Genomic DNA, 63,737 nt, shown 5'->3' with positions numbered 1-63,737 from the left:
ATCTCTCCATTATATAAACATACAGAGAGAAAATATCTTCAATTCTGTATGAAGTTTGTCAGAGGTCAGAGGTCAATACGTGACCTAATCACACGGCGCAATAATATCTACCGGTACATAAATTTTAAAATGACCTGCTCTACTTGCTTTTCGTGTATAAAAATGAATAAAATAAGCAAGTAAAATGATAATTATTTTATTTTAAATGTAATCAAGTATTTCATACAGTTTTTGGGCTATCGATTCAACCTGTGTACATAGAGAAAACTAGGAGCCTAGCGTTTGTTTACATTTTTCTTCACTTTTGTCAGCTGCACAGTCTCTAACGTTCATCCTTATTTTTTGGATAGACCTTTGGTTAAATTTTCATGATAAACTTTTATTTTATCTTTAAATTTTACTCACGATAAATGTGTAAATCTGTTGGAAAATATCTTTGCAATCATGCCATGAACAGCTGCCAAACACCTCGGTGTTTTCGTAGTTCAATATAAAGCTGTCGCCAGTGTCTCCGTGTTTATCAGTGTTTTACGATAAGTATGCCTTTAGTTACTGAAACCGTGGAATATTTTTGATCAAATTGCAAATTAACTGGCTCGGACAAGTGTCTCAGTCCATCGGATCCATCCATCCCTTTCCAGCGACCGAAATTCCTCCAACTTTTTATCATCAAACTTCGGACGTGTTTCTTGTGTTTTTTCAGCATCGATTATCATTTTCTCGAATAAAATATTCCCAGACAACAATCTGTTCACTATTACTGATCACAAGTAGCCTTTCACAAAATATTCCCTTCGAAATAGATTCCTTAGCCTAATGAATTTGAAGCGTAACCGCCATGCAAGCCGATTTACACCTTGCGTCATTTTTCAAAATCTACGACGGACGGTTAGTGCAATAATTTAAATTCGAAAATATTCAATTGTCTGTCTCAAATGTATATATAAGTAATAAATAACAAGTTTATAAACTTCAATGGGAATTGAAGTGGTTCGGTACGTGATAAAATCTTCTGAGAAGGCCTTCGACCTTCACAGGATTTGATCACGTGACCGACCCACTTCAATTCCCATTGAAGTTTATAAACTTGTAATTTATTTCTTAATTAAAGTTATTGGTTTGCAATGTGAACTAGCAGTATACATGATGTCAAAGTTTTCCATGTTACTGTCTCAAAGTTATTGGTTTGCAATGTGAACTAGCAGTATACATGATATCAAAGTTTTCCATGTTACTGTCTCAAAGTTATTGGTTTGCAATATGAACTAGCAGTATACATGATGTCAAAGTTTTCAATGTTACTGTCTCAAAGTTATTGGTTTGCAATGTAAACTAGCAGCATACATGATGTCAAAGTTTTCCATGATGCTGTATCAAAGTTATTGGTTTGCAATGTGAACTAGCAGTATACATGATGTCAAAGTTTTCCATGTTACTGTCTCAAAGTTATTGGTTTGCAATGTGAACTAGCAGTATACATGATGTCAAAGTTTTCCATGTTACTGTCTCAAAGTTATTGGTTCGCAATGTAAACTAGCAGCATACATGATGTCAAAGTTTTCCATGTTACTGAATCAAAGTTATTGGCAATGTGAACTAACAGTATACATGATGTCAAAGTTTTCAATGTTACTGTCTCAAAGTTATTGGTTTGCAATGTGAACTAACAGTATACATGATGTCAAAGTTTTCCATGTTGCTGTATCAAAGTTATTGGTTCGCAATGTAAACTAGCAGCATACATGATGTCAAAGTTTTCCATGTTGCTGTATCAAAGTTATTAGTTCGCTATGTGAACTAGCAGTATACATGATGTCAAAGTTTTCCATGTTACTGTCTCAAAGTTATTGGTTCGCAATGTAAACTAGCAGCATACATGATGTCAAAGTTTTCCATGTTACTGAATCAAAGTTATTGGTTTGCAATGTGAACTAACAGTATACATGATGTCAAAGTTTTCAATGTTACTGTCTCAAAGTTATTGGTTTGCAATGTGAACTAACAGTATACATGATGTCAAAGTTTTCCATGTTGCTGTATCAAAGTTATTGGTTCGCAATGTAAAGTAGCAGCATACATGATGTCAAAGTTTTCCATGTTGCTGTATCAAAGTTATTAGTTCGCTATGTGAACTTGCAGTATACATGATGTCAAAGTTTTACATGTTGCTGTATCAAAGTTGGTTCTCAGTGAGTACTGGGTAAGTCATGTGGCTGTCTCAAGGTATAACTAAACTGTTATCTATTCAATACAAGATCAAAAGCAAGGCATGTTTTTTTTTCTTTTATAAAGACTTGATTTATCAGTAAAATGTAACAGTTATGAAGCCACTGTTGTTGAAATCTTCATCATTTTATTGTCAAATAATGCAGTTATGAAAGGTCATTACCTAAAATGTTGGTGATACCTTTCATCATAACAGCAGAAATTACATGAAGTAGTTCGCTTAAAATAAATAGTCATAAATTATATTCTAGATAGAATTCTTTCAGCTTCATTCATGCTAAAGAGACGGCCAGCCACAGACGAAACCTGGAGAAGAGGAAAGAGTCTAAAAAATCAAGTGAAGTGTCAAAACTGGTTGAGCATCCATCCGTGCAGATTGATAATGAAAACAAGCAGACAAAATTCTAAAGTAACAAGGTAGTGGCGGAACCCCCTTAAGATGCTACAACATTTTACAAGATTTACAAGAAAAGGAATTGGTCCCCCGCGTGGCGCAGTGGTTAGAGCGTCTGCTCTCCAGTCGCGAAGTAATGAGTTGATCCTTACATTGCAGGTACGAATCTCGCTGAGGAACGTGACAAAAGGTCCTTCAGGATGAGACCGTATAAACCGAAGTCCCGAAATACAGTAGATCCTTCTTTGGCCGTAAGTGATTTAGCAAAAAGTTCCTGCACCACTCAACCTGCAAATGGTGACTTCTACTTATGAATGATAAATTTCTTGAGAGGGACGTTGAACAACGTACAAACATACAACATACAAACAGAAACATACGGAATCTTTTAATTGATCTCTTCCTTATTTTATTATTTTATGTGAATTAAATTTCATTTTACCCCTATGTTTTTGCATGTATATTTTTTAAGATTTGAACCCTTTACAAGTTTTGCGTAAACATTTTTTATAGTAGAGGATTTAGTGTCTCTTTGCTTTTCTGACGGATATATTATGTTAGATTATAGCTTATACTTTGGTTTGACTGGCCTAGAGAGATATAAAAAACATTTCCTCGTCAATTTTTATTATTGTTATTGCATGTTTCTTTTGTGAAAAAGAAAGTAAAAACACTGACCTCTAAGAACAAAATGCTCATGCTTTTTAAATGAACTGGAAAGCACGTACCATGGCAGGTGATTTCTCCACTACAACAAGTATAGAGAAAGGATACACAGTTAATAACATTGATTGCAGACACAAGGAAAGTTCCCCAAAGTCGAAATTCCTATTTCGTGGGTGGGGGGGGGGGGGAGTGGGCAACTTTTTCAAAGGCAAGTTACTTTCAATTCCAATTTTCTCCCACAATTCTTGGGGGGGGGGAGTGGGCAACTTTTTCAAAGGCAAGTTACTTTCAATTCCAATTTTCTCCCACAATTCTTCGATATACCTATACTTTCCTATAGTAAAGGTAATGTTGAGGAAAAATACCTGTGATTTTGTTATTCATTAAAAAGTGGGGGGGGCACAGACATACTCTTGCCCCCCCTCCCCCCACATCTGAAAGTGGGGGGGGGGGTAGTGCCCCCGCTGCCCCCCCCCCCCCCCTGTGACTACGCCTATGCTAGATCCAGTGTCGCAGTATTTGCTGGCAAGTAAAAATCCCTCACTGCTCAATGGCCCTGAGTACAGAGTATAGGACGAAATTTGTAACTCTCCACCGGCAAGTGGTGGAGTCTACATTTGAGAGAACAATTCTCGAGAGGGGCGTTAAACAACAATGACTCTTTCTGGGTATATCCTCTTGTAGCTTCTCCTGAAAATTCATTTTTCCCCTCGATTTCATCCCATTTTCTTCCTTTCGGTCCACATTCTATATAATCGAAGATTTGTGCATAATATTTATATTTTAAAAAATGTATCATTGTTATAATTATTAATGTGTTTGTTTACTTTTGTAATTTTTGTTTTGTTGCAGTCGCATTCAGTTGTTAAAATTAGTATTTATAAATTTGTTACATGTACATTGAAACAAAATTGATAAAAGATTTTCAGTACATCCAAATAATAAATATTTTAAGTAAACATACTTTTATTCTCTTTTCTTTTCATGAGCTTACATTCCTCATTTAGAGGTGTGCAGAAAAACATAAAAACAATATTTAAACCAAGACTATAAAAAAAAATCAAACCACTATTACAAAATACAAGCTTATTTAGAGAATTTGTGTCACCCGCTTAGGGGAAAAAAGACCATGCGCAGTCAGGGGGGATCCCCCCTGACTGAATTTGTACAATTGTTAAATGTATACATCTATGTTGTATATTGAATAAAAACAATGCCAATATTGATATAAATATTTGATTTTTTATTCGTTATTGTACGTATAGAAGCTTCTTTTTATATATAATATTTATCACACTGTAATGATATTTTTATGAGTTGTAAAACCCAGACGTCATATCTTATCACATGATATTTAGTGAAAAAAAAAATCAAAAAAAGAAAGCAAGTGGAGCATACGGGATTCGAAACCGGGACCTCTTGCATGTCAAGCGAGAGACGTATCAATACACCACGGAGCTGCTTTCCGCTGTCGGAAATTAAATGCAAACAGTAAGTCACATACATGTATGTATTTAAGTTCGCTATTGTAAAAATTTTACACAATGCATGGTGTCATATTTAGCCGTTAATAAACAGTTACAGACGACAAGATGTAATAAGAATGAAAAGTCTGCAAACAACCTGTATTATACGTAATAGTTTTCCACATGCCCCTGTGCTAAAAATAGTGCCAAGTGACACTTAATACTAATTTTAAAAAAATGGGGCAGGGCACTTTGAGAGGGGTGAGAGAGGCCCTAGGGAGTTTTGGTATAAAAATTCATTGCACAAAATCTATTTGAAATATTGGCCGCAAACGATATAGTGTTACACAAATGAGAATGAATACATTTTTGACCTTGAACTTAGACCTTTTGACATCAAAGTAAATAGAGGTCTTCCTTAGGCCACAGGGAGTTGTTATGTAAAATTTCATTGCGAAGTTCAAAGGGTTCTCGAGATATCGCTCGGAATCGAAAATGTTATTACAGACAGAATTTGCAAATTTATTACCTTGACCTTTAACCTTTTCACATCAAAATAAATAGGGATCTATTTTATTCCATGGGGAGGTAGTATGCAAAATTTCATTGCAAGAGCTCAAAGAGTTCTCGAGATATCGTGTGGAAACGAAAAGTTGCAGAAAGACAGAAAAACAGACGGACAGCTAGACGGATGGACCAAAACTGATATTCCCCATTTTTCAAGCGGGGGAAAAATCAAAACCACTTTTACGGTACAAATTCATAGCTCATGAAGGTTCTAGGAAGTAATTGGGTTAATCAGTTATACTCTTCTTTTTAATTTTGCTCAATTAATTGTGTTTGTAGAGGGCGGGGAGAGAAAGAGAGAGCGTTTTATACCAGGAGCAGTTCCTCATTGATGAAATTAGTTGATCGTTTTGAGTTTTATCTACAACTGACAGAAAATGTGCCTTAAAAATAGATTGAATTTCTTTAAATATTACTTAAAGAAACTTGTCATTGAACTCTTCAAATGCATCTTTGTATGCTATTTTGTTTACATATAAATTTTTCAGGTTCTATCTAAATTAATTAATTAAATACGATTGTCTAAAAATGAAATAATTCAATAAATGCATGTATTTTTTACGAAACATTGTGTGTGTGAAAAGTCATTAGGAATTTTAAATTTTTAGATTTGTCTTAAATGTCTCACCATAGGAGGTATCATTATTTTACCTTTACTTCCTTGACTCATATAAACATGTAAATACACAGTTAAAGAAATGAAGTACCTTATAAAATATCAGCTGATTTTAATTGGAATATCTGTGGCATTTTCATACGGTATGTACTGCAAATTTAACTGATGATATGCTCTTCGACAGCTGGTTGAATTGTTTATTTTTTTGTTCAGTTACTGTTCTGGTGCCTTTTATTATTTAACAAACTTGAATTTTGTGTACGGTGATCTGTTTGCCTTACAAATACATGTATCTTAAGAAGACTTCTAAGAAAACAAGAGTTAAACGATAATAATTTGAGGAAAAATATTTTTTTTAAAAGATGAAAGAATGTCCTCCCTCCAAATGAAGTGATCCTTTTCAATTTTTCTTAAAGAAAAATTTTTGCTTAAGAAAGAAATTCACATGAACCAATCAAAACACAGATGTTATATGAGGGGATCTATTTCATATCTAGTATGGAGCTGATGGGATGATGCATTTTCTAACCTCAAACGGGAAAAAAGCATAGTGAACTTGGGATTTGACAGAATATCCTTATAAATAGGTTAATCACAGTATGCATATTAACTAATATATATTTCCTTAATATATATGACGTTTTATGTGAAAATTTTTTATTTTCTTCTGAACAAAAAGATACTATATTGTAGGTTTTCCTCTAGCATTGCACTGCCAATTTAGATGCAATTTATTACAACACCTATATAATATGTCTCTTCCACCAGCTTTGCTATAATAACTTGGATAATTTCCACAATAATGGTTTAATTAAAGGGTCGACCCCTTTTTGCTGTTTCATAGGTATAAACGGAGACCTTCTGAGTATCTGAGAAGTTATTTGTCTTCACACGGCTGTTTCAGCAAAAGCAATGCTCTAACATTTTGTATATCCCACCGATGAATTAATTTTACATCTGACGAAGTGATACTGTACTGCTCATGCAATGTCTGATCTTCTTAATCTGAAACATTTTTTTCTTGAGTCAGGGGAAGATTTTTATCCCTGAAGATAAACTACAGGTTTTCTCTATAGGACTAGATACCATGGTACCCGATCCTTCCTCTGATGTCTCGAAGATCCATGTTTGCTCTAGATCTACTTATATTTTGTATTGTTTTAATGACTTTTGATCTTGAGTACTGTTTGTTATCTCCTTATGTTTCACACCAGCATTTTATGGGGGGTTTCTTCAGCAAGCGCGAAAATTTCCAAATGAAAAGTATCTTTTAAAACAGTATGAATGAATGTCTACTTTTCAAAGAAAAAAGCTGTTTTTTAGATGACTTATCAAGATTAAAAACAACAGAGCAAAGTCCAACTCGAATTTGCCCCTACAACTGTGGAGCAAGTCTTGCGGTTGATGGATACATGTCTTCTTGTACAGAGACAGACGTCATTGGAGGTAGTGCATCAGATAAAAGGATGTGGTGGCAAGTAGACCTTGGTGATACCTACAGTATAAAAAGCATCAACATAGCGTTCAAATCATTTGGTGACAAGTATGGTAAGATTATAATTAATTCAATGAGCTAAAATAAAATTTGGAGGGGGGGGGAAGTATTGTAACCGCTGAATCTGGCCTCTTATTGGATGTAAAAATCAGAACACAGTTAAACTATAGTATAATAGTATGTAGTTAAATTTATGCTTGTTTCAAAATCATCACTAAGTTTGATTCACAGAATACATCGAATACATCGAGGCCACATGATGGTGCAAAAAGAGGAAGTTTCCCCGAATTTTCTCAATTCTGGCAGAATTCTGCCAAATTGAGATAACTTTCACTTTGGAAAGCATAGAGCACGAGCTTGTCTATCTGAGATTTTTACACAAAACATTCATCTTATACTAGTGTAGTAAATATATGAATTTGGTATTAGATAGGCAAGCCATTTGCCGTAAAATTGATGAAATTTTGCCTAAAAATGAGAAAAATTGGAAATTAGCCTATTTTCTGACCATTCCATGACCTATTTGTATCCCATAACGTAGAACCAATACTCATTTTGTGGCAGGGGTGAATAGTGCACGTGGTTTCCAATTTTTGAACTGTTTCATCATTCTAAAAGACCCAAACCAGGGGCAAAAATTTTGGCCCTATATCCTATCTTGTCCATTCTAAGGACATATGGCACATTTCACCACATTCCAACTATCTGTAAGGTCACAGGAGCTACAATCATATATATATTTTGTAAAAAAAAAAAAAAAAAAAAAAAAAAAAAAAAGCGCTCTTTTGTTCCCTCTGTCGTGTAGCAGAAGCAATGTCAAATACAATGTATCAGCGGCCCATGCCTCTAGCTCTATTTTGTCTACGAGGGAAGAAAGATTTTCTGAAGACGGCTAGACCTTTCATTATCATTGGATTGTTATGTTTTTTTCATAACTTTCTTACGTTTCTTGAAAACCAGTTGCCTACTTCACTTTTATTCTTGTTGTTGCAGTAGTATACTATGATTTTAACATTAATTTTATATCGTCATCTTCCCTTACTTATGCAGCAATATGCCTTCATCACCTGCATAGGGAGTATGCCTCAGTTGATTTGATACGCAATAGCATGCTCTACGTGTGAACAATTTCTAAAACGAGGTCAATTATAGACAAGCAAGTTGATGAAACAAAAATATCAGCAGACTCGTTTCAAGTAATCATTTCGTAAGTTCTATGGTCGATTCAATGACCTTGTAAGCAAATACAATTTATCATTGAGTCAAATACTGACTGACGTTTTTCATACTAATTGTTAGTCCATTATTTATACACGGAATCGACAATGAATTTTGCCGTTATTACCTGATCATGACAAGGAGCACACGTCAGGTGTGACTGGTCAGCAGGGGTTGCTTACTCCTCCATGGCACCTGATCCCAACTCTGATGTTTCGGTGGTCCTTTTTCGCTCTGCTCAAATGTATTTTGTATTATTTTATGGACTTTGAGATTGAATACTATTCGTTATCTCCATATCCTTCTCAGTGTTCCCAACATTTCAATAAAACCAATTTATAACAAGATTTCGAAGCTGTCTTACAATTAATATTTACATTTGTTGTGTTTTTTTCTAGTACATGTATGTCATATGTGAAATGGATATGATAACCATTTTCGTGAATACTCACGCGTAGAAATGTACACGGAGCAACGTGCGTTAATGTGACACCACAATGAGGCTACAGCGATATCAGTAAAAATAAACGATAAAGGGCATCAAGAAATTCAAACATTGAGTATATTCTTTGGATGGTTTTAGACATTGAATTTATAAATATTCTTTAAAAATGTAATAATGACCAATAAATCATCGGTACAAATCTTAAGATACAGTAACCCCCAAACCCGAAAAATAACATAAAAGTTACATGTATGAGTTCAAGCAGTCGTAAATCTAACATTTCTTTTATAAAACACTCACTGCGTTTTTTTTTTCCGTAATGAGTATCATTATTTGAAATGATAAAGAGCAAATATATGTCTCCCCCGCATTTTCAAACAGCTCTTTCTATGACAACTGCCAAAATGCAACTATCATTAATTTTAAATTATTGTAACTAAGAATTTCAGATTGGCATCTATCTTTATCCTTACGTTATTTCAATCAGGTGCAATAAAAAAATAAATACCTGAATAATTAAAATAAATTTCACGAACATCTATATCAAAACTCATGTACTCTTTCTGAAAGCTCTTAGAAAGAACGTTAGGACACTGGAAAGTTTAATTTTGGTGATAATGAAAACAGTTTTAAAGAAAAATGGATCCTTTTTCTGTAAAATGATATGATACTCAACATTATGACAGTAGACTTATTCAGATTTTTTACTCTTTTCATCTCAAGAAAGACTGGATAATAAAAACTAAAATTTATAAAGATGCTTCTTCAAATAAGTTTTTGTATATTTAAAATTGTTCAAATCATGGTGAAGCTAGAATAGGTTCGCAATAGGGAATCAAATTTAGATAATAATAAAAATCGCGAGAAACACAAGGCAAGAAAAAATTTCAATTGATGTAGAAGCTTTTTGTCGCTGTTTAGATTACAAATTATACAAATCATTGCAACCGGGGCTAGGCTGAGGCAACAAAAGAAAATCAATGTTTTGTAATAAAATATATCATGTCCTCAAGTCAAAAATCCTTCATTGAGTGATGTGAAATGAAACTTGTTTTGTGAGCAACTGCAGAAAGCCACAACGTCAACGTAAAGCGATTACATTTACAAGATTCAAAAATATCAACATACAATGATATCAATAGAGATATCAAAAATCAACTACAGGATGAGTCCGCGCGAAATGAGAACACGTCTGTTGACCATTAAGTACATAGGTACAACGAATGCCTCTCTGATATTCTAGACATACGTGCGCCTCTGTGATGTCACACTAGAATATGATTTTTATGTATTCCTTATAATACCAGAAAATGAAATAATTTGCAACTTTAAACTGCATGAGCATAATAAACAACAATAAATCTTATCAATGCATTCTAAAAGTTGCTAGTTAAATCCCATACAGCTGATTATAATCTCGATGAACTTGTAATCACGACGTCATTTTTACCTGACGTCATTTTGGTAAAAATGACGTAATTCATGTTATGTGAGAGGCAGATTGAAGAATTTTTTAACAATGAAAAATGCGCTTTATTATTAAACAAAATGTTATTTACAGGCGTTAAATATGCTATCATTTGTTCAGAGCGATTATTCATTAACTATCGGGAGAATATATTAAAATAATTTTGTCGTGTTTTTATTTTCAGGTTAGGTATATTTTACATCGAGGTGCCTCATTAAATCGTTCTATTGCAAAAGTATACACTAAATAAATCTTAACCATTTTTTGAATATAAATAAAGGATATGTTACTTATTTTGAAAAGTGTTGCTGCTTTCTTTAAATCAGGAGGGTGATTTTATAAGTACACAAAATATTTGGTGTATGTCAGACATATTTTGACATGGGCCTATTTACTTGAAATTTTACCTATTAAAACGCGAATTCTATTCAAAGCAGCAGCACTTTCCAGAAAGTACAAAGTATACAGAAACAATTAATAGCTTGAATTTTTCATTTCAAATAGGGTATGCCCGTGCGATATTGAAATTTGTTAATGACCTACATTCAGTTCACGTAGTATGCATTCATCACGCGACTGTCCATCGATGGGACCAAACTTCATACAGTACAGAGCAGGTTATATTATGCTATTTCCATAAGTATTAAGTTATGTGATAATAAAACAGCTAAATAAAAATAAATTTAGTTTTAAAAACAATACCTGTGTTTGCATTTCTATTTTCCGTTGATTTCTCATAGTAGACCTTAAGGGGATGAAGGATGTATGGTCACGTGACTAAGTTTAATTACGTCATAATCTCTGATAAAATATGTACTTAACCAGATTAAAGCCACAGTATTTGTAAAAAAAAATTTACTGTTTGTTTGATTTCACCATCTTGAATAAAATATCTAAAAACATTCAAACTTTCTTGCAAATAGTTTCAAATTACGGAATAGATTGATCCACTCTTCTGTTTCCCTACACTGCGCGTCCAACGAGTCGCTGACGTCATAGTGGATCTTAGTACAGTAAGATTATACAAAGTAAAACATGGGTAGTATAATATCATAAAAACGGGTCAAGATCAGTACATGGTTGGATATTTTATGAATTGCAGAACACAAAAAATATTTTAGATGGTTGTTGACGGAAATATATTGTAGTTATTTCTTACTTAGCTTATTTCGCATATGTGTGACGTCATACTAGGGTTTCCCCGTACTCGAGAAATGTAAACATGATACGTTTTTCTCATGCCCATGTCTTGTTTAACTATGTCCTGTGCAATATTGAGCTCAGCTTCACCAATCGATATTTTTGCAGTTAATCAATAACATGAACTTGCATTTCGACGTAATTTTTCAAATATTGAATGATAGGATTTTTTGTAAATTAATTTTTTTGTCGTTTAAATTGTCTTAAAAAGAAGGTAATTTTCCGTCTCCAGATGCGGTGTGACAAAAGAATCTTGCTTTTTCGAATTCTTAACCCTATTCATACTCTGAAATATTTTAGAAGACAAATGTTCGCTGACATATTTTTTATCTATGCTGAAAAAATTCCATTATGGACCGAGTAATGGGCCCAGAAACAGGAGAATCAAACCTTCACTCAGACACTGTGGGGTATAGTATTTGTCACTCAATATCTAAGAAATAAATCTAGAAACCTATTGATATATCTGCTTTAAGGTATGTGGGACATACTAAATATGAGATATACAAAATATGAAAAAAAAAATGAATGACAGGTATTTTTTCAGCTAAAGGTCCTTCATCCCCTTAACAGTGTTGCGCCGCCTTTCATAATTCTAAGACAGAAGCACTGTTGCAGAAATATATACAAGTAGATTTAAAGTAATGGTTCCAATTGCGTTGGATTTTCATTCATACTTGCGACTTTGGTTCAATCATCCTTGTGGGCATTTTTTTTTTTTACTTTTTTAGGCTCGATTTAACGTTATTTTTTTTTACTGGAATCGGACGGAAGACCTCTTGTTGCTCGCAACGAGGTCGTTTCTAGTTACATGTGTTATTATGATTATTATATAATTCTTTTAATCGTATACAGAACCACTACGTCACAGGAGAAAAAGTTTAAGTGAAAGCTTTATGAGGTTGTATATATTTTCTATTGTTCGAATCAGAGTCCCGTGGATAGGGAAGGACCAAGATAGGGAATAAAAACATTTACATTGATATATGAAAAAAATCGTTAAAAATATACATAACAGCCCCTAGGCCTGAAAGGGTGAAACTTCCTGAGGTGGTAATGTAGATTTTAAATTGTTCAAATTATGACAGTTGGTATTAGTGTTTGGTCCCAATAAGTATTACAAGGGTGGATCCTGTTAAGAGTATGAGGGCCAAATTCACGCGTTGTGGCCTGTGGACCTCTTGTGGCACATGTGTTGTAGATTTGTGTAATGTCAAACTTTTAAAATATAACTTTATATTGGTTTCATTCAGATGAATTTAAAAGCTTTTTAACAGAAATAAAAGGTTTTAATTTAATAAACGAATAGTATTTATCTTCTCTGTCAAGCTCTGCTTCAGTATACAACTTATGCTTTGAAACAATGTTGTTGATCATTTATATTTTTCCTTAACTGTGATAACCGGCCTGGGCTCTATTGTAAGCAGAGTTTTTTTTATTTTCTATTGGTAGCAGAGTTTCTTTGTTTAAAAATAGTGTAGCACTAGCTTGACACCATTCATTATGTTCCTAAACTAAAAGTACTTAAATTGTAAAAAAAAAAAAAAGTGGAGCTGGTGAAATATATTCCTAATCCATATTTTTTATGTAGGACAAAAGATGTAAAATGATAGCGTTTTAAGAGATGTCCTGTTTTTTCTTAAATAACCACCTGTTGTCCAAAAGTGTATTAAGAGTTAAATCATAATATTAATATACTGCAATTAATTGTAGTAGAGTATATATTGAGAAACTTCTATTGAAAACAAAATATATTAAGTTAACGAACAGTATTCAAAACTCAAAAAATCAAACAGTACAATCAAATGGCAGAGCAAACACGGACCTTGAAAACATCGGAGATGGGATCAGATGCCATAGAAGACTGAGCATACCATGAAAACCGGTCACGTGCAACGTGTACTCCGTGTCATGATGTGTACTCATGGTAAACACCGTTGACAATTCAGTGTGCAAACAATTGACACAACAAGAGTCAAATGCATCAGCCAAAATGCTACTGCATAGACCAAAAAAACTCATGAAGTGAAGACTCCAAAATCCTGCCTGACCACTTACATGTATTAGCCAAGAACCAGCCTAGCCCCAAAATACGTTCATTAATAGAGCATGTACCCGCGCCCAAAACTAACCAAGAGGCATAAACCCTGTCATTTATTGAATTCCTTTTTTTTTATTCATACAAAAGAAGAAGGTACAGTTTGGGCTTTATTGTGCCCTAAAAATTTAATGTTCTTAAAAAGTTATGATATTGGCTTTAACAAGAGTTGAGTAGATGAATATGATAAATCATTAAAGAATATGGCATGAAGTAAGACCATTCTGAAAATATGACGTCATTAATTTGGTACATTTCTAAGTTTAATGCAGAAAAGCCTCAGAAAGACTCGTTTTTGTGCTTATTTTCCTTTAGGAAATAGTCTCTGTCACCGTCGCCCGCTACAATTTTCGGATATATTATGTAAATTGCTTTGGAAAATCACATACCTCAAAATCTCTCTGGGCGACGGTGGCAGAGTATGTTTTCTGAAAGAAAAATCCACTGAAAATTGATGTCTCCTGCAACTTTTTAAGAAAATATGGGAAAATGTACGAGTTTATGACGTCACAATTGGCATTTAGGAGTTCATTTCAGGAAAACAATTTGTGTATTCTAACTGCATGGGATCCTTATGATTCAGAAAAAATGAATTTGAATTTCTTATGTCACTTTTATATTTTAGATAAATACAGGGCTTAATTTGTGTTAAAACTTTACCTCGTTCTTTATTCACAAAAGTGAATGGGATAGGGCACCAGGCAAAGCCAATTTTAGCCCCATCCCTATTATGGGACGTGGAGACCGATTCTTCGGGTAAGACCGTATAAACCGTGGTCTCCTGTCGCAGTAAGTGCTGCTCAATGCCCATGAGTGCCAATGTAGGCCAGAATTTCGAATTTGTAGCTCTACCGGCAAGTGGTGGCGTCTCATTAGAGTACCAACTACTCACTATCGAAAACGAATTTTAATTTCAATCTACGAATCAAAAAAGACAGATTTGTGTCATTTTCAAATACGCCAAATTTCTCATATTTGTACATGATATTATCTCAATTTTTTTCCACTGCATTTCCTTGGAAGATAAATAACTTTATAGGAATTGAAACCATGCCGAGCGGGGCATAAAGATCGTACTTGAGAAACTTTTTAATTATTTAAACTAGAGGTACTGTGAGCAATGAGCTCACTAAATGATACCCCCGCCTCCCATAATGTCGATGTGTTGCTTTATATTGTTTTACGGTAATGTGTAAAGAGGAATAACTCGTCCTATGAAGTGTTATCCAGAAGCTTCTATTATGTGACGTCATAGGTAAACAAAAAATGGCAATGTCCATGTTTTGCTCTGGGAAACCTAAAATACGTGTCCAATAAAAAAGTAAAATAGGAGGTGCACAATGGCAATATGTAATCAAGATTCTGTGAAAGTTTCATTAAATTTCACTCAGTAGTATAAGAGGAGTTGCGGATTAACAGACGGACGGACGGACGGACAGAAATTTATATACCCTCCCGCTTTTCAAGCGGGGGGTATAATGAACCTCTCACTTCACTTCAGCATCCTGTCAGGTTAAAATGCATTGTTTTTTCTTTGCTATTTGAGATTGTTCTAAAGCTTATTTTACAAATTTGTCAACAAAAATGTACTGATAATTTTTAATTTAGAAATGTCTGCATATAATCCATTATGTATATATTTATAGTTGAAAGAGACCGAGGACGCGTTGCTGGATTTTCACTTTTTCTGTCAAACTCCAAGAGTAAAGAAAACGGATGGATGTGTTACAAAGACGGACCAGAGTTACCGCCATTAAACTTCAGTACAGACTGTATTGGACATGGCCGTTATGTCATCTATTACAATGAAAGAATGGATGGTGAAACCTATCCAGATGGATACGAAACAATATCCTTTAATTTTCTTTGTGAAGTAATAGTAAAAGGTAAATTTATAGTTTACGACCCACAACAAATCAACATAATATTATGCTAGCAAAGTTTAAAATCGGTTATATCATCACTTGTCTGTATCATCCTGGTAATGTATGACGTTTCAAATAAGGATATACTGAAGCTAGATGTGATTTAATCTGTAGAATTATTATTACATTTATGACTGTACATTTCGCTTAAAAAATATTTTACCCCACACTAATCGGTTTTAATCAAAAAGATATCAGCATTTCACTATTGTTTCTGGGAAACATATCGAAATGCGCTCTGTCACAAAAATAATTATATATTGTTAAACGTACCTTTCAGGATTTTTTATACCCCCCGCTTGAAAAGCGGGAGGGTATATAGTAATCGGTATTTCCGTCCGTCCGTCCGTCTGTCCGTCCGTCTGTTACGCTTTGGGGTACCCTTCTCTTATCCGCAACTCCTCTCATACCAATGAAGGAAATTTAATGAAACTTTCACAGAACCTTGTTTACATATTGCCATTGTGCACCTCCTATTTTACTTTTTGATCTGACATATATTTTGGATTTTCCAGAGCAAAACATTGACACTGCCATTTTATTCATAAGGGAGGCGGGGGGTATCATTTAGTGAGCTCATTGCTCACAGTACTTCTAGTTTTACTAATATTGAATAGTCACCATTAACCAGTGAAGGGCCTAGAATGTAGACCTTTATTCAGCTCAATGAGCAGCGAGATTGCTTCGTGCTAACGCCTACCATCACACGGAAAATCGGTTTTCAAGGCCTCATTCGAAGGACCCGCAACTTTAACAAAATGCCAATTGCTTTGAGCAATAACAGTTTCTTCCTATTTTATTATCGCCTTAGGTTTGTCTTGACCAAGATTTGAACAAACGACCTTTAAGCCAGGGAGCAAGCATAATAAAGAATTTATTGCCAAGTGCAGCTAAAAAAATATTTTCTGTTTTGCTATCATGAAAAGAAATTATGATTTTTATTATATTGATTAGAAATTATTTTACAAATCATTGGAATTATACGAGGGTTGTTCAATGAGCTCAAGGACAATGAGGGTTTTTTTTTGTAAAAAGGAATGGTCCAAGATTTATTTATTTTATACCATAACTTTAGCTGTGAAAATTCAAGTAAGAAATAATTTAGTTTATATTGTTTGAACTAAAATACTTTTGTAAAATCACGGTCATTATATTAAAGGTCACCGAAAGTGCGCACTGTCGGGGTGAAAATGCTACATGTGTATTAACTTTTAATCAAAGTGTTTTGCTCAGAATGATTTTTATGTATATAACACAATTAAAATCTTAATAAAATATAAATATGTTTTGGTAATAAAGCTGTTATCATCATTTTCTTTAGCATTGTTTACTAAATGACCAGTATAGATATTAAGTAAAAACCGTCAAACATTAAAAGAAAAATCATCACACAAGACCGTGTCGAGCGACTTACCAATACAAAGTCTTTACACTTGAAGCGTCCACTGAGTCATTGTTCTAATTTTTATGTATTTTTTTATATCTTTGTTTACACTAAGATATTATTGCACACATTTGTCATTGTGGACGTTACTTAGATACTAAAACATTCGTCTACGAGTGTTTTGACAACCCTTGTAGTTGACATGTTAACAACAAAGACAAATGTCGATATTTTACAGGGTGTCAGGAAAAAGGAGTTTATGGAAGCGACTGCAATACCCCCTGTCCGGAAAATTGCCAATATCAGAGATGTTATATTGTTAATGGAAGCTGTCTTGAATGTAAATCTGGATGGACCGGACATATGTGTGCAAGAAGTACTTAGCACTTAATTGTTAAAGTCTAGCCTTCCAAGGAAATCTTTTCATCAATAGATATACAATCATTTGTATTTTCATTTCATTATCATAAAGACCATCTGAAAGAAAGACGGTATTTCTGAAAGACAGAAACTTGATTTTTAAATAGATGCTTTTAAACATGATGCATAAGTACATGTATTTACGCACTGTTTGAATTTATTTTTAATTACTGATTATATACCCCCGGTATTACAAAGTGTTATAATTCATAAAAGAATTTATAGAAAAAAAAATCAGCTTCGTTTTACAGCAATCTACACTGTAACAGTTTGAATAGTAAAAACTTTAGAAAAAAGGCACTCATACCACTGATTTGAAGTTAATATTTTCTCAAGTTTTCTGTATGATATGCTGACTTAGAAGTTGCAATAGAATTTCAAAGAAAATACACTTAGATGAATTAAATATTTTTTTGAAATATAATCACTGATGCTGACATTTTCTGGGTAAAAAAATGTACCTAGATACAAATTTTTCAATCCTGGATCGATAGAGGATAATTAAATATTATTTTTAGGTTAATCTTAAATAAATTATTTTATATATTTGGTATTGCTGTAAGTTGAAATGCGGTATATAGTTTACTAATTTCTGTAATTCAGGATGTAATTATAAGTTTTCTTTTTAAATAAACAGGGTGCTTTGAAGGATGGTTTGGACTGGGTTGTACAAATAAGTGTGTAGGACATTGTATTAACAACGACAACTGTAATCACATTTCTGGTATATGTGACGGCGGATGTGCCCCTGGATGGACTGGGCCTATGTGTGATAAAGGTAATGTGTTTTATTTGTATTCTTTAAATAAAAAAGAAGCAGAGAATAATTTCTAAATAAGACATATGTATAGTGTATAATGTTTTTAAATGGTCATTTAATTATCCTGAATATATATAGTGATAAAAAATGTTCAAGGACTTTTACAGACTTTATATTGCTTAGAATACATATTATCGAGTTCATTTTGAACAGATATTTATCTGAGAAATTCCTCGAAGAATATAAAGTACATGTACTTGTATAGAAACTCATCATTGCATACTCCAATGTGAATGTTTCTTTATTCATTATGTCAGTCAAAGAGAATGTTAAAAATAGTTTGACTAATTAGAAATTATATAAATAGTCCATATTTCATTATTTTTTTTAATTTTGTATAAAATAATGGATAAGTCATATTTATCTGAAGAGGTATTCCATAAATACTTTTGTGACTGACCACGTGCACTTATTTGAAAATAAAGCCTCGCATTAAGAGAAGAAAAAAAAACTCCGAAATTGATAAACCTTAAATGTTATGTTAAAACACAAAATAATATTTTTTACAGAATGTGAAAATGGGATGTATGGTATAAACTGTGTACACAATTGCAGTGGAAATTGTTATAATAACTCAAATTGCAACAAAATATCAGGTCACTGTGACACGGGTTGTGGTCCAGGATACTTTGGTACTTTATGTGAGAAATGTATGTGGTATATATTTTGGTCAATATTTTCAGAAAAAATAGTTTAAAAGGAAGAAAATTATTAAATAATCCAAATGACATTTGTTAAATTTCAAAATAAACTTTGATTGATTTTTGACAGCCTGTGCCCCGGGAAGATTTGGTAACTTATGCAAGGAAACTTGCAGCGGTCACTGTGTAAATAACATGACATGTAATCATGTTGATGGAGTCTGCACACAGGGTTGCAATGACGGTTACATTGAAGCAATGTGCAACAAACGTAAGGAGCCTACAAGAGAATGCCGAATGTCATAATCTTAATTTATCATTTAACAAAAAGTCTCACTGAAATAATATACTGTGGTATGAAGACACCCACGAATTTATGTACACCACGAAGTGCAATTTTTTCATTACTACTGAACATTCTTCAACCACGAAATCAAATCTTAATGAATCAATGTACATTTTTCTCAAACCGAGAAAATTTGACCCCTCGAAAATGTGTGATTTAACAGTAAACGTATCTCGATCTGAAAGTGAATCGTACAGATTCATACAAATGTATAACAATTAAACAATTGATGTGCAGAAGTATTAACCATATTATTTTATTCTTTCAGCGTGTGAGGTGGGCTATTTTGGGTCCCTATGTTCTCGGAAATGTTCGGTAAATTGCATCAATACATTTGTTTGTAAGAATACTGATGGAGCTTGTAGATGTGCGCCTGGATGGACAGGGTCACCAATTTGCAACATAGGTTTAGTCCACATTATTAGTTAGGGGATCTTAAGGACAGATGAGACGTTCCTTTATAATAGATAAATTTTTCTAAGAGTTTGTCATTGAAGTATTGCTCTTTAAAAATGCCAGGCATTTCTGCAAGATAGGGGTAGTTTTTCTTATGTAATCCTTTTGGGAAGAAATATTATTTTCCAATTTCAGATTTTAAGTGTTTGGTTTTTTTTTAAAAAACCCTTTAAAAACAGGTTCAGAAATCAGAATGTAATTAAAATGTTGAATATTTTTCATACATTACGAATATATACAAAAGAGATTTTGAGGAACGTCTCGTCTGACCTTAATAATCGTAAAGATCTGCAGTCAATTCCATTTTATTTCAATATCACATCAAGCACATACACATGTATATTAATTTTAGTAGGTATTTTTCTCATAATGAATTAAAAATCAAGTAAAATTTACACACATTCAAGAGAAAAATATCATTAGAGATGGTAATAAAACATTAAAATTGTACTAAAACAAGTATAATTAGAAAAAATCAGGTAAACCTCCCGATTGAAAATATAAGAGAAAAATTTGATTTGTTCTCTTTTCATTGAGAACAAAGTTTTCCAAGATCAATACTCCTGTATATATATAATGTAAATATCAATGGCAATACATGTAATCATATTTATTCAATTCATGAAACAATTCCATTGTTTATTTAACTTTATGTATTTATATTAAAGACTTGCTTAACAGACATATGACTGTTTAAAGTTTGTTATCATACATTGACACACACTTGTATTTATATATGAACAAAACGTAAAATATTTCATTACAAAATAACTGATCAATTCTTTTTCATTTATCCTTTTCATTATCAAAATAAGTTTACTTTTCCTTTTTTTTTTAATAAAGAATGTTCCCAAGCATATGGCGAAAACTGTCAACTTCCCTGCAGTGAAAACTGTGTGAACCGCACCTGTGACAGATTCAACGGAAGTTGTTTGACTGAATGTATGGGAGGAACTTTTGGAGAAAAATGTGATCAATGTGTGTGAATAAATTTTATTTTCAACATTTTTTTATCCTTGTGTACTGTCTTTTTAAACAACTTTTCTTATAACTTGCTTCCGTATTCTTGTACCTCTTTTAATTTAACTCTCGTAATTGTATGATAACGTACAATAGTTGAAAAATTCAAGTAACTATAATAACATTTGTCGTACAGTCTATTTATTTTTTACTTTGCCTTACTTTATGAAGATTTATGATGTTATTTCCTTCTTTTCCCTCAGGGAGAGTAGAATCAAGTGGCGATTCAGGACCCCCTCTTACTTCTGTTGTGATTGTTGGTGTTTTAACAGTTTTCATCATCTTTGCTGTCGTCGTTATCTTCTCTATACGGTATTTACAAAAAAAAAACTATTTAAGTATTTGATGTTTATTGAAGAGTATATATTTTGTATTATTTGGGGTGTTAAAAGCATTTAGAGGAATCTTTTAAATACGTTTTAAAGCACTTATTTTTTTCATAAATACACGTGCACAATATGAGATTTATTTTTATTGCCCTCGTTTTCATCAAAAGTTTATTTGAGTCTGCCTGTTCGTTTGTTTTTCTGTCTGAAACACTTTTGTTTCCGTTGGATATCTCAAGAAGCCATTTTAGCTTTTGCAAGAAAGTATTACATAATAACCCCTTCTGACCTGAGGAAAAACCGTATTTTTTAAATCGACGGTTGAGGACATGAATTCCTAATTTCTATCTGTTTCAACATTTTCGTTTGGAAAACCATGGACCAAAAAGGGTTCTTATCCTGGATTGTCCTTTTATTTCATAACTCCCATTAACCAACCCCCCCCCATCTACTTACCAGATCCGCGCATGTTTTTTTTTCTTTCTTCCTTATGCGGGAGAAAATTTTTTTTGTGTGAATTTGAAATTTATGTTAGTTTGCTTGAGATGAAAATAGGGAAACATGTCCTGTTTCTTGATATTGCAGAGATTATTATCGGGAATACATTATGTTTTGGGGTTATAGTTGTCCAAAAACACCCACATGGTACCATTTAAACTGGATTTTAAATAAACAGGGGTTTTATTCGTAATAGGGTAATAGTGTCCTAAACAAACACACATAGTGCCAATAAATCTGGGTATCAAATAAAACAATTTGGTGTTTTGTTTACTAATTAAATACTTAAATATGTTGGTCATCGCTAGGTTCTCATTCAAGAGAGGCAACAATTTATTAGGATAATCTTGGAGAAATACATTCCATAGGTAGAAAATACTTTACGGTAAAATGTGCTTTACGTTCTAAAGATATTATAACAATAAATAACCACGTACATGTACATATTCTTATTGTTGATACCATTCCTTTTGGGTTTTTTTTTCTTTATTTATCAATTTTTGTAGGCGAAAGATTGTACGAAACTTCAAAACAAGCAAGAAATGTTCTGAGAATAACGGCACTGAAAACATTGAAGTGGTCTCGGAGTACGTAAATGAATATCAGGAATTAAGTTCCTCTAGAGATAACAACGAATATCAAAGCATACGAATGTCAGAAGTTACTTCAGTTGAACAAAGCAACACATATCAGAACCTTGTGTTGACTACAGTGTAGTTTTATAAACTATGTTTTACTTCTTTGTATACATTATAGACCAGTATTTCAATCAGAAGTCCCAGGGACGAAAGATTTTGGTTTTTGCATTTCGTAAAAATTGAGTTAGTGTACAATATATTTTGTTTCAAATAATCTGTCCAACATCTTATACCTGAAAAGAAGAAACACCTACTTGATAAAAATGAACGACATATTGTCAATTAACAATTATATAGAAATTTTCATTCCTATGTCGATAGGATATATCCAAGTGAGATTGAAATAAAGATACGACAGAGTTTGACATATCTGTTTCATGTTTTAAAAAATTACTTGAAATAGACGTTAATAGTAATTTAACAACCAAGCTGTATGATAAACATGATGACTAACTTTCCAATCGTAAACTTCCCTTACTTATACAACAATCTACGTTCATCACCTTCATACGGAGTTTATTTCTCTCTGTTGATTTGGTATGCAAAAGCATGCTCTTCAAATGAACAATTAATAATAATTTCTAAAACGAGGCAAATTACTGACAAACAAGTTGCTGTAACATGAATATCAGTAGTCTTGTTTAAAGTCATTATTTCTTAAGATCAATGGTCTATACATTGACCTTGTTAGCAAATACAATTTATCTGTATGTCAATTTTTGACTGACGGTTTTCAGTCTTATTGTTAAGCTATTTCATACAAATAGAATTCTCGACAGATTTTTTCCGTTATTTCCTGATCATGACAGAGAGGACAAATCGGGTGCGACTGGTCGGCAGGGGATGCTCATGCCTCAGTTGAAATAGACCCCATCTCTTATGTTCTTGTTTGCTGTATTCAAATTTTGTATTGTTTGATAGTTTTTCACAGCTTTAATATATTGATAGGTCAAATTGCATGCACATTAAGAGTTTTAAAAAATATGTTAAATTACCTTTGATTCATGTATAATTTGTTGATAGACAAAAAATGTTCCATAAATGAATATTCTTTGGAACAAAGATGTTTATGCATGAAAAGATATGTATTAGTAAGATGATTGTAACATCGTTTTGTGCTATGTGTTTTTACGTGTATTTCTATTTATAAAAGAAAAACGTGGCAAAATCATGTGACTGTATTTACAAAAATGTAAAGCAAGTAGAGTGTATGTAATCTTAATTGCCTACTCATGAGATCCCATTTTAAATTGTAATTCAATTACTTCTTTGTTACTTGTCTACTTCATTTATGTTAGCAACGCATTTTTTTTTCCATCAAAATTGTAAGTAATTATATAATTAAGGACTTTGAGTTATGTGGCCAATGCACAATTTTGAAGTAAGCAAACATATGCATTTTCTTCGACTGTAGCGTTGCAAGGCTATGACAAATCTGTTTGATATTTTAAACAAATTCATGTATTAATTCTTCTGTTGTAGATATTATGACCATCGATCTTTATTACTTACTTAAATCAGAATCCCAGACCTATTTTGCTTGAAAGTTTTGTTTTATTTAAAACAAAACAATTACCAGGTAATTATAAAAAAGGTAATGATTTCATTTTAAAGCAAAAAAGGTTAAACATATGATTAGATGCCCTCTCTTTATCGTCAAGCACCATCTGAAATATAACTGTTCTCTATTACATTCAAGATATAAAGTTAAGCGAAAGGTGACATGGAAAGTTAAAACAATCAAATGGAACAATAGTAAAAAAATGTAATTGCTCTTACTTTTTCTTTTACATTTGCAAAATGCAAATTTCTAAAGCTTTCTTTCTAATGTACTACTAGATATCTTCATGGCGTACAGAGAATCCAGAATATTAAGGTAAAATTAATTTTCAAAACAGGTTACTCCTAAGTTACGAATAGGGGAATATGGAAAATGGAAATCAATCACATGTTTTCAAGAATTTATAGATATACAAAGTCATGATATTTTAACAAACACATTCCGACTTTGGTTGCATAAATTGTATTTTTTCCGGCAATATATACTTACATACAAAACATATTATATAACATCAGTGAATCATTTGAGATGATATATATTTCATCTGAAAGCAAAAACTTATCATTTTTCAAAGGTTTGATTTCAACATTGATGTCATTAATCGGTAATGTGCAGAGTAAAAATCGCCTGCAATAAAGATGGACAAGATTTTGATAAAGAGATGAAGAACCCACTGTCCGATACATATACATGTAAGAAGCAGCATTCTATTTAAAAAAAACATGGGTGCTGAAGAATTTTGCATTCAATATCTTTTACTTGTAAATTTTTATCTGAAGGTCTGTAGCTCTCCGAGAAAATATATTGATAGACCGGAGAGCTACAGTGCAACCCATTGAAAAAACAGTATATTTATTGCGCACAAAAAAGTGCGCTCGGCTCTCGATTTATTTCTCCGTGTTTCTAAACTGTGATCTCGAAACATTACAAACCGTGTGTTCCTAACATGTATTCTTTTGCTGTTTCCACAACCAAAAATTCTTCAGTATTGTTGTTAATAGTCCTCCTGACCCTGATATTGCAATCATAGAACATTTTGCTTATTTATACTGCCATTTTGGTTTCAAAGATAATTCGGTCCAATCTGCTTCGTTCAGATGTCAACTACGAGCTCGAGAGTACTTGATAGGGGATACAGGATTGTTTAAAATCATCCTTTTTTTGCAACTGAGGTAAGAATTCGGAAGAATTGATCAGGAACCGAGCGCACGTTTTTATGCGCAATAAATATAGTTTTTTCAATGGGTGGCACTGTAGCTCTTTTTGGTAAAAAAAAAGTGGTGGAAGTGTTTTAAACTGAAAATTTCACTTATTTTGACATTATGATTAATTTCAATATTTTTTATATCATATGTACGCTATTATTTTTTTTTAATTAACAAGGAAATTACTGTGACCTCCAGTTGTGCATCAAAGCATAAATATATGCAAAAAAGAAAACGGAAAAAGGTCCTTGAATTCACCAGGAAGTGGAAGTTACTGTTCTGAAATTACGTTTGTGATATTGCACAGAATTTATGAATTCCTTATACTTTGCCTTTTGTCATTATTTGCTGCCAAAATAAAGATTAAACAGTGCTATAAGATTAATCCTTTGGAGGTTTTTAGATGCATTTCTTTCATAGCGCAAATGAACGTTATGTTTGTACTCGTTACTCGTTTAAGGTCATCATTTCGTAAATTCTATGGTCGATACAATGACCTTGTCAGCAAATACAATTTATCATTGAGTCAAATGCTGACTGACGTTTTTCATACCAATTGTTAGTCCATTATTTATACAATGAATTGACGATGGATTTTTTCCGTTATTTCCTGATCATGACAACGAGCACACGGCGGGTGTGACCGGTCGGCAGGGGAAGCTCACTCCTCCATGGCACCTGATCCCACCTCTGATGTTTCGGAGGTCCGTGTTTGCTCTGCTCTTGTTTTGTATATTGTTTAATGGACGTTGAGATTGACTGCTGTTCGTTATCTTCATATCCTTCCATACTTGTACATGTATATGAACCATTTTTCAACACTATCAAAATTCATTATTCCAACTGGTCACCCACGTAGCGCAGTTGTTAGAGCGTGTGCTCTGGTCGCGTAGTAAGGAGTTGATCCTTACGTCGCCTGTACAAATCGCACTGTGGGACGTGGAGACCAATCCTTTCTATGAGACCGTATAAACCGAGGCCCTGAGTTGCGGTAGATCCCTTCCTGCTTAATGGCAGAAAGTGCAGATTTTAGAGGGAACAAAATCCTGCAGCACTCCACCTGCAAATGATGGCATCTTCATTTGAATGATCAAATTTTTGAAAGGGACATAAAACATCATACATACAAAAGCATAAGGAATCTTTTTACTGATCATGATCCCTTTGTTATTTTATTTCATGCGAATTGAATTTCATTTTACCCCTATGGTTTAGCAATTTTTTTTTTCAAAAATTGAACTCTTTACAAGTTCTGTTTTATCACAAGAGATACGTTGTCTCTTTTCATTTCTGGCTGATATTTAAAAATGTTAGTTTATAGCTTGTAATTTGGTTTAACTGGCCTTAAGGTCAAGATATAGTAAATGAAAGATGCCTACAGATTTATCAAACTTGAGAAATAAATTCCCTTATTGATGCTTTACACTTTTACCTTGGTCAAATAAGGTGTTTCGGTGCATAATTTGTAGGTAAACACGATGAAAAACTGTATTTTACACTGTCATTTTTAATGAAAAATCAAGAAAATCAGTCATGAATATGGGAGTTTTTTTCATTTTCGACAAAGGAAATGTATCCAGATTACCTACAGTCTCTCAGAAAATGGTAATAAGTATGTTCGTGGCCTCTGCTTTAAATCAATATAAAATTCAGTATAGGTATCCGGTTTACATTTTATATGATTTTAAATTGAATGTCATGAAAATACCCTATTTGCTACATAATTCTGCTAAAGAAAAGTTGAAAAGGGAAAAAGAAAGTTGAAAATGATTATGACGTCATAATGGATCTAGCGCCAAACAATTAGTCTAAAGTTATTTACTAGATCTTGACCTTAAGAGATTACAAAACATTTCGTTATTAGTTTTTATTACTGATATTGCATGTTTCGTTCGAGAAAAGCAACTTTTAAGTAAAATAGTAGCCTCTTGGAACATCATATGTGGGATCAGATACCAAGGAGTAAAACCCCCCTTTTGACCCCTAACACCTGCGCTGTGCACTTAGTGATTTGAAAAGACGTAAAATCTGGTCTTAATTGATCTTAAAATTAACTACCGAGTCCTAGTAATGTTTTATGTTAAAATAAACATTATAAGCGTCAGCCATCATTCATTTTTATAGCAGAATTTGCAGTGAAAAAAAAAATTGTTGTGTCGACCATAGACTTTGCGTCATGATGACTTTCAAAGAGACTGTGGATATTCTTGCTTCAACTTGTTTGTTAGTAGCCAGATTATGTTTATAAATTTTTTGTACGAGGATTATGCTCTTGCTTATAGACAACTGTGAAACAGAAACACCCCCGCAGGTGATTCAGGTAAGGGATATTAAGTCGACGATGGAAAAGATATTGTAGGTGAATGCATTTGAAAAATAAACAAATACTAGACATATTAGAATCGATGGTATAAATGTATTAATTTTTTTTATCTGTCCGTTCTTCTGCCTCTCTGTCCACAAAACCTTAACCTTACTCAAAACTTTTGAATGGGTTGGGCTATGACTTTCCTTTTTTCAAAGATGATTTAATTGTATCACCAAATTTTGCCTATTGTTCTTGACCTTAAAAGTTTGACCTACCTTCACAATAATACCAATTTTAATTAAATTTTAACATTGGATATAATGTTTTAATGTTTTTTAATGTATAAATGTTTTAAGCCCATCTTTGCTTTTTATAACTGAGTATACATGTAAAGTATTTCATATATAAGTTCTGGCTGAGGCTTCCTATTCTTATGTATTTACTAATATTTTGAGAGACAAAGAAACGACTCGGTCGAAACATAAACAAAAGAATCGTTGAAATTTTGGTGAATCAATTCTCTTGACTACCTCTCATTCACGAATACCCATCCTCCATGACTTGATGTCTAAGGTATTAAAGCCTTTTTTCCTTTTGTATGTTTCAAGTGAATACGGGAAATTACGCACCATGAACCTTTTAAGTTTAAACAGTCCACGAAAATATGCCCTGGCAAATATTGATGGTAACAGTGTATCATTACAATATCTCTTGTGCTTGGAGTCTTTATCGAAAACACTTTATCAGACTCGCTTTAATAGAGTTTTAAAAGATAAAAAAAGAAAAAAAAGGCTGTTTATTCCATTGTAAAAAAAACTTTTTTAAGGAATATATAAATCTGATGTCAACGGAAAATTATAATAAAAAATATTCTTAAATTAAGTACATGCATTTTTTTTATCTAAAAGGAAGCCAGAGGAAGTACGCCTTTATCAATTATACATTAAAAGTACACACTGTAACCGTTACGGAAGATAGTTCAAGGGGACACTATATTATATGAGAGGACTGTTCTTCTTCACAAGGAAGTAACTGTTCCCGAGATTTGAATTCTTATTATTCTTTTTTTTTTAGAATATATAAATAAATACAATTTTGAATCAAAATACGCAAGTCAACTCTTTATGATGTTAGATAAATTGCTTTCATTTATGTGTATATATAATAAATGATCTGCATACAAAACACACTCATACATGTTTTTGTTTTCAACGGTGGTTCGCAATAATTAAATGTGCAACAATAGTCAATTACGACGGAAATGTTTCACCGTATGAAGTATAGTCATTAGATGTTTTGAACTTCCTTGTCAGAAAACTACGTGTTTGAAAACAAAAAAATGTTGTCTCTAAACTTGCTTTCGATGTTTTTAATGAGGATTACTCTCTCTTCTGGATACGGTATGTACATCATTATGTCATTTAAATCTTTTCGTTCGTTTATTTTTTTTATAAATTTTATCTTATTTTAAATTTTATATCTTGTTTACTTATGCTAAACTATAAACTGCATATCTGAATAACATGTTTATCATACATCATATCCAAGATGTCATGTAACGAAAATCTTCGCTGTTAATATTATCCTTAGTACGTGCAAGATGTCATGTAACGAAAATACCTGGCTGTAAATATTAACCTTAGAACATGTACATGTACGTGCATGTCCCTTTAAAGGGAATAAGATTTGTAAAAAAAAAAATAATCATTATCTGTTAGACTCATTAAATGTACATCTCTTTGGAAATTTGTTCAGTTTGATATTTATCATAAAAAACCACGTAATATTAATGTTAGAGTTAATTAATTATAACATTACGGATCTTAAAGAGTTGGAATTTTAACAACAAAATTGTTCAGAAAGAAAAAAAAAGTATTAAAGAAAAGCTGTTGAAAATTTATCATTTATATTATTCTTTGCGTCAATCCTTTGGACTTTATAGAACTCCATTAAAATACGGAAATTTAATTAAATTTGACATTGTGAGATGCCCCCTCCGAAAACACTAAGATAAAATTTTGTATTTCTTACATACATGTACAATGTATAATGTGCAATGTAGCTTTACTCATCATGTATAATAAATTGGGAAAAAGTCTATTCTGGTATTTGTATCGTTTGCTTTAATGTACAAAAAATTTTGTTTCTGCGGTAGGGGGTATTAAAAAATATTTTCCATTTCCGTTAACTTCTAAACTGAAATACAGCAAATGGCTTTCATGTCAATAAATTTAATCATTTTGTCAATAAAGTAGTATTTTTGAAAATGTAAAATTTATCAACATTTTGCCCAACTAGGTTTCCATAGTTTATTTGTTTAATGAATACCACGAAAAAATATGACGTCAGCAAAAAATGTATGTGCAAAAATACAATTGATATGTGAGTTAAATAAATATTAAAAATAAGGAGAATTAAACTTTTATACATGTAAGTGATGAATAGCAAACATATCAATTTTCAGTCTTGAAGCCCTATATTACATGTAATCCCCAATGCCACGAAAAATGCCTTGACCCTTTGACCTTGACCTTGGAGATTTCCGTACTTATGAAAAAACTTTAACCTTAGCCATAACTTTGAACAGTAAGAGATTGGGCTTTCATACCTCACATATGTAATACTTGTGAGAAGACCCTTCATTGGATGCCGAGAACTTTGACCCTTTGACCTTGAGTATGACCTACTTAAATAATGCAAAGCTTGACCAGAGCTTTTAAAGGGTTAGAGCTAGTGCTTTCATACTTGACATATTTAATGATTGTGACAAGACCTTTCATTTGATAGCAAAATATTTGACCATATGACCTTGACCTTGGAGTTTGACCTACTTATTAATTTTTAACCTTGGGCTTAACTTCTGAACGTTTAGGATTTGGGCTTTCATACTTTACATACGTAATCCTTATGAAAAAACTTTAACTTTTTGCCATAACTTTTGAACGCTAAGGCTAGTGATCTCAAACTATACATATGTAGTCCTTGTGAAAAGACCCTTCATTGGATTCCAAGATTTCCAAACTGATGAAAAATTTTAACCCTGGCCTGATTTCACATTTCAGAGCTGTATTTCCAGTGAGTTTGCATTTAAGAAAAGTTGAATTTTCGCTAATTTGTTGCCATACGGGGGCATCAGTGTTTCACAAACACATCGTGTTGTTTATATAGACTCTTTCACTCATCTGTGAAGTACCCGTACTGTGTAATCTATAGTTCAATTTTGTGTGTATAATAATAATCTTTTCAAATAGCAAACAGTAAAATATATACGATATGTATTAGTGTTAAAAGATAATTTAATAAACCTACATACATGTAGATTATTCACCTCTGATTTATAATGATATTTGTTTTATAAACACTCACCATGTTTTATGATATTCTAAACAAATTATTTGATACTCAGGCAAATATTCACTACTGGTAAGATGACCACACACATGAAAATGTCTATGTATGAATGAAATGAATTTTCCTTTTGATCATGTTCCTAGGAAAATAATTATTTTCATTAATTTTTCATCAAAGGATTTACCATATATTAAGATGAATAAAGAAAAAGTAAGACTAGTAAACCAAAACAGAACCAAATAGGTCATGACTGTAGAAATTCAAGTGCATTCTGCAAGAAAGTGGACAGCCTAGATTTTGTTCTTTTCAATGTTTCCATTCTTAAAATATGAAAGTAAATTAAATTGCTCCAGTTTATCTAAAGAATTCGACCCACAAAATGCCTTATTTGGCCTAGCAAATTTGTAAATTGTGAAAAGGATGTTAGAAAATATGCTTTGGGTTATTATCAACCTAGACCATCGATAGATTTCACATGTGCAACAATTTCGTCAAAACCGGATATTACGGTGTCATACTAAATTCTAAACCACAGCATGGTTCGAGGTTTTCCGGAAAAATGCTCAAATTTTACATAATTAATCGTGGTTTTCACATAGAGCACAGTCGTTACCGCAAAATATTGAAACAGAAAAACAATCATAACTGTTCGAGAAGTAATTTCCAATGAAAATATTTTGCGGTAACGAGTGTGCTCATGTTGATAAAAAATAAAATAACATGTCAACGCGTGTAAAAAAGCTATGATCAAGAACCACCATATTTGTCTTTGTCTATTACGCAAACTTTAAAGGATCAATTAGAAAGGTGTATAATATTGATTATGAGAGTGGATAGACACTCATATCCCACAAGTAAGAAAATGTTAACTGAGGCACCCATAGACACGTCTGACTGCTGGAATAAATATGATGGGTTCAGTCTAAAAAAAAGACTTTTTTTTTTTTTTTTTTTTTTTTAGAAATGCCGATTTATGGAATTTTTTTTTCAAAGTTAGATTGATTTACAGGCAAGTATAACTTTCAGATTTATTGTATGTATGAATGCCGCAAATACAAACTTTCATGTCAATTATTATTGTTGCTTATGGCTTTGTTGTTATCAAGAATCGGTAAATATTTTTACAGTCAGTCACTAATTGGTGGGTCATAAGACATCGAATAAACAGATAACACCCAAGGTGATAGCAAAAGCGGTCAATTGTTCGCTGAAGACAATAAATGTGGTAAAGAATTTAAAAATTACATTTTCTGAAAGCCAAGGGGGAAAAACTGTTCTAGGTAATCACAGTTGTACATGACGTTACTCGGGTGTACGTCATTTATGACGTCATAATAGATGCAATCATTAGGAATCAATGCCAGGGAGAAAGGGGTTTACAGATTTAGTTTTCTGTAGCTTTGTTAAATTCATTTTATTGAAACGGGAAATTATCTATTATTAAAAAAAAATTAGCACCTCTGTAAACTGCATTCAAAGTAGAACTCGCGTGTTTGCACATCAAATGCACATGTCCGCACATGCACGGGGGAAGGGCTTTAATTTCATTCGAATGCCGTTTTTTTTTTACTTTTATGTTTGAATAACTTTAAGTAAATTTTTTTTGAGCCATAAATGCTTGAAAACGCACTCCAAAGAACCCGAATCAATTATATTTTGAGAATGAAAATAAACCATTCGAAATACCACATAGTGTGAATTTTGCTATTTTTTTCATGCAGAAATATACACACTTCTTTCCACCAACTTCAGAAAACTATTAAGTGTCCTCTGGGGAAGGCATAGGGAAAAGGTGGGGTGGGGGACTATGTCTTCCTCTGCATTTAATATCTAAATATCGCTGGATCCGCTACTACGTACTAAGATTGGTAGTTTATCACTACACGTTAGAAAAGGCCGGGAGAGGGGGGGATCCATGCTTTGCCATAAATTATACGTTCGTTACATACAATTATATCAGCATTAATGTGAACTACAGAACTTGTCTAAAACTAGACTTAAAAATTATATAATTTACTGGACACGGGTATATTTTCTTAAAAAAAATAGAACTTTGTATATGTTCGTCCTTTGTATCAACCCCCCCCTCTTTTTTATGAAACTGCTTACTACGATATGCACGTTTTTTAGATTTCAAAAACAACAGAGATCATTTTTCACTGTCCTCTTATGCTGTCTTTAGTAAGGCCTTTTTTACAGGCTTTTTTGGGTAAATCAATATTTCCCAATAAATATTAGTAAAATGTTAATGTCTGTACCTGTATTTCACTTTTTATCTTGACGCGTGTTTATAAGAATTACATACGCAATACTACACATGGAAATAATAATGTGAAAATGAAATGGAAAGTGATAAACGACAAGCAATGCACAAGTTAAAAAAAAAACATACTAAATTTATTATCAATCGATAACGATTTATTTACGACATAGTACAAATACCGTCCTGCATACATTAATTATTTTACTGGATGAAACATGATCCAGCGATTGGCTGGTTCGCGAAGATAAATATCTGCGAAATTGAGGTGTGCGAAATCTCGCGGATATTTCTCGCTTGCCCATGAAAATTGGTTAACAGCTGAGGCCTGTACAACAGACCGCACGTTCGCGAGCGCTCGCCAAGTTATTAAAAATGTGTAGTAAAAAGGTCCTTTCAGCTATCGTGTACTTTTTTTCACTTAATGTACCGGTAATTAGATCTAGATTTTTAAAAGGCTCCAATATCAACTACTTTATGGATCTAAAGCTACCGCAGCGGAAGTGATTTCCAATATTTTTGATTCTATTCAGTCAGAATTATCATTTTTGTTTCAAATAATTGCTTATGAATTTGATAAGATAAATATCTGATACTAATTATTGCATTTAAAACCCTATACTCGTATATGTATATAATAGCAAGGTCATTCTATCCCTAATTGTCGTGACGTTACATTACAAAAATGACGTTCCTATTGCATTTTTCTATGAAAACATTGCCATATTGCAAGACCTCGTTTTTAAAAAGTATAATAGATATTGAAAAAAGAAAAACGGATATGAAAAGCTTAAAGTCTATCCTATCTATAATAAAAATTGCGTTAATATTTTGCAAGAAGCATTTTTTGATGGTTCGTGGACTTTGCTCTTTAAACCTTGCTTATTTCTTTTTTTTATATTTAACATAATTTAATACCTATCCAGTAACAGAACAATTCTTATACTAGAACAAAGAAACAACTTTCTAAAGGATTACATACACAATTAATTAGCTTGAAATCGGTGTTTATTGGAAAGTGCAGGAATTATTTACCATTGCAGATTGAGGAAGGGATGCCATATCATTTAGGTTTGAAACCAGGCAAGTTAAAGCTGAATTCTAACCCACTTCAACGAACTTGTATCCACTGTCTTCAAGATATCAGTGTTTGAGATATCAAAGTTCAAATATAAAAGGAACATGTTTATCATATTACGTGAGGTCATCCTCATATCTTATGCCGTATAACAATGTTTTAGATCTTATCAAGCTTTCTCCTGTACCTTTCCAAAAAAAAAACTAAACTCAGCATAATTCTCATTAACTAATTATCAGTGTTACATGCGTTTGTCAATGTGGGTCATTACTGGTACATGCCTGACCAACAAAAACTCTAAAGTGGAAAAACCAGAGACAAGATTTTCAGAGCAGCAGAAACAGTAAAATTTGGCACGTAAATCTATAATGCTGTGTAGTTGAGAATGCATGTACCCTAAAGGTTGCATACATAAAAAATAAAAAAAAGCGAAAAGTTCTCTTGTTTTCCGAATTTATATTTACATGTGAACAAAAGAGAAGGAGACTGATATAGTTGGTGTGATGAGATGTTGGCAGGAACTTAGTAAAATGAAACGAATTGGATAATGAAAGAAGAACTTCGGATCCTTAAAATGATACTTGTGGGGGACAATGTCTCATGGGTGACATTTTTTCAACAGACTTTACAGAATACAGATGGTCCATTGCAAACCTAATTATTAATTATATGCCAAACACTATGTTTAAAGTTTTATGTACTGGTATATATTTTTCTCAAGTACCAAAAGGTAAAGTGATGCATTATTTAATAATTTTTTATCTAAGGTCACAAAAAACAGGTACTGTGTTATATAGGGTTCCATGTCTGTCTTTCTGTGCACCAGTTTATCACATCAAAGTTCAATTGGGCGTGCATTAAACTACTGCACAGTTTAACACAATTTTGTCTTTGGCAGGCAGAGGGAGGCTTTTTGCTAACTTCAAAGTTGCTAAATCCTGTGAGAGTAATTTTTTTATTTGAAACTTAATTGTATTTTAGAGTTCATTGTTTGGAAACTGATGCAGACATTTTAGTGAAGTGGTTATGGTTTGGCTTTTTGTGTGTAACGAATATGAAGGGTATGGTCGGGGGAAAATGATATTAATGATATTATTTTAAAAATGTTTTTTTTTTACTTGCTTCAAACAGCGCCAGAATGATACAATTAATTTAAAAGTTTGGATTTGTAGATTTTTTTATTAAAAGAAAAATTGTAAATTCAAAAAAGAACATTCATGAAAATTGAAAATTCAAATATAAATTGAGCAAAAAGTATGTTATTACCTTAGGCTAAAGTCAATGTAGTAAGCTGGAGATCAACAACAGGTAAGGTGAAAAAAATTCATCTCAGGTCCATACTTTTCCATTGTTCAATATTTATGTTTAAATCTAAAATAACCTACCCCAGAGAATGTGACCTTTTTTTTAACCAGTGTAATTTTTTCTCAAGTTTAAAGCCGGGTTTCATAAGTTTTAAAAGAAAAATAAGAGGGGAGGGGGTATGAACTTTTGACTTCATTCAAAGTATCTGTGGTTTGCAGTTGCCCATGAATTTAATAAGTAATTTAATAATTTAATAATTCAATAAGTAATTTAATGATTTGATAATTTAATAATCAATCTTATAATTTAATTTAATAAATAAGTAAACAATATAACAAGTTGAAATTAGTAAAATATTATGCATGTCCTACTTGTTTTAGTTTCATCTCAGAATTTTTCAAGTTTGACCAAATCTTGAAAAAGAAAAGGCCACAAGGTTTTGCCATTATTTGACATAGCATTACAAAATTCATTATATATATATTTTTGCAACATAATAAAGATGCAAATTTAAAATGCCAAAAAAATTTAGATTCACAAAATATAATAATCACATTGAATTCATTACACAGGTTTTATAAAAAGCTAAATACGTGTAGTTTTGGGAATGTTGTTAAACGCAGCCATTTTGGTTAAAAATCTGGTATTCCTGTCTCCATGGTAACAAATCTCGCATTCCTGTTTCCATAGTAACAGAGAATGGAAAAGGAAAATTTTATTTCATATTAGTTTCAATCTAAGGGGATAGTTTCCGGAAACTTGAAAGATGCCCAGGTTTGTCTACATGTACTTCAAAATTGTCAATTTTACGAGGGGGGGGGGATTTTGTGCAGGTGTTCACAGTTCTCCTATCTAAGAAAATATACATGTCTAAGAAACATTTTGCATGAAGAATATCAGGAAATAATAATACATTGGATTGAAATGAATCAATTTGATCATGGTCTATTCACTATTCACTGCGTATAACAGGATACACATTCAATTATGTCATGTTACTCGTGTTATGGAGTGTGAAGTTGGACAGACAGACAAACTACATTCAAACATGTACATGTATTAATGCTCTTGGAAATGGGATGTGAATATTTTTTACATGACACATCTCCTAGATATGGACAAGTTTGACTGTAAATGGCATTAAAACAGGTAATTATAAAAAGGAACATTTCTTTTCTATATGAACGTAATAAAATGTGCCTATGTTACTTAAAAAACGGAAATTTTGTAGATTTTGGGTAATTTGTCATCAGCTTTCTTAAAAAAATATTTAAATGTCCCATTAATATTTTAATGTGTTTAGACTAACTTATATACCATCTATACAATGCACTGCTTCATGAATTTCAAATCAAGCAGTGTGCAAAATATAAAAAAATCGCTTTGAAAAAGGGTCTAAAATGGAAATTTTCTCATTTTGGCAAAATGCCAAAATCCCCAAAGATAAGCGTTGTTAAGCCATTATGTAGAATTACAGTTTTTAAAAAATTGTGTTGTTATACTAAAGAGGAATAATGGTAGGTTTGAAACTAAAATAGATTTTCCCATTCTCTTGTTTCTTTGAAGCTCATTTTTATTCAGTAAAACCTACAAAATAACGTTTTTTGGTCAAATTTTAGGAAGGATTTACAGGGGAAACAATGGGTACCGTTACCATGGCAACGAGATATTTTTTGAAATAAAAAATTATAAAACCATTAATGATGTGACAATGTGAGTACACACAAACATTTCATCGAAATTGAAAATGTAGTGTGGCCATGCATTATTGATATTGTTTGATAATTACCGAGAATTGATATTAGTATCTATCTTTTTATTTATACACTGCGGTTTTTTTCAGAACCACTCGAAAAAAAAGACTGACAAATAGAATACGATTCCTGGTTAATAAACAATGATCATGTGATAATATTATAACTAAAGCGACATCAAAGAAAGACAATCAAAGCAAACAATCCAGTAAGCAATGAAATCATTAATAGTCACTTTCAAGAAGGTCCATAACAATGCCTTAAAATTAAATTTATAGAAAAACAAGATGTGTTTGTGAAACACTAATGCCTCCGTATGGCAACATAGCAAGGCTGTCCAGACAGACAGACAGGTGGACGGACGGACACGACAAAAACTTTATACTCACGTAAACGAATATAAAAAATAAATTTGTTTTTATGATTTTATCTTGCCTTAGATATGGCAATGTTAATTCACAAAATGTGAAATTTGAATTAATTTGCAATAACATGTAATGATACACTATAACCTGTGATATCAATTAATCATCACAAGCGTATTGCTAAAGCCTCTCCCAACTACGTCAGCAGTAATGAATTATTCTTTGAATTGTTTTAATAACTCAGAAAACATTTTTTTTTTCAAATTACAGATAGATCTTTTTTTTCTTTTTTTTTTTTTTGTGTGTGTTTCTTTGTTTGTTTGTTTTTTTGGTCTTTTTTTTCTTTTCTTTTTTTTTTTGCATGAATTCATATTGAAAAGCAGTTTTATCAGTTCAAAGAAATTATTTTACAGATCATCTACTGATGTTTTCAACCTCAAAGTCATTTAAGATTTTTTATCTTTTGAAAGTGGATTTATCTATGGGCAGAGTAACAACTCAGAGTTCAACCTTTCATTGTCCTGGTGGTGCATGTGTAAACTATTATTTGTCAAGTAATGCAGTTGATGGTAACACTAGCACTTGCTCAAGAGACAAAGGGATCGATAACAGAGAAAACAATAACGACGTATGGTGGAAAGTAGATCTTGGTGATTTCTACAGTATTTATAGCATTAGTATACTGTTTAGGAATGACAGCGAACACGGTAAGACATTTCTATATAGAAGTATGGCGTATTTTATTTTTAAGTTCCCTCTTTGCGCTTCTCATTGGAAAAAGCGAGGAGAAATCATTTTTTTTTTCTGTCGCCAAAAACTTAAACTTGGTACTTTCTTCAGTTCAGTTTCTATGATTTTTTTTTCTCATCCAATGATTCTATTTTATCATATGCATTATTCATGTATTCTTGAAAAAAAAAAATAATAATATGATTAAGTTGAAATATAATATTCGAATCTATTACTAAGTAAGATTAATAATATCCCTGATCAGTCAAGTCAGATAGTCATAAACTTTAAACAAATTGCAACACTATGCATTTATTGTATGATAGTGGGGGGAGTTTTTCAGCGAAGAAAAAAAATATATTTCCCGGGGGCTTTGCCCGAGTGGAATATGATATCTCTTGGCTGAATTAATAAATGTTTCCCGTTCATTCACGAATGAATTGTTAATTATTATACCTTATTTATATAATTATTCTACAAACGCGTTATCTGATTGGTTCTAGATTATTATGTGATTGGGCCATAAAACTAATATTTTTAGATCATTGGCATACTTTTCATCATATTCCACCTCTTCAAATTCCTAGTGCATTTTCCTGTAATATAGTTATTGTTCGTTGAAATAAAACTCGCAAGAGTAGAAAGACGTCACAATTGCCTGATTTATGTAATAAAATTGCTGATTTGTGATGTGTCAAAGGGTTTCAATAAAGAGCTAAAGCCACGAAGTGCAAAAATATGCCCTGTTACCAAAATGAATAAAATTTTATTCTCTGATAGGCTAGACTTTGTGGATTATAACCTAATTTATTTTTTAATGATATCTTTTCAAGTTTTCTTTTTATAGTCGTTTGAAATTGGTATTGTTTTCAAGTAAAATCTACATTGTACATGTATAACGTCATGACTTTTGACGTTATTTATACACATGTATATTGTAACGGTATGACGTTAACGTTATTTGAATGAAAGTAATTATATCTACATTATTGGAAGGGAGATCCGCTAAAATAACCCGTACCTAAGAATTTGGGAAATTTTATCATAGGACCGTTAAGAAATTTTGAATCATGAGATAAATACTTGTAGCTAGCTAGTTTTTGCTTTGATTAAAAAGTGTCAAAATACTGTTATATATTGTCCTGTTAAATCAAAAGCAACTTTTTTAAATGATACATCAAGAGAATATAGGGGAAAATTATTCATGGTGTAAATATTAGCTGTATCCCAATATTGATTAATCCATAAAGTCACGAAAAAATGAATATTAAGTGTTCAATCTTTTTTCTTTTGGGGGGGGGGGGGAATTATAGTAAAGGCAACAGAAGGTTGTTTTATTAAGCGGTTGCTACTTGTGTGATCATTCTAAACACAAGGGCCGTGCGTAATTAACATTACCACGTGTACATGTATATACGTGTGTTTTTTGCCTATCATGCGTATTTGTATGGACATTTTGTTTAAAATTATCCCTCGAACTTGCTGTACATATGGAAGGATATAATTTTGCCGACGAACCTTCACACGTTTTTTATCGTCAAGTGTTATCCCTTGGGTAGAAGCTCTACGGTAGTGTACATTGCTATGCATACTGGAAATTCATTCGAGATTCATAGTCAAAGACGTTTGACGGCACTTGTTTTGATAAACTGTAAATTAATTACCAAATCTATAACGGTTACCGCTTTATTTAAACCTCTGTAAACGCCAACAGATGAACAGGCACGGATCCAGAATTTTTTTCCAGTCAAAAAAATATACAGCTCAGAAATCTCTCTCATGCAAAAAAAAGCAAACAAACAAAACAAATCAACAACAACCCACCCCCCACCCCCCAATAAACAAAATAAACCCACATAAACTCCTTTCCCATGTTTCGGATTGTTTCCCCCATCGTCTCAAGACACGGTCTGGAGTCCGCATACAGCTCTTTCCTCCTGAATTTGAGAGTATGGGCATTTTAGTCGTGGTTTGCGACGATGATTATCTTTTCCCATATATTTAAAACCATGACTTTTTATACAAACTCAACACAGATTCCAGGGTTTCAGTGTCATCTAGGAGGGATCCAAGGTCAATTTTACTTAGTTTAGTATAGGTATTTAAAATTCTGCAAATCCCAGTTTCTTCATTTATTAGATCCGTGCATGGATGAATACCGGGTATACAGACAAAGGAGGTAACGTTTATACCTATTCAACGAATTCCTTTCAAATGGCTATCATCTCGGGGATAGAGAGAAAAATGTGAAAATTACACATTCTAAATACCAAGGTAGCATACGAGGGTTGTCCCGTAAAATCGTGGACAAGTTGTCTAGTGTGAAAAATAAACATCGCTGCGTTCTGAAATTTTCACTATTATTTAGTACACATTTTAGTAATATACACAGGAAATTTCAGATAAATATATGCATAAATAAACAAATTATAAGATTTTATGCCATGTATTGTATGACCTTACGGCGCATGGATTTTTTTGATTTTGAACATATTTTATTGTTTTGATGTTATAACAAAAGGATTGGACACAAGTTCTTAAAAACTTAGAACGTCCTCTCCTTTAAAACAATTTGTAACACAAAGTACATTGTTCAAAATTAATTTACTCAGGAACCAAAGGTTTATAACGTCAAAGTGTCTAAAACAGCATCACGTTTTAACTTTGCTGAAAATGAAGTTGGATGAGTCCGACTTAAATTTGGGAATTTCATTGAAACATATTCCTTAGTCTCCATAAACAGTCGAAGAACCAACTGGCACCCTCATGCGATCTTCTGAAGATTTGTTAGTAAGTTACGGATAATATTCTCACCACCATTCAACTAATAGAAAATTTCATATCGGCGGTCTACTGTGACAGCGTCTTTTGCTATTAAATTAGGAGTTCGTCCGTGTGTTTTGTGCTCCCCAGTGACTCGATCAAAAAGACTTCGCTAAGAAAACTCCTATTTCATTTGTATACTTAAGATATGGTGACATTTTTATGATCTTTTTTTCTTCTATGGTCATTTCAAGTCTCTAAAGGTGTCATTACAACATTGATTTAAAACTGAACTGCTATCCGGTGCACCGTAACGTCATAAAATGTCGCCATTTTTCGTATGTTGCGTTTAACACTTTCCCATTTCGAATGCTCGAGAAACTGCCAAAAATTAACCAAATGCCTTAAAATTTTTACAAAGACTACAAAATTGATTGTGGAATTGAATGAGGATAATTTTAATCCAAATCTTATGTATTTAAAACTTTTATTTTGACTTCAAACTTGTGTATTCTTTAATAAAAACTTGGTTTTTTGACCGTGCGCCGTAGGACACTACCCCATGCACATTCAAGCATAATAAAATGTTTATTTTTGCCGATATTTTATCAAAAAATTATCATGCACTTAAATATGATAAATTAACAATTACTGAAATTTTCAGCTTAGTGCGCCCATTACTTTTCGAGAAAAACGCTTTGTCCACGATTTTACGGGACAACCCTCGTATTTTAAAATTATGATCTCTGAAGGCAACGAAATTACATGCACGAGATAATTCTGATATTCTTGGACACCCCGTGTGTCTGATATTCTTGGACACCCCGTGTGTGAAATAACTGTTGTCATTTTATATAATGTTTGATACCCCATTTGAGCGGAAACTGGAATATATGTAATTCCGTTCAAGTGTAGATCAAGGCTAGTTATATGTTATGCAGTTAAAGATCTATGTTATATTTTTTAACAATAAAGAATATTAAAGATCACCCCCGCTGTTGTGATATGTTGTGAGAAAATTACCCTACCTTTTGATCATAATAATCAAGTTATGCAAGTATTTATAAATGAAAACGCCCACCCCCCGAAACACTATTGAATAGATTTATTTCACTTCGTCAGTTTTTCACTTGTAAAAATTGAAATATGAAATATTTGGAAAACCTATACAGGTAAATATTTAAAGCAAAGGGGGCGTTGCGAAAATATTTATTAAATACTGAATTCTAAGACACACCAATATGCTGACATATTTCTGTATTTTATATTTCTACCACATGGAATTATAATTGTTTGAAATATATATTGATGAAAATATCAGTATACATATGTACATACATCTATACCCTCCGTGCGAAGCTAAGCACGGCATCATTAATAAGATTTTTGCTTTTGAAGCAGGATGAAAATTTACTTTTCTACACCTGCATAAAATTATTTCAGAAGATTTTGTTTAAAAGTAAAATAGATCGATGGCTGATAAACGTATGTAAATAACGGCTAATATATGCAACAGTGCTGGCTCTACCTCTCGTAATAAGGAACTTGAAATTGACATATACTCATCCAAGTTCAAGACTTTGTTTTATGGAATTGCAGACAATTTAAATATCAAAATCCTTCAATTTCGTACATTATTTCTTTTTTTTAATTAATATTTTAGAAGCAAGGTAACACAATATAATTTTGCTTAATCAGACGTGATTATGATATTCCATGTTTATCAGTTTATACAGTGATGTGGATCCAGAAGGGGGGGGGGGGTCCATTCTTTGAATTTGCTAAAAAGAGTCCCAAATTTTTGTTGTGCTCATGTAGTAACAAATGTAGAAATTCGATTGTGTGAAAACAAAATTGGATTTACGGGTTCGGAGATTTTAGATTTATTCTCTTTCCTTTGTCAAAAACTTTCAGGTACTAAGTCCATAATTTTTCCCAGTCTGATGACTCTCCCACTTTTAAAACGATACTACATCCCTGGATCTTTTTATCTTTCTGTAAGCGTACCTTATAACAACTCTATTCCTCTTCAATCCCCCTTCTGAAAAAAAATCTAGATCCGATTCTGTTTCACTTAAGTATTTACAAGCTAGTAATCTAGTAATCATGTAAAGCAGCATTAAGATTTGTCTTTTGAATAACAGTATAGTATCCTATAGTTAAATTATTTAAAACGAAGGTAGTGTACAGCTTTAAAACGAAAACAGGCGATTGAAAGGGGGTGAAATTGGTGATGATAGAAATAGACCTCTGTTAATAATTTGATGACATCGAGTAAAGTCTAAGTGATTCATCTTGAAAACAAGATGTGTTTGTGAAACACTATGCGCCCGACAGCAACAAAGTTCGAAAAAAGCTATTTTTAGCATATAGGTCAGAGTCAAGGTCACAAGGTTATTGACCTTGGTGTCATTTGAAAGAACTTGATTAGTAGAATATGCATACTAAATATGAAGTCTCTATCTTTTATGGTTCAAAAGTTATGGCGAAGGTTAAATTTTGCAGGAAAAATATATTTTTAGCATATAGGCCACAGTTAAGGTCACAAGGTCATTGACCTTGGTTTCATTTGAAAGAACTTAATTAGTGGAGTATGCATATCAAATATTAAGTCTCTCTCTTTCATTGTTCAAAAGTTATGGCGAAAGTTAAAGTTTTGGGACAAACAAACAGACAGACAGACAGACGGACAGACAGACAGACAGGACAAAAACAATATACGCCTCGGATCTATCAATCCGGGCGCATAAAAAGCTATTTTTAGCATATAGGTCACAGTCAAGGTCACAAGGTCATTGACCTTGGTGTCATTTGAAAGAGCTTAATTAGTGGAGTATGCATACTAAATATGAAGTCTCTATCTTTCATGGTTCAAAAGTTATAGCGAAGGTTAAAGTTTGGGGACAAACAAACAAAGAGACAGACGGACAGACAGACAGGACAAAAACAATATACGCCTCGGATCTATCGATCCGGGCGCATAAAAAATCAGTTTTTTGAAAGAGCACCGTGCGTAATATAATTACAGTCTTTATGACGTCACAATTGACGTATATGTATTACTTTTAACGTCATGTTCAAAGATTGACGAAGAGAAATGTAACATATGTTTTTTGAGTGTTGAATTCAGATAAAATAAATAGAAGATCATGCCTCTCTACAAATATTTTTTCAAACGAACTACTGACTATTTTTTAAAATATATTGTGTGTAATTTTTATACCACTATTGTTATATAAACTAAATATTACTGAATGTTTAACAAAACTGGTGAATCTTTGTGACATCAAAATTTAAATGTAAAGTCATATTTCATATTGGCCACACGTGCGAACAACGATGATATTAAGCATGTAGATTCGTAGCAGCAATATTTATATATATGGTAAGTATGAAAGTTGTTCTTGACTGTGGCCACACTTAATTTAGGGAAAATCTGTCGAAAAATCGGCATTTTTGAACGTTTTTATGAAACCGTCGAATCTTCAAACGATCGCACGTGCCTAACAGCGCGTTATTTAACAAAATGAGTTATGCAAGGAAAAGAAGTATGTTGTCCTGTAATAATTAACGTATAATACCAGCCACGAATAGAAACTAGAATTTTGTGAAAAACACAAGGCCAAATATGATGGTTCGTGGCTTTACCTCTTTGCGGTAAAAAAAAAATGAAAGTGAATCTGAGAGGGGGCGAGGTTGAACGTTCATGTTTAATTAATAAAAGGTTTTTTTTTTATTTCGGTAAAATAAACAATTCATTGACTGAATGTTCGGGAATATGATTTTTCTTGAATTTAAAAAAATTATATTCCCCTCACTATCATTATGCGCCCGGATCGAAAGATCCGAGGCGTATTTTGTTTTTGTCCTGTCTGTGTGTCTTTCTGTTTGTCTGTTTATCTGTTTGTCTGCAAACTTTAACCTTCACTATAACTTTTGAACCATGAATGGTTGAGACTTCATATTTGGTATGCATACTCCACTAATAAGGCTCTTTCAAATGACACCAAGGTCAATGACCTTGTGACCTTTACTGTGATCTATATGCTAAAAATAGTTTTTTTCTGCAAACTTTAACCTTCGCTATAACTTTTGAACCATAAAAGATAGACTTCATACTTTGTATGCATACTCCACTAATTAAGTTCTTTCAAATGACAGCAATTTCAATGACCTTGTGACCTTGACTGTGATCTATATGCTAAAAATATTTTTTTTTCTGCAAACATTAACCTTCGCTATAACTTTCGAACCATAAAAGATAGAGACTTCATATTTTGTATGCGTACTCTACTAATTAACCTCTTTCAAATGGCTTCAATGTCAATGACCTTGTGACCTTGACTGTGTCCTATATGCTAAAAATAGCTTTTTTGAACATTCGCTATTGAACAATGAAAGATAGAGACTTCATATTTTGTACATGTATGCATACTCCATTAAATAAGTTCTTTCAAATGACACCAAGATCAATGACCATGTGACCTTGACTGTGACCTTTATGCTAAAAATATGTTTTTTAACTTAGTTGCCGCCGGGCGCATAGTGTTTCAAAAAACACATCTTGTTCAATAAATGAATAATATTCTTTAGCTCACCTAAACGGAAGACTCAAGTGAGCTTTTCTGATCACATTTTGTCCGGCGTCCGTCTGTCTGTAACTTTTTTTCTCAAGGAGCACTGGACCAATTGCAACCAGATCTACCACAGAGTATTGAAACGGCTGAAAGTTATTTCCCTTTTGCTATATTGCCAATATCAAGAAATAATTGTAAATAATGTAATTAACGGGTTAAGTGATTAAATGGGTTTACAACAAAGGATGATATATAGTGTGGTGACATAAGTGTTTCACGTTATCATGACGTCAATCTTGCTCAGTGCTAAAATTCGACGTTACAAAAAATCCACTTACCTTACTATTGTTGATTACAAAGTTCATTCTTTTTTTAGTAATTGGTGGTATGACCTTTAGTTTTAATTACAGAATTTAGTCTGTTTGGTAAGGTTTCGTTTAATTCCTATATATACACTGGGGTAAGGGACGTCCATATCTGCAGAACACAGTCAACAAGTATTTGTCTTGTTTTGATGTTATCTTGCTCCCTTGAAAGTTTAATTTTAATTTATCTCCATACATTTTCTATGAGATTTAGGTCTGGTGATTGAGATGGCCACTTTAAACAAGGTATATTATTTTGTTGTTTCCATTCTATAGCCCTAGCTGACATGTGGGCAGGACAGATATCGTCTTGAAATATCCAGGGGTTGTTACTAAAATGTTTGGCAACAACTTGCCATAAATTATTCTTTAGAAGTGTAATGTACTTATCTATGTTTAAATTTCCATCTGTTGGTGTAAGTTAGCCAACTCCTGAACAACAGATACAGCCCCAAAACGAAACAGATAGGCGGACTCCATCATTACAGACTGAATGTTATCCGAGGCACTCCGGTCTCCATTTTTTCATTGGCCTTTCTCCAGACATAAAATTTACGGTCTATTCCAAACATGTCTTTGGTTTCATCAGAAAATATGACTTTTTTCCAATTTTGATCCACAGACCAGTGTTTGTGATCACGACACCATTCAACAAGCTTTACTCTGTTCGCTTTCGAGATTGTAAGAGTCTTGGTACCTTTCCGACTATTATAGAGCTGATTTCAATAGACTTTCCTGATTACGCTATTTGTGACGAGCTAACGCTTTGCTTGTCGAGAGGTTTGAATACTACGTCATATAGTTACCACATCAAAGGAAGTGGACGAGATCGCTTCTCTCCTACGCTAAAGTCGGTTAGCTGCAACATACAGCTAATTTGTTGGGTAAAACAAAGTGGAGTAGACAGACTCGATCTCGTTTTCTTGAATATTACCAGTATAGTAACATGTAAATGTCTTGAACTAGAATTAATCAATGAAAGCATTTTATGATTTTTTTTTCATTCCATTACGAATATTTAAATTGGTCGATTATTTCATTCTATCGCAAAATTTATCTTTTTCATATTTGCGTACATGTATAAAAATCAAGTAGTGCATAAGTCATTGATCATTGCATTTATTGGTTACGCGTATCAATCCAACCCATGCATTCTGAGATTTTGCAATTTAATACTGCTGAAAAATAGAGCCACCTCTCTATGCATAGGTAAAGAGGGAAGGCAAGGGGAAACGCTAAAATTTTATTGATTACAAAATGCATATACATATGTAATATAAATAATGCTCTCTTCCAACTGTTTAATAAAATTTGTGCTCTCTGTCCCCTTTTGTAAACCGTTTAACGTCGGTGATGTGAATTGCAGCTGACCGACTTTAGCGTGGGCTAGAGGCGATCTCGGCCACTCCTTTGATGTGGTGACAATGTGCCGTAGTATTTAAACCTCTCGACAAGCAAAGCGTTAGCACGTCACAAACAGCGTATTCCGTTAACTCTATTGAAATCAGCTCTAATTCAAAAAATGCAATCTACACTGAACTGATCGTTTTGACAGTGGATTTGGTATATATCTATTAAATTCTGATGTTAATTCAATCAAACTTTTCCTACGATCTTACATAACCAACTTGTTCAAAACGCGATCTGACTTATCAATTGTATGGTTTGGTAGTCCGCTTCGATGGTCATTCGTGACACTTACAGGCCGTACAGAAAATCTCTTCAAAAACTTGGAGATTGCGAAGCGATGATAACCCGTACTTTTGCTTATTTCAGGTTTGTTTCTACCTTCATCTTTAAGACGCACGATCTGTTCTTTTAGAGCTGAAGACATTTCACGACGATTTGCAGCCATGATTGTTTACGCCTGCTTAGGGTATCTAAAAATAGCCCCACGTGCACCAGGGGAATCCCGAATGACGTACATAACTTCTATTTTCTTATATCCAAAAATAATTAGAGAACGATATATAATATCATAGAAAACAGGGATTGAGGTTGCAAGATAGTTTCGATTTTTCTTCAGTAATGTGTAAATGTGAAACACTTATGGCACCACAATGTATAAATAAAAATACACAAAACAAATGTTTAGTTAAGAAGAGCAAATTATGCTACGGGTCGCGGGAAATACCGGATCCGCGTTGCCTCTACTGTATGAATTAAATGCCAGTGAATTATTTAAAGCTTGAAAAAAGTTTTTTAAAAATAAATAATGCTATATTGAATATTAATAGAAGGAAAGATGATAAGTATTTTTCCTCTCCCGAGGCCAGTCTTTGTTTTTAAACTTAATATATTAAGAAGTTGTCTCTGAATAATCCGTAAGGCATCTAGCTAGAGAATACGTTAAAAACGGTATTTCTACAAAGTTTGAAATTCAATTAAGTATATTATTTAATTTCTATCCAGTTTATTTCAGTTATACCTGTTATACATATGCTTTAAACTATGTCCAACACGTGTGCTTATTTTCTTCGCACTTCAGTCATGTCAGAGTTTGCCAATCAGGGGCCCGTTTCACAAAACTATCTTACGACTAAAATCTGTCTTAAGACCGAAAATTATCTAAAGATTTTACCATAGCTGTTTCACAAAACTCAATCTTAAGATCTATCTTAATCTTAAGACAACCGGATACAGGTCTCAAGACCAAAGTTAACATGGCGGCCGCCTATATTTTGGCCAAAACAGAAGAAACTTAAGAAAAATTAGAGATAGGAACAACCCATTGGACTATATGCCTGATGCTGATAATATTCATAGGTTCCGCCTTCCATGCCATTTAATTTTAAGTTTATGTGCAGAGCTTAATGCTCATCTAGCACATGCTACTAGCAGGTGTCATGATCTTCCTACATCACTGCAAATCATGATGGCACTCAGGTTTAAGCCAGTAGGAACTTTCAAACCGTCCCTGGGGATCTCCTTGGCATTAGCAAAGGCAGTGTTTCAAGAGTAATAAATGTTGTATCATCAGCTCTAGTACATGTATGTTCTGATTATATTAAATTTCCTTTCGATGACAGAAGTAGCAAAAACACCATACTTGGTTTTTTTCCGCATTAAAAATTTCCCTAATGTCATTGGAGCAATAGATGGAATGCATGTACCAATTAAAGCCCCGAAAAATGATGAGCATATGTTTGTGAACAGGAAAAAATTTCATTCTATTAATGTTTAGCAGTCTGTGATTCTAGTACAAAATTTACTACCATAGTTGTCAGGTGGCCTGGGTCATCACACGATGCTTTTGTGTGGACAAATTCATCACTAGGTGATCTTTTTGAAAATAGGGGTATCAGAAGTGGTTGGTTGCATGGGGACAGTGCATACCCTTTGACAAAGTATCTGATTACACCAGTGCTCAACCCAAGCAATCCCCGTGAATTAGCGTACAACGATGCGCATGCTAAGACGAGAAACCCTATTGAAAGAAGCTTCGATGTGCTTAAAATGCGCTTTCGGTGCATTGATCATTCTTGTGGAACGCTACTCTTTCAATCAGCAAGAGCATGTAAAATTGTGACTGCTTGTGTTGTTCTCCACAAAATGTGTGCTGATCACAATGTTCCGGTACCACAAGCACAAAACCCTGGTGTATATCAACTTAATCCACCAGACAACTACTTATACCAAGGACCAAACTATGACGGGACCAAGATCCGCCAACGATTGATTTTTTCTAGATTTTAAGTTGCGCCACAACTTAGAGTATTTTTGTGTGTGTATTCGTGGAATATTGTGACGTTTTCAATTTCTGTATCATAGAAAGCATGGATTCGGAACCAACTATACATTAATGTTTATTATTAGAAATATTTTGTCCATTTGTACATTACCCAACTTTTAGTGCATGAGATTTAATTTTCATGAAATATTGGTAACTTTCATAAAAGGAAAATCAAATGTTTTCTGTATCTTGTGATTGTAATGACCACCAAGAATAGAAAACAAGTAGTAAATTGAACACATTATGTCATGAAGTTCTTTTGGATTCTGTGCGGGCAGTAGAGGGAACGATAAGCCGTAGAATAAACAAAACAAAATGAATTTATCAAAATAAAAGAAAAAAAAACAAAATAAGAAATTATCAAAACAAACTCACTCTCACAACCCTTTGTCACAAAGAAAACAAAATATGAATTTAATTTGAAAACCAGATAATATTGACAATGAAATACAGATTTAACTTTAAACACAATCAATTGTCAATAAACAGTTGATTTCAAACCATAAATTGTAACTTTAATTGAAACAATCAAGAAGAAAAATCAAAACTGAATTAGTTTCGTTCTCGTAGAAAAAAAAATCAATCTTTAATAAGCAATATCTGTAAATATCAAATCCGTTAAAATTATTGTGGATTCTTATTAATGCTTTATTTCGTAAAACCAGAATTGAGAGGTTTGACTTTTGGCTATTTTATTCATTGTATTTTACACCACCAGGCCTCCATACTGCCCCTCTGATTCCAGCCCTGGACTCACAGGTTTCCCACTGGAAAACTGAAGAATTCAGTCCCTATAATTCAGTCGGAAACGACACCAAATCTCTATAAACACTGTCCTTGCGCACCGGTACCACGCCCCGCGTCACGCACGTGCTCGAGCCCTCGCTTCTTCACACGACCTAACTCCCACTTGAGGTCCAAAAACCTACTGCCGCCCCAGGTTTATTATCATAACCCCTCTGCACTGAAACAATAATTACTTTATCTAAGACCTAAACACTACTCACTTAAACTACAAATAATAACGGACACAAAACCCGTAAATTTACAACAAAACCCACAAAGTATATACAAAAGAAAATAGTTTACCGGCTGGAGAAAGAAATGCCCATGCAGTAGAAAAAACGACTAGTAGGCTACCCGTTCACCAGACTAACTTCTGGAATTCGCCATAGAAAATCGACTACAGGACCAAAATCAAAACGTGGCTGCACACTTGACAAACAGCCACGACTCTCCCTAATCATAGACTGTTTTTTGCAGCATTACTAACTATTCCAAGCTGACAGAAGTGAAGCGTATGTTGTTCACGTTGTAATTGTAGTTGCTGCTCTGCAATTTTAAGACGCCCTTAAAAAATTAAATGTTTTATTATTCGAAGAAAATAAACAGGAACCAAAATAACTATTTGGTAATGCAGAGGAAATTCGCACTAAATTTTTCATGTTTGTCAAAATTAAAAATTTTTGCAATATTTATTACAATGTTAAGGTTATATGTATTTTTAAACATCATTTTGCAAATATTATATGTATTAAATCTTATAAATTATTTCAAATAATTGAATGCTATGAAATAAAGGAATTTAAAAATATGAAGAAAAAAACCATTCCAGACAACATATCTCAATAATTTGATCATTGACCCCATATAATATTAATACCATGAGAATTAGGGCAACAAAAGTAACCTGAGGTTATAAGTTTCTTAGAGTTCTTATCATTCAGATATTTTAAATATTCGATTAAAAATGGGGAAAAAATATAAATACAACAGAGGAAATTCTGACTGTAATATTTATTAAGTTATTACCCAAACTCTAATTGTTTTTTAAATGAAACAACGCTGTTCCGTTGCTATAATATTTCATTATTAAAAGAGTTGTGTTTCTTGTAATATTTTGTGAGTTAAGAAAAAAATTGAACATAGTGTGAAAAATTGAGGTATTTTCCGAGAAATACCAGCATGAAAAGTAGGTCATTGACCTAGTTACATGTATTTGAAAATGAAGTTTAACACAAAAATCATAGGTGTACAATGTGCAATAAGTGGTTTTTTGTTCTTATCAGTGGAATTTTTAGTCAACTGAGTATAGCTATACCTTAAGAAAATTAACATTTTATTTATGATCGATAAACTCCTTTACAATATTTTAAAAAAAACTTTCATTTACAACATTTAAAATATAAATACAAATATGTATTTGAAGAAAACTTAACTAAGAACAAGAATATTTTTGTTTTAATTTGTCTTTTATAACATACTCTATAACATTGTGGCACGAGGTATATCTTAAGACAAGTCTTAAGATTTCAGCAACTTATGACAGTTTTGTGAAACAGCAGTGACAAATCTTATGATTGTTTTAAGTCAGATCTTAAGATCTGTCTTAGGACAAATCTTAAAATAGTTTTGTGAAACGGGCCCCAGGATAGGATGAAAACAATTACTCCATATATTTACAAAAATTTACTTTTATGATTATTGTGCGTTTTGTGTTTTCCTTTTTTTTTTTTTTTTTTTTTTATTATTATTATTATTTAATTGAACATCCGTCATGCGATGACTTTTCCGCACAATAAATACTAATAAAAAGGACGTTTAATAACATACCTGTAGAATTAATCACTCATTTTTATCCAAGTTAATATTGCATTACAATCAAGAACGAAATAAGAAACATTTAATCCTTATATCATTTTTTAAAAAGGTATTATTTCAACAAAGGTTCCAACAGTTCATTGTACTTATTTAGCAATCAATTCTTCTTCTAAAATTTTGGAAATCTTACAAATAAGTCACTTTTAAGAATCGAACACATCTCACTGATTTAGCAATGTTTGTTGAAGGTATACATATATATGTAATCACCATATTCCCGGGATTGCAGAAATAATGTATTACTCAATAAATAAGGAAAGTAAACGATAGTAGACAGTCAATTATTTCGTGTGCCTTACAATTTAGTTATAAATTGACCTTTGTCGCCTTTAGTCAGTGAAAAAAAAAAGATATGAAACATATGCGACAGATCATATTCAAATATGAATTTAAAGAGACATGCAGAAAATTTTGTACAATGAATTAGAATGCTTTTGAGAAGTTATAATTTTAAATGAAATCTTTTTGCAGTGGACCGACAAAGGGGTCGCTTTGCTGGATTTTCTTTGTACCTATCTGAATCTGGTTATCGAGACAATGCCTCGCTTTGTTACGAAGACGGACCATCGTTACCACCATTAAATTTTACGACATTATGTATCGGATACGGGCGTTATGTCATCTTCTACAATGCGCGTTTGAGGGGATATATTTATCCCACAGGATACGAAAAAGTGATATATACTGAGTTGTGCGAGGTTAGAGTAGAAGGTAAAATATACATTTTTTTATGCATATACATATGTTTATTTTGTAAAGGTCTTTCGGACTGTACTTTTCGTGTAGCCAAATATTTTTACCTTAAAACATCAATGACCGTATGATGTTGTCTATTAAAGTCTGAAATATTTACCATGATTTAAATATTGACCTTAAATCAAGCTAATGTAAGGATAGAAGAATTGGTTCCGTATTTTTCAATAAAGAAGTTAACTTGCTTTACATTGCACTGACAAAGGGCCTATATAGACCTTTAAAGATATTGTCTTTCATTTTGTTTACTTTCGAATAATGAAGTCGACATTTTATCTTAAGTTTGTATGCTAGTTTTGATATCGCACAAACTTATTGTAAACAATCTTAAATGCACATCAAAAGACCTTATCTTTTGAGACTATAACTATGGGTTAGTGCCTGAGGGACAAAACCGCAGTTTGCACTAGGTCTTTCATGTTCTTTACGGCACATACATTATGCATGACTGTAAGTGCCACTTTTTAGCCTTTAGTTTCAATTAAAGTGAAGATTTCTTTTTAACAACAGTTAACTATTATTTATGTTTTAACTCCTGCAAAAAGAAAAAAATATAAACAGATAGAGGGCAGATTTTGATATGCAAATATTATAAAATTTCGCATTCCCGATGGGTACACAAAGATCTATTTATTTCTCTCTTTCCCGCTTTTTTTTTGAAAACTACAAAAATGCACCCAATTCGCATTTAAATTTACAAGAGGTATGATCATTTGAGAACTTTCAGTATTCTAGTCTTAAGGTTCATAAACCCTCTGCTCACTCACATAACATGTTGCTTGAACCTTAATGATTTTTCAATAATAATGTATTTTATAAGAAAAATGCAAACAATTATAGCACAGCTTGCGGACGCAAAATTGTACAGCTGTACAAAAAAGATACTTCAACCTGGCAAATCTATAAAGGAAAAAAAGACATTTATTTCATTCAGAGTTATCTCTCATCAGTGTATCAATGACCCTGAAGATGTTGAAATTAAATTTCTGATTCTGTTTTTTTTCCCCTCTTCGTATGCAAGACTGTCTTTTTTAACTCTAAACTTTAAACTGTATCGTTTTACATTGAAAAGCCAATTCGTTTTAAATGTTTTTCTTTTCGTATATATTGGATTTTTAAATTAATCAGAACATATATTTTACATGTATGTACGTTTCGTTTTCGATCGACTAGTGCAGATTGAAGTTTCTGTTATTTTCTGCATTTTCTTAAGGCATTTTTTGTATAGAAATTCTATAAAAAAAAAACTATACTAAGAGTATATTTCTGATTTTTACCTATGTATAAAGTTTATGTTTGTTTGGATTTTTTTTCTTTATTAGGCTGTACCGGAAATTATTCATTAAAAATTACACTTAAAAATAAGATTTTTCATCTTGTCTACTTGTAAATTATGACCCTAAGTTCTTTATTTGACTAAGATTAAATTATCAAGCATCATTAAAGAAATTTATTTCTCAAATTTGATAAATCTGTAGGCCCTTTTCATTTACTAGATCTTGATTTTAAGTCCAGTCAGCCTTGAACTTTACCAAATTACCTAGGGTATGGAACATTTGTGATTTTCCTTCAATATTTTGATAGAGGATATGCAACAATTTTCATAGAGAATATGCAACATTTGTGATTTTTGTAGTTACTTTTCATCTACCTAATATTGCTGTGAGCGGGACCCTTTGAGAGGACCAACATTTCAGTTATATCTAGTTTAATTTAAATACACCTGTATTTAAAAAAAAAGAATGAATACTTTAAATGACAGAAAACTGACCTTTTTAGCTTTAAACTTTAAACTGTATCGTTTTAAACTGAAAAGCCAATTCGTATTAAATGTTTTTCTTATGAATGGGATTTTTAAATTAAGCAGAACAAATATTTTTATGTACATTTTTCTTTCGACTGACTAGCGCTGATTGAAATTTCTGGGGGGGGGGTCTGCGTTTTCTTTAGACATTTTTCATAGAAGTTCTCGAAAAACAGAGTATACTTCTGTTTTTTACATATGTATAAAGTTTACATTTGTTTGGTTTTTTCATCAGGCTGTAATAAAACATATTATGGAAGAAATTGTGACAAGAATTGTCCAGCCAACTGCGAGAATAAAATATGTAACATTTTAAATGGAACATGCCCGAAATGTATTCCAGGATGGACAGGAACACTGTGCACAAATAGTATTTATTAACTGTATAATTTATCATAAACTATCGTTAAACAATGAATATTAACTGACAGGTTATCGATTTAATGTTCTTAGAGAGTATATTTTATGCATTTAACCTTTTCATTTTACAATAATGCATTTCGTTCTTCTTTTTCCCAGAGTGTGAAAAGGGGTGGTACGGTCTCAACTGTAAACAACCATGTTCCGGCTATTGTAAAAACAAGGAGACATGTAATCACGTAACAGGTCATTGTGACAATGGATGTGCTAATGGATGGATGGGAAATCAATGTAAAAAACGTAAGAATAATAGCACTCTGAGTATTTTTATGCCCCCGTAAACGAAGTGACCTTGACCTTGAAGTTTGACCTACTTTTAAAAAGTAATCCTTGATCATAACTTTTAATGGGTTAGGGCTACCGCTTTCATACTTCACATATAAACCATTGTGACAAGACCTTTCATTTGATAGTAAGACCTTTGATCCTTTGACCTTGACCTTTGAGATATATATATATATATTTTTCGCAAGACATTTCATTGGATACCAATTACCTTGATCTTGAAGATTTTTGTACTTATGAAAAAAACTTTAACCTTGACCATACCTTTTGAACGCTAAGGGTTAGTGATCTCATACTATATATATGTAATCCTTGTTAAAAGACCCTTCATTGGATACCAAGAACTTTGACTCTTTAACCTTGAAGTTTGAGTTACTTTTTCAAAAGCAAACATTGACCATAACTTTTTAAGAATTAGGGCTAGTGTTTTCATGCTCTACATGTTTAATCTGTGTGAGCAGACTTTCATTTGATAGTAATATCCTTTGATCCTTTGACCTTTGAGTTTGACCTACATTTTAAAATTTTTAATCTTACTCATAACTTTTGAAGGGTTGGGGCTGATGTCACAGATGTATTTTTTATGGCAAGACCTTTCATTAGATACCAATTATCTTGATCTTTTGATATTGACCTTGGGGATTTCCAAACTTATAAAAAGTCTTTAATTATGGCCTACTTTAATATTTCAGAATAATATTTCCAGTGTGTTTGCATTTAAGAAAAGTTTAATCTTCCCTATATTACCTATATCGCTATATTCAGATATTTTGATGTTTTCCTTTATTACATAAGTTAATTTTCCATTTCTATTACCGAGAAACATAGCTGCTAAGTTTAAGAGGAAACACAAATAATTTACATGAATGGATTCATTTTAAAAAATTGATGATAGCTTTTAATCTTAAGTTTTTACAATGAAACATGGAGATAACGAACAGAATTCAAGAACAAAACAAGAACAAAGCGAACACGGACTTAGAAAACATTATAGGTTGGATTAGGTGCCATGGTGGAGTGAGCATCCCCTGCCGACCGTGTGCTCTTTGTCATTATCGGGAAAAAACAGAAAAGTCCGCCGTCAATTCAGTGTATAAATAATGGGCTCACAATTAGTATGAAAAATGTCACTCAGCATTTGATTCAATGATAAATTGTATTTGGTCATAAAACTTACGAAATGATGACTTCAAACGATATTGATATTCTTGTCTCATCAATTTGATTGTCTATAACTTACCTTGTTCAGAAATTGCTCATATGTAGGTGATGCTCTTACGTATCAAATCAACTGAAATACATAAACTCCGTATGCAGGTGAAGGAGAGTTGACGATAGAAAAGCTTTCATCATCACTTTATACTTTTTTTTTGGTTGTTAGATAACCATTGACGTCTTTTTCAAGTAAAATATCCAAATGTGAAACAGCTTAAAAATACTTATTCTTTATTGATAAAACAAAGTTTGATAAAATTTATTGTGTAATTTATTATCAACAGCATGTAAAGATGGAAACTACGGTCCAGGTTGTATATATAACTGCAGTGGTCACTGTCTGAATGATGTTCACTGTAACAAACAAACTGGACACTGTGAGGCTGGGTGTAATCCGGGATATACAGGGAATTTATGTAACGCAGGTACATCTAATTGATAGAAATATTTAAGGTAATGTGTAGAAAAGGTAATTATACATGTATCATAAAGATGAAAATAAAAAGTATTTGAATATATCCTCTGAAATGTCCATAGAATGCAACTCTGGATACTTCGGGACGCAATGCAAGGAACTTTGCAGCCAGAAGTGTTTCAATGATGAAATATGTAGTCATATAAACGGAGTTTGTCCAAAAGGATGCAAGGATGGATATATTGGAGAAAGATGCAATGAATGTAAGGGAAAACTTGATTTAATATAAATCACTTATTATCTATTTTATCAAAGAAAATAGATTTAAGATAGGGAGTAACTCTTCCTTACCGCTTGCATGTATAAACTTGAAGATTTTTGCATTTGAAACAATTAATTTACTTGATTATATGATGTTGAATTAATCATACATGTAACATAACGAAGTGTTTAAATCGAATCATAAATAGACTCAATAAACATTTTACATTATTATAGGATTAAATTTTTTTTTTTATTTATTTTTTAAAAAATTATTATTATTATTAGAATTTATCGTGTAAACTCATGCCTCGTGTAAACTCATGCCTTTGTACTCACGAATTGAATAAGAGAAAAAAATTTAAGAAATTTAGGTAAAAAGTCATGAGTTTACATATTGTTAAATCAAAAAAAAATCTTTTATATTCGAAAAACGAAAATATTAAAATGATTTCTGTTTGAGGCTCCATACAATCGATTAATTCTGTACAACGTAGGAATACTTTATCACCCCTACTAATGTGTTCGGAACCTTTTCTTTTTCGGTGTTCTACAAATCATAAAACCCGATGATTTCAGAGTAGCTCTGACAGTGGCTCTGGCGAGAGTAAGCGAGACTTCAGCGAGATAGAGTAAATTATTCACGGAAATGTAGCAAGGAAGTACAGTAAAAACTGTCTAATCCGACACCTGAATAATCCGACACACTGTGAATTCCGACGATAAATTTCTTTCCCATTATAGTATTTTCCATGTTTTTAACACTGTGCAATCCGACACCCTGTATATTTCGACACAAAATTTGTCTCCCAGTGCATGTCAGATTAGACAGGTTTCACTGTACTGTAAACCTACTTTTATTCGCGACGACTTTATTTCGCGATTTACCGGGGTTAACTAGTTCGCGACGATTAATTTTCGCGAAAAAGCCTATTTTGGTTCTCTTGTTAATATAAACACAAAGATTTTAAGGAACGATTAACGGCGAGAAATATTCGCGATGACGATGCCCTCGCGAACTTCGCAAAAATTTCTCGCACCCGAAAAAAAGTTGGTTTACAGTAACTAGCACGTGGAGACATGGTAAACAGAAAAGTTATGTTGTGTTTTAGTTTTCACAACCTTATACTAGTATTATCATTCTGTACAATTTTTTTACTTCAATAGATCTCTCTTGAATTCATTCAAGTATCTCTTGAATTCATTCAAGTTTAAATTATAAGTAATACAATTTTCTGCTGCCATGAATTAATATTTCTTTTTGGACAAATATTTTGCATGGGAACCGGGACTATATTTTCAGCGTCAGATTAACAAATGAGGCACCAATGTGACTTTAACTGACAAATCAGCTGAATGAGAATTTCATAATGTGTCACTACGAATACTACAGGGGTTTTACGCTTTCCTTTATTGTACTATCGGTGAAACAATTGTCAGGTAGATTCCCTGGCCACCACACGTGATCACGAATATAGTTATACTTGACACTATCTACGTATACATTATATAAAACATATTTTCTGTAGTTAACAACAAATTAAAACGCCCGTGAGCCCCGTTTTATCTTTCATAGTTTCCAATGTTTGCATTTTGTTCATAAGAACATTTTTTTGCACTTTTTTTCCATTGACATGATCATGTAAATATGTACTTGGCGTAAACGTATTCAATCATCAATTCGTCAGTTGCTCGTAGTATGATCCTCTGTACGCATTAATAGCGATAGCCATATAAGGCAAACAAAGGTTTGTCAGTGTGAATGATATTACAATTTTTTTACTAGCGTATCGGTCGCTATTGAGCTTTAATTTTTGCGGTAAACTATGATAAGATGTATCAATTTTATTTAACACCCCCCCCCCTTTTGCCACCCATTTCTGTTGAAAATCATGAAAGTTTTTCAGAAAGGTCTGGAAACACATTTTTCACAGGACATGTTTTAAGAAGAAACAGACTATAGCAATCCTGTTAACTGCCAATTTTATCTATAAATCCTGTTCTATCCTATAACCTTTGAATAGGTAAATCTAAACCACGTGTCTTGAATTTAAATCACAATAACATTAGAAGGGGTGTTTATGCCGCCCATAATCGAGATGAATGTCGATCAAGTTCAACTTATCAACATTTGTCCAAACAATCAATGAGTAATTTCTAAAAACTCATCGAATGTTGTTTAAGTTCAGAAATATCGTAAATACGAGAAAACTTGAGATTAATTCGTCCTTATCCATATCCAAGATGACATTAACAAGAACGTTCTAGAGCTAAAATTGCAGATCGGCGACCTATGCATCAATTTGCTTTGGTTTGACTAAAGATTGAGGAAGAATATACAATGTAAAAATAGGAATGATACTAAAAAGGCAAGAGTCTGAGGTACAGTGTGCGTTTCTTTTCCCGATCATATAAAATATCATCTGCGCTGGTTTGCGTCGTATTATGAACGTAGAGAATTTGGCATCGATTTTTAAAATTCGTGATACGTCGGTAACATAAACACAATACTTCTGACTGTCAGTCCTGTTTGTGGCCTGTTCCAGTTGCTTTTACAATAGTCCATAAGCAAGGTCAAGAAAGAAGTTCTGATAGAAAAAAAATTAACGCTGTGTTAACTTTTTCTGGATATTGTTCTCATCCTATCAAAACACAGAGAATCAATGTAAAAAAAATTAAGCCCGCGTAGGACAATGGTTAGAGCGTCTGATTTAGAGTCGCGAAGTAAGGTTTCGTCACGATATCGAATCCCACTGATGGACGTGTACACCGGTTCTTCGGATGAGACTGTATAAACCGAGGTCAGGTGTCGAAGTAGGTGCTGGCACGAAAAATAAACCTCATTGCTCACTTATGCTTAGTACTGAGTATTGGACACAATTTGTAGCTCACCACGTGCAAGTGGTGTCGTCTCCAAATAACTGTAAAAATTTTGATGGGGACGTTAAACGACATACAATCAATAAATGAATTGACCATTGATAGATTTGCCCTTATACATTTGCAAACAAATTTGTCCCGATTTAAATTTACTCAGTTATCTTTTGTGTTAAAAAGATGTTAATTGAAATTGCCCTGCTTTTTTTTATATACGCCCAACTGTAAGAAGGGCTAAAGGGGCGAAATTTAAAAGGAGGCGAACAATAACCTGTATACAGAATTTCATTTTATAAAATAAAAAAAAAAAAAAAAAAAAAAAAAAAAAAACGTATGTATATGGCATTATTGTACATAATGTTTTCTTCCCTGTGCTAAAGAAAACTTACAATAAATTGGTTTTTATCATCTTTGAAAAATATTAGCATGTCTACCTGGACATTTTGGAAGAAATTGCCTGGGTAACTGCTCTCGGAGATGCATAAGTACATGTCAATTCACAGACGGATCTTGTATCTGCGCAGAGGGTTGGACGGGCTCAAATTGCAGTGAAGGTACGAGCTAAATTGATACAAAGAGAAGACAATGCTTTATATTTTAGTACATCAAAATCATGTATATTGAATCTAACAAAATGATTCTTGTAATAATATCAACTTTGAAATTGTAATTTGAATTAAAAACTGCAACATAACTTCAAATGCAAAAGTTCACTATAATTTTTATGTTATGAACATACGCCATATGACTATAGTATAATGAACACTCATGTACAAATGTAAAGTCCGCGTGATACGTATTAATATTATTATCAAATGTGTATTTCTATTGATAGGAGTACCGGTATTAAATTTTTTACATGAAGTTTCATTTATTTCATCATCTTTTATGAACCTTTTTTCAAAGAATGTTTTCTGACCTATGGGGAAAACTGCCAAACCCCATGCAGTGAATATTGTGTCAATCGTACATGTGACAGATTCAACGGAAGTTGTTTGTCTGGTTGCAAAGAAGAAGCTTATGGCGAAAAATGCGATCAAGGTTCGAAAAGACGTATTTCATATTCATCAACTATAATGATTTTACTAATCACAATTCATTATCTATTTATTCTATTTTCTGACTATCAAAAATCATAAAGTATATGTAATTCCACTTACAATTGCGTAATAATTGAGGAAACTTTAGGGTGGCTTTTTTCTCGCATGCCGAAGTGCTGCTTTATGGAAATGCTAAATAAATTTTGCCTTTTTTTTCTTTTTTCTTATAGGAATAGTTCAAGCGTATCAGCTTTCTAATTCTCCTTCATCAGATACGCTAACTGCTGTTGGGGTTGTTATTCCGTTAGCAGTTGTCATCATTATTGTTGTTTTGGTTATTTTATTTATACGGTACGTAAGGTTCTGTGAGCCAAAGTTGTCCGTTGAGTGATAATGCCTAATATTTACAACTTTTTTTTTTTACATGGGATTGTTCTTTTTCACTCAATAAAAACTAATACTGAATATTGGCATTATGGATTTATATGTTTTCATTGTAGATATAAAAGAAAATCTTCAGAGACTTCAGCTAAACAGAAAGATATACTTAACATGAAGCATATTTCTATCGTAGAAAGAGTGAACAGGGAATCCTCGTCAGAACGTAAGGTCTTTAAGATTATTATAATTCGGATACTGATTAATTTCATATATTTATTTCATTTTTCTTTCATATCTTTCTTTCATACAAAATATACGGATGTCTGGATTGCTGTATTTTACACCTATTTTGATTGTAAATCATGCAACTAATAAATTTCTAAAACATAATTAATTTTAAAATTTTAATAGTGTTCAAAAACTTAATTGCAACAATCTTTATTAATCACATTTTATACCTTTTTTTGTCACTTAAAATCCCTTTATTGTGAAATTTTGATGAATAAACTAAACTAAAATACATGCAAGTTCTGATAATCTTATTCATTTTAACTCAAATTAATATTACTCAGCTTTATATTTTTAGGATTTTTGATGTTTGTATCACCGGTACTTTATTAGGAAGTATATCGCAAAAAAGAAAAAAATTGAACTTCGGAATTTCTACTTGACCATTAGACATTTAAATGTGCATTAAAAGAATAAAGCAAGTCTTTATCAATATTTTCATCTGATAAACGCAAAAATAATCGTGTTTAGTATTATTTGATTATTTAAATTGATCCTTTAGAATTTTCTGTGCAGCTTTCATTGAAAAAATAAAAGCATTTAGTGCGTGTCTTCAGGATAACTGTGTGGTTTTATTTTATATAGTACCATAAGGTAATAAAGTGAAATGCAATGTACAAAAAATTATTCATGTACGTTATTTTGCAGATGACAACCTAAATAATACAGACATTGTTCATAACTCAAAAGATGAAAACGAGAGTGCCAAGAGAGGGCCACCGACAAATAAGTGTATACCAGTGAAAAATTTACCAGCCATTATATCTCAAATGTCTGCCGCAGAGGATACTGGCTTTCAACATGAATATCAGGTAAGACTAATTAAATCTGAAAGCATGTAGCAGAGAAACATACAGGTAACTGATTATTAAAGTAAATCTATCCAATAAGTTTTGTAACATCAAAAATGAATTATTTAATAAAAGCTGAAAGTATGTTATGGAGAAATATACTTGTTACTAATTATAAAATTAGAGTCATCCAAAACCCGATCGAGTTTTTGTAATTTAATTCGCTGAAAATGATGATTAAGCTTAAGGTGGTTTTTAAACTGTTACAAAACTTGTTTTTTACAGGATATCCCAAAAGGTGAACTTCATCCATGTGAAGAAGCGAAACGACCAGAAAATAAATCTAAAAATAGATACAAAACAACGTTTCCATGTAAGAACATGAGCATTCGAAGACATCAATTTTTTTGGAAACACAAACATTCATTTTTGTAAAATCATTGCATTTAAAATTTACAATACCTTCAGATGACCATTCTCGAGTCGTATTGAAAAAATCATCATCTAATGGAGGGGATTACATCAATGCTAACTATATAGAGGTTTGTTTAGATAATATATACATAATCCAAATAATTATAAAACGCATTTTGAAAGGGAGAATATTAAAATATATTTAGCGTACGTTTTCTTTCACTTTTAAAAATATTGTTTATTTGTTTCACTTAGTATATAGTAAGCGTATCAACCATTGAAAAATTTCTGATTCTGGTTTTCCATTTACGATTATAGGATGTCCAAGGAAAGCGTTCCTACATTGCTACCCAAGGTATACTGAAATATCTTCTTTTTTTTTAAATATATGAATTGTGAAATTTGTAAGTATAGTAGAATACTTTTTTTGAAATTAAAAAGAAAT

General features: G+C 32.5%; 2 protein-coding genes across 4 annotated transcripts; both read left to right on the top strand.

Moving 5' to 3' along the window:
• Nucleotides 1-7,297: 7,297 nt before the first annotated feature.
• On the top strand, nt 7,298-23,845 carry LOC134255404 (multiple epidermal growth factor-like domains protein 10). 3 transcript variants are annotated; one of them, XM_062737928.1, is made up of 10 exons: nt 7,298-7,483; nt 15,506-15,745; nt 17,407-17,544; nt 18,226-18,366; nt 18,918-19,058; nt 19,180-19,320; nt 19,664-19,801; nt 20,695-20,829; nt 21,075-21,183; nt 22,202-23,845. In XM_062737928.1, the coding sequence occupies exons 1-10, from the start codon at nt 7,348-7,350 to the stop codon at nt 22,410-22,412; spliced, it is 1,530 nt and encodes a 509-aa protein (XP_062593912.1). In that variant the 5' UTR covers nt 7,298-7,347; the 3' UTR covers nt 22,413-23,845. The 3 variants fall into 3 exon arrangements, with proteins under 3 accessions (XP_062593912.1, XP_062593907.1, XP_062593918.1); XM_062737923.1 differs by having other exon boundaries at nt 19,664-19,819; XM_062737934.1 differs by lacking the exon at nt 22,202-23,845 and having other exon boundaries at nt 19,664-19,819; nt 21,043-21,114.
• A 4,703-nt stretch (nt 23,846-28,548) lies between these two features.
• On the top strand, nt 28,549-63,647 carry LOC134255397 (multiple epidermal growth factor-like domains protein 9; the record flags this gene model as incomplete). Its single annotated transcript, XM_062737909.1, has 15 exons — nt 28,549-28,807; nt 37,991-38,227; nt 52,820-53,059; nt 55,141-55,275; nt 55,425-55,565; nt 57,110-57,250; nt 57,363-57,503; nt 60,804-60,932; nt 61,285-61,419; nt 61,649-61,769; nt 61,919-62,022; nt 62,736-62,899; nt 63,164-63,251; nt 63,347-63,420; nt 63,611-63,647. Coding segments are annotated over exons 1-15 (1,948 nt in total), but the record flags the coding sequence as incomplete, so codon positions are not given.
• Nucleotides 63,648-63,737: the final 90 nt, after the last annotated feature.

This window comes from Saccostrea cucullata, unplaced genomic scaffold, assembly GCF_032062105.1.
Source record: "Saccostrea cucullata isolate Sc308-1 unplaced genomic scaffold, CSIRO_AGI_Scuc_v1 ctg4903, whole genome shotgun sequence".
In the NCBI taxonomy this organism is placed as follows: domain Eukaryota; kingdom Metazoa; phylum Mollusca; class Bivalvia; order Ostreida; family Ostreidae; genus Saccostrea; species Saccostrea cuccullata.
Note: the sequence above shows the minus strand (reverse complement) of the source record. Positions and strands in the feature narration are given on the sequence as shown.

Excerpts from the sequence above, each read along its gene's own strand:
- LOC134255404 (XM_062737923.1), top strand. The coding sequence starts at position 7,348 with ATGTCTTCTTGTACAGAGACAGACGTCATTGGAGGTAGTGCATCAGAT. Across the intron at positions 15,746-17,406 it reads TTGTGAAGTAATAGTAAAAG|GGTGTCAGGAAAAAGGAGTT; the intron begins GTAAATTTATAG and ends GATATTTTACAG. Across the intron at positions 19,820-20,694 it reads AGGTTTAGTCCACATTATTA|AATGTTCCCAAGCATATGGC; the intron begins GTTAGGGGATCT and ends TTTTTAATAAAG.